At 35.1% G+C, this 60,948-nt stretch overlaps 7 protein-coding genes across 13 annotated transcripts in view; 5 read left to right on the top strand and 2 right to left on the bottom strand.

Annotated features, from left to right (window-relative positions):
* Positions 1 to 3,408: 3,408 nt before the first annotated feature.
* LOC140797302 (long chain base biosynthesis protein 2a) lies at positions 3,409 to 6,859 on the top strand. Of its 2 annotated transcripts, none has more exons than XM_073150641.1 (12): positions 3,409 to 3,827; positions 3,935 to 4,003; positions 4,101 to 4,189; positions 4,306 to 4,451; positions 4,553 to 4,677; positions 4,774 to 4,867; positions 4,982 to 5,145; positions 5,251 to 5,412; positions 5,509 to 5,635; positions 5,713 to 5,879; positions 6,201 to 6,308; positions 6,421 to 6,859. In XM_073150641.1, exons 1-12 carry the CDS (start codon positions 3,702 to 3,704, stop codon positions 6,511 to 6,513), a joined length of 1,470 nt encoding a protein of 489 aa, XP_073006742.1. In that variant the 5' UTR covers positions 3,409 to 3,701; the 3' UTR covers positions 6,514 to 6,859. The 2 variants fall into 2 exon arrangements, with proteins under 2 accessions (XP_073006742.1, XP_073006741.1); XM_073150640.1 differs by having other exon boundaries at positions 3,413 to 3,827; positions 3,908 to 4,003.
* A 2,194-nt stretch (positions 6,860 to 9,053) lies between these two features.
* LOC140797303 (basic helix-loop-helix protein 80-like) lies at positions 9,054 to 10,874 on the top strand. 2 transcript variants are annotated; one of them, XM_073150643.1, is made up of 6 exons: positions 9,054 to 9,435; positions 9,541 to 9,732; positions 9,809 to 9,874; positions 9,948 to 10,016; positions 10,100 to 10,186; positions 10,272 to 10,874. In XM_073150643.1, the coding sequence occupies exons 1-6, from the start codon at positions 9,181 to 9,183 to the stop codon at positions 10,431 to 10,433; spliced, it is 831 nt and encodes a 276-aa protein (XP_073006744.1). In that variant the 5' UTR covers positions 9,054 to 9,180; the 3' UTR covers positions 10,434 to 10,874. The 2 variants fall into 2 exon arrangements, with proteins under 2 accessions (XP_073006744.1, XP_073006743.1); XM_073150642.1 differs by having other exon boundaries at positions 9,074 to 9,435; positions 9,544 to 9,732.
* Positions 10,875 to 18,658: 7,784 nt separating this feature from the next.
* Positions 18,659 to 25,042, top strand: LOC140797826 (uncharacterized). 2 transcript variants are annotated; one of them, XR_012110727.1, is made up of 3 exons: positions 18,659 to 19,303; positions 24,338 to 24,443; positions 24,624 to 25,042. XR_012110727.1 is itself a non-coding variant. In XM_073151501.1 (2 exons), exon 1 carries the CDS (start codon positions 18,712 to 18,714, stop codon positions 19,294 to 19,296), a length of 585 nt encoding a protein of 194 aa, XP_073007602.1. In that variant the 5' UTR covers positions 18,660 to 18,711; the 3' UTR covers positions 19,297 to 19,303; positions 24,338 to 25,042. The 2 variants fall into 2 exon arrangements, 1 of the variants encoding a protein (XP_073007602.1); XM_073151501.1 differs by having other exon boundaries at positions 18,660 to 19,303; positions 24,338 to 25,042.
* On the bottom strand, positions 24,108 to 31,549 carry LOC140797825 (uncharacterized). The gene is made up of 4 exons (XM_073151500.1): positions 30,781 to 31,549; positions 30,610 to 30,660; positions 30,453 to 30,525; positions 24,108 to 24,886 (listed from the first exon to the last, which is right to left on the bottom strand). The coding sequence occupies exons 1-4, from the start codon at positions 31,323 to 31,325 to the stop codon at positions 24,725 to 24,727; spliced, it is 831 nt and encodes a 276-aa protein (XP_073007601.1). The 5' UTR covers positions 31,326 to 31,549; the 3' UTR covers positions 24,108 to 24,724.
* Positions 31,550 to 42,756: 11,207 nt separating this feature from the next.
* On the bottom strand, positions 42,757 to 52,097 carry LOC140797333 (putative pentatricopeptide repeat-containing protein At5g13230, mitochondrial). 4 transcript variants are annotated; one of them, XM_073150691.1, is made up of 6 exons: positions 49,195 to 52,097; positions 47,485 to 47,612; positions 44,677 to 44,795; positions 44,257 to 44,333; positions 43,867 to 43,996; positions 42,757 to 42,909 (listed from the first exon to the last, which is right to left on the bottom strand). In XM_073150691.1, exon 1 carries the CDS (start codon positions 51,912 to 51,914, stop codon positions 49,419 to 49,421), a length of 2,496 nt encoding a protein of 831 aa, XP_073006792.1. In that variant the 5' UTR covers positions 51,915 to 52,097; the 3' UTR covers positions 42,757 to 42,909; positions 43,867 to 43,996; positions 44,257 to 44,333; positions 44,677 to 44,795; positions 47,485 to 47,612; positions 49,195 to 49,418. The 4 variants fall into 4 exon arrangements, with proteins under 4 accessions (XP_073006792.1, XP_073006791.1, XP_073006794.1 ...); XM_073150690.1 differs by having other exon boundaries at positions 44,207 to 44,318; XM_073150693.1 differs by lacking the exons at positions 42,757 to 42,909; positions 43,867 to 43,996; positions 44,257 to 44,333 and having other exon boundaries at positions 44,341 to 44,795; positions 49,195 to 51,527; positions 51,619 to 51,759.
* An 864-nt stretch (positions 52,098 to 52,961) lies between these two features.
* On the top strand, positions 52,962 to 54,896 carry LOC140797956 (acyl carrier protein 4, chloroplastic-like). Its single transcript, XM_073151667.1, has 4 exons — positions 52,962 to 53,101; positions 54,133 to 54,228; positions 54,349 to 54,471; positions 54,570 to 54,896. The coding sequence occupies exons 1-4, from the start codon at positions 53,036 to 53,038 to the stop codon at positions 54,702 to 54,704; spliced, it is 420 nt and encodes a 139-aa protein (XP_073007768.1). The 5' UTR covers positions 52,962 to 53,035; the 3' UTR covers positions 54,705 to 54,896.
* Positions 54,897 to 56,171: 1,275 nt separating this feature from the next.
* Positions 56,172 to 60,948, top strand: part of LOC140797941 (RNA polymerase II C-terminal domain phosphatase-like 3) — a 6,112-nt gene continuing 1,335 nt past the window's right edge. The window contains exons 1-8 of the mRNA XM_073151650.1: positions 56,172 to 57,080; positions 57,305 to 57,443; positions 57,541 to 57,596; positions 57,693 to 57,753; positions 57,835 to 59,262; positions 59,759 to 60,367; positions 60,463 to 60,609; positions 60,696 to 60,948. The exon at positions 60,696 to 60,948 is cut by the window's right edge and continues 16 nt beyond it. Of these exons, the coding sequence (XP_073007751.1) occupies positions 56,485 to 57,080; positions 57,305 to 57,443; positions 57,541 to 57,596; positions 57,693 to 57,753; positions 57,835 to 59,262; positions 59,759 to 60,367; positions 60,463 to 60,609; positions 60,696 to 60,948 (3,289 nt within the window). The 5' untranslated portion in view covers positions 56,172 to 56,484. The remainder of the gene's footprint in view (positions 57,081 to 57,304; positions 57,444 to 57,540; positions 57,597 to 57,692; positions 57,754 to 57,834; positions 59,263 to 59,758; positions 60,368 to 60,462; positions 60,610 to 60,695) is intronic.

Here is a 60,948-nt window from a genome sequence, read left to right as displayed (position 1 = left end):
CAGAGCTAATTATGGAGGATGCAGATATCGAGTAGTAGATTTATTTTCCTATTAACATTATTTATTCTATTATTCCCAGTTAGATTTTAGCCCCCTACGAAAGTTATTATGCTTTAAATTTGTGTATGAGCTTGTATTCCTAGAGACTTATTGAGGCCTGCGATAATTATAACTTTGAATTATTTGCTTGGATTATTATGGTACTTTTAGACTTAGCTTAGATACTTTATGAGATTATTACACTGACAGGTCATGTGGATCTCTCCACGTGAGGAACACATGATATTTTGGAAGTGAGTGTTTCATTCTGTGAGGGGGTACTCGGTTACATTCGTGGTGGTAGATAGGTTGAGTAAGTATGCTCACTTCTCAGCCCTAGCACACCCATATTCAGTAAGGACGGTCGTAGAGGTGTTTGTGCGCGACATTGTTAGGCTTCACGGCAAGCCGCGTTCGATTGTATCCGATCGAAACCGAGTCTTCATTAATGACTTTTAGGCCGAGTACTTCAAACTCCAAGGTACTCAGTTGAACCTCAGTTCGGCCTATCACCCACAAACAGATGGCTAAACTGAGGTGGTGAACCAGGGCATAGAGCAGTGCCTCCAGTGCTTTGTGGGTGAGAGACCGAGGAGATGGCTCGACTACTTATCGTGGGCGGAGTGGTCCTATAATACTATATTTCATAAGACCATCGAGATGACACCGTTTGAGATAGTGTATGGTAGGCCACCACCTACCTTGAGAACATATGACCCTGAGGCATTAGTAGTGAGGACGGAGACAAAGATGGACCTAACAGATTGGGATGTGGTTCTACGGAGGTTACGGGAGCACATGACAATGGCCTAGTACCACATGAAGCAAGTGTATGATCGCCGACATCGAAAGTTGGAGTTTGAGGTTGGGGACCTTGTGTTTGTGCGAGCCTAGCCATATCGTCAAGTTACCCTACGTCCTGTACGCAATCCCAAGTTAGCGCATTAGTATTTTGGACCGTTTCGCATATTGAAGCGAGTGAAACTTGTTGTGTACAGATTGGAGTTGCCGGAGGGATCTCGAGTTCATCTCATGTTTCATGTATCGCTACTGTGGGTGAGAGTAGGGGTGGATCAAGTAGTGAGCACACAGATACCCGATCCAATAAAGGAGACACATGCATACGAGTTGGTGCGTGTGTTGGCGAGACAGAGGCGTCGTTGAGAAGGTCGACTAGAGACTGAGATCTTGGCGGAGTGGCTGGGATGGCATTCTAACGAGGCGACATGGGAGTCTAAGAAGGACATCATGGAACGCTTTTCGGACTTCTCACCTTAAGACCAAGGTGACGGAAGCGTGACAGATTGATACAACTAGAGTTGGACCAAGTTATATCGATAGAAATAAATTTGTTTTAGAAGAAAATAAAGTTTTTTGTCGAAGGGCGTTCGAACACCGGGGATCGCATTCGAACGCACTATGCGAATGCCTGTAGGTGTTCACAAATACAGAGAACGAGATTTGTGCATTCGAAATGGCCTCGAGTATGTTCAAATGCACATGTTCAAATCCCTGCAGGCATTTGCAAATATAGAGAACGAAAAATTCACATTCGAACGCACTGCGGCGAGAACACTTTATTTTTAGGATTTTATTTCTATTGTTTGAGTCCAAAGGGTAGCCTCTAAGTATTTTGAAGCGCACCCTAATTGAGTTATGTTATGAAAATCATATCTTCTTCTCCTATCTCTCTATCTATCTATCTCTCCTTTTCTTCTTCTTCTCTCTTGCTCTAACTTCTTATCGTCTCCTAAGTTTCATTGGTTAGATCCTTCTCCTCGTCTATCGCAGCCCTCCTTCTTCTAGGAGCGACCTTTTCTCTCCCTTCATCATATTCCCATCTCTCACCGCAAATATCCTCATTCACATATCACCTTCTCCTCCCCTTTTATCACCATCAAGTTCTCCCTTCAATCCAAATAACCTTCATTGGTTAGATCCTTCTTCTTGTCTATCACGACCCTACTTCTTCTAGGAGCGATCTCTTCTACCCCTTCATCCTATTCCCATCTCTCACTACAAATATCCCCATCCACATATCACCTTCTCCTCCCCTTCCATCATCATCAAGATCTCTCTTCAATTCAAATAACTTTCATTAGTTAGATCATTCTCCTCGTCTGCGCAACCCTACTTCTTGTAAGATCGACTTCTTCTCCCCTTTTATTCTATTCGCATTTCTCACCGCAAATATCCTCGTCCACATATCACCTTCTCCTCCTCTTTTATCACCGTCAAGATCTCCCTTTAATTTAAATAATCAACCCATTTCCATACCTGTCCGCAACACAAATAGTATAATTTTAGAGTGATCTCAATCAAATTGGACTACGTCTAAACAAGCTGATGTTGTACGTCCCTGAAATAATTATTTCTATTCTCGTCCTCATCCTGCAAGCCACATACGGTCACACCACAACGTATAACAAGATCATTTATTTATCGGCGTAGACTTCTTCCTTTGACTTTTGTTGTATAGTATCTTTCTCTTTCTTTTCTTGCTGCCCCTTTTTCAAGGTGATCGATTCAACAGTATGAATTCCTTTAACAGCTTCAGTTGCACTTCTTGACCTTGCTACTCGTATCGATTCACGCAATCCAAAGGTTCTTGATTAAGAAATTGGATTAGGATTAGGGTCCATATATATAGTTCTTTTGCTGCTTAATAACGAGTGATAATTATAATTTAATTAATTCTTTTTTTATTCATGAGTTATATATATATATGATAAATAAAAATATGTCTAGGTGAATACATTTGAAACAAGTTTATATCTTAATTGCAACCTAAACATTACTTAGTATAAACTCTCTCTCTCTCTCTCTCTCTCTCTCTCTCTCTCTCTCTCTCTCTCTCTCTCTCTCTCTCTCTCTCTCTCTATATATATATATATATATATATATATTACTAAATGAACCGTGAGAGATTGCAAGAGCTTGACTTCTTAGTTAATGGCTGACTTATTCCAACCACTCTATTAATAAGAGTTGAAATTTTTTGTTGGTAGGTGCAAGAAAGTCATTTGCTTAAATGAGGACTTGTTCAATTGGTTGTTTCAGGTGAATTTAATGTGTTTTGACCACAGCTGTGGCAAGATTGCATCATATATATCCTTATTTAATGAATTAATTGATCTCTTATGTCAATTTAGGAGCCTAAGAAGATCTCTGTAGTGGCACTATCTTATTATCATCGTCATTATTATTAAAATTTACTTTTAATATCTCAGAAATACTTAAGGTTAAATTTAACTTAAAAATAATGAGTGGAATAAAAAATATCCTATTATCTTTAAAAAAAATATTAAAATATCTCTTATTTGATCAAATAGTTCTGTTTCTACTTGCACCTTAACAATTAAAAAGACTTACTCAAGAGTATTAAAAGAACTAACATCAAAATATTAAATAATCATATCACTCTTTTAACTTTTTATTTCTATTAATTTATATATGTATATTAATCTAATAAATATATAATTAACTCTAATATGAAAAAGAAGAGCAAAAAGACACCGAAGAAGCGGATTGCCGCTTAAAACTCTCCTCTATTTAAACCCCTCGTCACCTTCTCCTTTCAACCTCATCCCCCTCCCATTTCCTTCTTCTTCTTCTTCTTCTTCTTCTTCTTCTCCTCTCTTTGTCTCTTTAAAGCTTGGGAGATGGTGAGGTTGCCGTACACCACCGCGGTGACGACCCTCTTCAGCTTCGGCCTCCTCTTCGCCTTCGGGCAGTTGCGTGACTTCTCCCGGAAGCTCATCGATTGGCTCAAGTCCACGAACGCCAAGGTATCGCCTTCTGATATTCTCGGTTCATCTTTTTCCCCCTCATCTGATAGAAAATCTCTTTGTTGGATTGGATTTCTAAGAGTTGTTCCATTGCCGCTCTGGAGCAGGGCTGCTACGCGCCCATCTGTTTGGGGCTCGAAGATTTCTACGTCCGCCGGTTCTACCTTCGCGTCCAGGTTTGCCTTCGTTGACCAATTGCAACGAAATATTCTTTGTTTCCTTTCTGCTGTTAGGAAAAACTTAACCTTATAGAAAATATGTGTGATTCTGCAGGATTGTTTTTGCCGGCCAATTGCAAGCTCACCAGACGCTTGGATTGATGTAGTTGAACGCTACTCAAATGACAACAACAAGACAATGCAGTAAGAAGTGCTTCTCTCACTATAATTCCTTATATGTTTGGCAGCTTAGTTCTCATCAAAATCTCAATTTTTAAGAATGAACCTGAGGATGCCATTGCTCTCTTTTGTGGATGCAGCCGAACCTCCAATACTACTAAATGCCTCAACCTAGGATCATACAACTACTTAGGCTTTGCTGCTGCCGATGAGTACTGCACACCTCGTGTTATTGAATCTCTGAAGAAATACTCACCCAGTACCTGCAGTGTCCGAGTAGATGGAGGTGAGCTATTATTGCCTAGTTTGTATATATATTGGCAACTTTTATTAGAAGAGTTCAAACATTTGGCTTAAACTCAGTGTGTTCTCTTGGCTTGGCATTAGGCACGACTAAGCTGCATGTCGAACTCGAGGAGTTAGTTGCTCGCTTTGTTGGCAAACCAGCTGCTATACTCTTCGGCATGGGTTATGTTACAAACTCTGCCATCATTCCTTGCCTTATTGGGAAGGTTTGCGCAGTCTCTTAGATCATATTTTGCCATGGTTCTTTTGTTCCTTGTCAGAATCTCACTGATTTATGTTTCACTTGCTGTGATCATTTGCAGGGAGGGCTGATAATTAGTGACTCGCTGAACCATAACTCGATTGTTAACGGTGCTCGCGGATCGGGTGCAGCAGTGCGGGTTTTCCAACATAATTGTATGTTTCTGCTTGACAACTCACAAAACTATTCTAAAGGCTTAATCTAGTACAGAACTGTGGTTTTTATTCTTAGCAATGAAACTCAACCTCTCTATATGCTCAAATTTATAGCTCCCTCCCACTTAGAAGAGGTGCTGAGAGAGCAGATAGCTGATGGACAGCCTCGCACACATAGACCCTGGAAGAAGATAATTGTTATTATTGAAGGTATCTACAGCATGGAAGGAGAGCTTTGCAATCTTCCTGAGATCATAGCAGTCTGCAAGAAATACAAGGTCCCAAAACCTCCATACTACTAAATCTCTAACAGTCATACATGAGCTTTGCAATCTTCCTGACAACCTGAGAAGTTATTCAATATTATTCTTCATTGCTAACAGGCATATACATACGTAGACGAGGCACACAGCATTGGTGCAATTGGGAAATCAGGCCGTGGCGTCTGTGAGCTCCTAGGAGTGGATCCAGCTGATGTAGACATTATGATGGGAACCTTCACAAAATCATTTGGATCTTGTGGAGGATATATTGCAGCATCAAAGGTCGGTGCCGCCATCGACTTCATCTGGCATCTCCATGCAATCAAAACTAGGGAATTAAGTGATAACTGCTAAAAGAGTTTCTTGTTCCACTTTCAGGAGATAATTCAGCATCTGAAATATGCATGTCCAGCACATATTTATGCAACTTCCATGTCGCCGCCTGCGGTACAACAAGTTATATCTGCGATCACAGTAGTTCTCGGAGAAGATGGTTCTAATAGAGGTAACCAAAGAAAGTTAAATCATGCTGTCAATCCTGCCATTGTTTCACCTGTGTGTTAATTTCCTTTCTTGCCTTAGGTGCACAGAAACTCGCGCGCATACGGGAGAACAGCAATTTCTTTCGATCAGAGCTCCAGAAGATGGGTTTTGAAGTTCTTGGGGACAATGATTCACCTGTTATGCCAATAATGCTCTACAACCCTGGAAAAATCCCAGCCTTCTCCAGGGAGTGTCTCAAGGAAAATGTGAGTACTATTCTTGCTGCTAAGAGAAAGCACATTCAACTCTATAAGTTCCATCAAGACCATTTTAGATTCTAATTACCTGATCTATAATCTCTATCAATACAATGAAATAGGGTATCTAGGACAAATTTGGTGGGACAGAATTTAGTAATTATCTGTTGTCAAATAGAACCTATTCAAAAACAGTGACTATTTGTCTGAACTTTTTTGCTTAAAAGTAATCTCCCAGAGCCTATTATGTCCTGTTTGTTTATGTTTACCATACCCATTAATGAGTAAAAATTGACATTTATTATCAATTTTGCTCCTGCTATTGTGTAGGTTGCTATCGTGACTGTTGCATTCCCTGCAACACCTCTGCTCCTTTCCCGGGCTCGTATCTGCATATCTGCTTCACACACCAGGGAAGACCTGATCAAAGGCCTGGAGGTCAGTTAAAATCTCAAGATTCCAACCTTTCCTACTTACTGCTCGTCAAATTGAAAGTCGAAAATTTCTAATGGTACTAATACTGCATCGATCTCTGGTCTTTGTTTTCCAGGTTATTAGCAAAGTTGGTGACCTTGTAGGAATCAAATACTTCCCAGTGGAACCACCCAAGCAAGCTCAAAATAGCCTGAAGAAACGGGAGTAAGGAAGTCTTTGTTCTAGAGATCCCATTGCTAGCCACTACTGCAGAAAGAATGATGCTGGAGATTTGCAAGTTCCATCAATCAAACATCTGTCGTAGATTATATCCGAATTGGATTCAAATTAATCTTTTAGATCTATGTTAAGCTTATTTTCCAGAATCCTAGTTGAAGTTATATTTATAGTTGTTTTAAAATTAGAGTTTTATCTTTTAGAGTTGTTTTGAAATTAGGAGTTTACTTATCAGAGTTGTTTAAGATTGGTAATATGTAGGGGATACTATAAAAATGTACTACAATCTTGTAATTAGATGATGATAATATGATTTATTCAATATAGTTTTTCTTCAACACATATTGTGACAGATTTGATGTGAGACGCTTTGGCTTAAAGAGATTATAAGTATGAATTTTGGTAAGATGCCAAACTATCCATTTAACTTATTCTCTTCGTGTTCAACAATCCCCTTCCCACCTACTGCCCCAAAAGAAACTAGCCAATATAGTTTCATCTCTTTGTGTTGAGCTTTGCTTATATTTTCGAAGCCGAAATTTCTTTATAACTTACTTTTACATCATTAAGTTCTCGCTTCTCTCTCACACAAAAAGGAAAAAAGAAAAAAAAAATTGTATACCTTACTATTTCACCAGTGCCTAGTGTAGTAACAGTCTTTTAATCCTTATACAATTTAATTTTTTAATCCTATCAGTGCTTGTTTAGTATTCATCATTGCCAGTAACATCTCCTGTTCAATTTTCTTAAGGTAACTTTCAGTCCTTACTCATACATCTTAACCCTTGCAAAATGTTAAAACAAAATTAACCCAGAAGACCCAGTACTATGACCTTGTACTTTCAGTGAAACAAGCCATGGTGGTATGAAAGTTGCCAAGGTGACAGGGCCCAACATTAATTTGTAGATGACACAAGTGGTCAAATTGCAACTAATAGGAAGAGACATCTTAGAACTAGAGGACTGATGTGAAAGTAAATATGAAGAACATATTTACTTCGATTCATTTACTGGCCAACATCTAGTGAAGATGGAACAATCAATCTGTCTAACTTATTTACAAAGTACACCAAGACATAGTGTATGAGCTGAATAAATAACAGAGAAGAAAGAAATTTGCCACACTGGCTTCTCATTCAAACATCAAGTAAAGAACAGAGAAGCAGAATAAAGTTTTTTGAGGCATGATTAACTTGGAGCTCAATTCATTTAGCATATTTAAAGTATTCTTGAGTCCTTGTTCTTATTCATTCTTATTTCCTTTCCTCTTCAGTTACTTGTTCTTTTTAGTTTTCTCTTAACACTTTGTACAAGCATAAGAAAACTGGGAACCACATCATAATGGCCAGTTATCAGCAGAGCAAGCATAAGGATCTGAAGATATACTGCAATCAGTGAATCTGATTGCAGTACTTTCAGAGATTATTCTCTTACAAAAATTGTTGTATTGTTTTCACATCATGCTTGTTTTTTTGACAAACAATTAATGAGAGAATCCTACATGCAAGATTTGGTGGTTTTTTAGTCTGCATTTGAAGAAGATTTTAGTTGCTTGCTCAGTCCAACTGTTACAATATTTGCATGCTGCTATTCTCTTACAAAAATTGTTGTATTGTTTTTTCTTGACAAACTGATTAAATAGAAGAGTAATTAATTTAGACGTTTCGATAATCAATTATATTTAATTTAAAGGAGTATTTTAGTAATTTATATGTATACCCTTCATGTTTTTCTTAATAATTATATTATTAATTTATCAGATAGAAGATATATGCCCTGAGAATAATGCACACATATATCAGAATAAAAGTATTGGTGTCTTTTTATAGTTAACTTGATAAAAATTTAATTAAATTCTATCTTCCCAATAGCATTAATCTTTTAATTAATTACATATATTTCTCATTAGCCTAGGATTCATTTAAACTAGAAATTTGATAACAAATAGAGACAGATAGATAACGAATCAAATTTAAATTAAATTCTTTTTTTATAGAGATAAAGAATTAAATTTAAAATTGTCTAGTATTAAGCGTATATTCTATTATCAAGGCTTAATTATATATCTATTACATTTAGAATCTAAAAGAGAAAAACCTTAATAAATAATCTGGGAGTTAGACACACATAATCTAATTTTTTTAAGCACTCTTTTTTTTGTGTAATATGGTGTTAGAACCGCTATAAAAAAATCAGTACCAATTATAAAAATTAGCTATTATAGTCATTAGATTAAGATTATAAATTTTAGAGCCCTATAATTATTTGCAAAAAAGAAAAAGAAAAAGAATATAGTGAGAAGAGGGAGAGAGATATGCAACAGAAACCAAACAGTATCTCTGGGTCTTTAATAGCCAAACCTTACCCCTACCAATAGCCCCCTATTCCTTTCACTAATTTCACAAGACAATGCCACAAGGTAGAGGGTGTGGGTGTGGGGAAGTGTTGATGAGACCAGTCAAATCTACACATACATCTCTCTCTTTCTCTCTCCCCCTCAGTTTTAAATACCAAGGAACCCAGGCATCAGGAGACACAACTGCTTCAGAGCTGCAAACTCTATCCAGTTCTCTTCTTTCCTTCATTCAATTCTCTGATACAAATTAAAAAAGAAGAAGAGAAGGAAAAAAAGAAAAAGAAAAATCTTTAGCTTTCTCCAATGGAGGCCTTCTCTTACAACCACCAACATCAACCTTTCCTTTTAGACTTCTCCTGCCTTCCAAATACCTCAATGGAGACCCCCTTCCCTCCACAAGTTCACACTGGAGAGATGAGCAAGGCCTCCTCTTGCTTCCCTCACTACTCTTATTCATCTGAAGCCATTCCAGAGAGAAGCTCTTCTGGTGCCAAGTCCATAACACCACAAAGTCCTCCACTGAGGAGAAGGAATTCTTTGAGCTCATCTCAGTCCAAGGCAAACATATCCAACATAAATTATACATTAATAGATACTTCTCTTTTGATTACTTTTTTTCTATACCTTGTTAATTTCTTAGCTGGGTGTTGTTTGATCATTCAGCAGTACTGCTCCAAAGAAAGCAAGACTAGGAAACGCAAGAGACCCAATTGTGGGTTGAAGCAAATAGAGGAAAAGAAGGTTAAAACTAATGAGATTAAGGCTAAACAAGCTTGTGGGGAGCCACCTGCAGGCTTCATTCATGTGAGGGCAAGAAGAGGTCAGGCTACAGACAGCCATAGTCTGGCAGAAAGGGTAAGTCTTTCAATTCTTCAAAATCTGTAACTCTACATATAGAAATTACAACCTAAACTTTGTAATGTACTTTTAGGTAAGAAGAGAGAGGATAAGTGAGAGGATGAAGATGCTGCAAGGCCTTGTTCCAGGCTGTGACAAGGTGAGAGTGAATCAAAACCCCAAACGAATTAAACTACTTCTTATATATTTAATGGGTTTAATGTTTGTGATAGGTAACTGGAAAAGCCCTTATGCTAGATGAAATAATCAACTATGTCCAATCCTTACAGAATCAAGTCGAGGTAATTATATGTTAATTAATATCTTTTCTTCATATATAATTATTAGCCTTCATCTAACTCATCTAGTTGTGAGCTGTGCTTAGTTTCTCTCAATGAAGCTTGCTTCCCTGAGTCCCATGTTCTACAACTTCGGCGTCGACTCCGATCACCACTACGTGAATAGACCAGAGGTGGGACAAAGATCCAAGCTGTTTAATTGGTTCACTATAACAATCTTTTGATGAGAGATTTAATCTTTTAAATAATTTAATTCAGAAACTGGTGAGCATGCCACATGAACTAGTGACAACTCCTGGCAATGCTACAGGCAGCTATCAAGTGATCAACCCTTTTCAGAACTCTATGCTGCAACCGGGTGTGCAAATAGAAGGATTTCCAAGCCAAGTAGAGCTTAACGACATGCATGGGCTCCTTTGAGTAGAGAGAAGAATGCTAGGTAGTAGTAATCTCTTCACACATTGTTAGTCTCCAATTCCTTTGTCTTAGTCCATGTGAAAGCTAAGTTTGGGCCTGGAGAGAGAGAGAGAGAGACAGCAAACAAATTAATGACCACATCTCCTGGAGATCCTCTCCTATTGGTCCAGTAGGTTCATGCACCAAGCTCCAAGAGGATAATTTATATTTCTTCAAATGTAAATGAGAATCCAAAAGTTTACCTTGTAGTCTTTGCTGTCTTATATATATATATATATAGAGAGAGAGAGAGAGAGAGAGAGAGAGAGAGAGAGAGAGAGAGGATCCTTGTACTACCAAAGGCAACTGATATGACTATATTTGTGTAGTTACAATTAATTTACTTCCTCTCCTTCGAATATCTTTCTATATATGTATTCATGTGTCTCTTGGGATCTTGATCAATGTACTGTTCTCACTGTTACTACAGTGATGATCAGAAAAGAATACAATTTTTGCGTTGATTTTTCCCCACAATATTACACTTGCATCAACCTCTATATAACCCTAAACCAACAACTTAGCCTGTTCATTTATAGATGCCAATGGAAAAAGCATTTAAGACTTGTAAAAGATTATGGACAGCCAAGTACAAGCTATATATGAAAGAAAAAGGCTTAAATAGTATCTTGACTGCACTGCACCTCTGTATATATATATATATATATATATCTAGTTCAAAAAATTTGTCAGAAGTGCAGAAAAAGAAGAGAGAGAGAGAGGATACATTACAAAATTTATTTAATTTCACTTAAATTAGTTAAAGATTTGTAAAACATAGCACTTCTCACTTGGCATAAATTATGATCTGATAATTAAATATGAAGTCCCAATTATCTAGACGTACAATCATAGCTAGCTTTTAATGCATATATATTAACGGGATGATATCACTTTCATACATAATTTAGACAAGCAGACATAGGAAAATGGAGTTGACCGACATGTTCTAATAAATTCAAACCTTTTGTTTCCTTTATGGTCCATGTTTTCGTTTGTCTAACAAAAGACAAGATCAAGCCATGAGAGGGTACTACTTAAAAAGAAACTTCCACTGGGGAGCCAAAAACATATTGGCAATCCATTAGATCAGAATATTACTTATCAGTGTGATATTATAATATAGTTGTCTACATAAATTTTCATATTCCATTCTTTATATCATTTAAATATTCATTATCTTTATTTTTATTTTTTAAATATTAAATATATTTAGTCTCCTTGTATCTTAGTAGACATTTACGCTACTCCCATGGATTTTATCTTCAACGACAAATCACTGAGTTGTTAGAGAAATACTATATCCGTGAATTAATCAGCTCTTGTTCAGTACCAACTCTTCTAGTACTAAAGAAAGATAGCAGTTTGAGAAGGTGTATAAACAACAGAGCCATCAATAAGACACAATAAAATACCGTTACCCTATTTCGTATCATTTTACCCTTTAAATTTTTGACTAAATTCGAAATACCAAAAACAAAAAATTGCTAATCCCCCTCAACTGTTTTTTTTTTATCACTAAGACACAAAATCTTTCTCGTCTAATATTTACATATTTATTTAATAAAAACATAGTTATTTAAATTACTTTATCATCTTTGTTACCCATGCTTATAGTTGTAATTCAGTTAAATTTCAAGGCATAGTAATACAAAATAAAATTCAGGAGGGTGAAATAATTTTCGTCTAAAGAGGAAAATATAATTAAATCTTTTATTAATTGCTTAAAATCAAAAGTTATTTACAATTCTTAGCCAAAAATAATTTAACTTAATTTATCATAATCTATACAATATAAATACCATCATAAATAACATCACAAATATAAATTCCATATCAAAATATTTTTATTACAAAATGTATTCTAAAGTAGTCACATTACTTTTAGTACTTGAGATGAAAAATTGATCATTTACATTTTGCAACAAGTGAGTGAGTTATTCTAAAATTTTCATTCTTACTTTTCCTATACTAGAATCTTATTCTATATTTGCATAAAAAAATTTAATAAAAAGAATTATTCTAAAAGCCTCCACTTATTGGATCTAATCAAATAACCGCCTAATCAATTATTTTTGAAAGCATATATTTTCTATAGTCAATACATATTTTTTTACGACGGAGTGTGCACCGTAGAGTTTATTATTGTCCGTCTGAAAATAAAAATTTATATAAAATTTTTACACAAACTAATTTTATTTATTTTTGTTTAAAAAAAAAGTCCTTGCCATGTCCACATCACTTTCATGTCCATGCCATCAAAACAGTGCAAGTTCACATCGGGCAAGTACGAAAACAGTCAAAGGGGCCAATGTCTAAAGGGCCTCTAGCTTCTTTAATTTTGTATTATATATATATATATATTTCCTAGTGTCACTTCATGGCATTGGAGGGAATGCATGAGCCATGAGCCAGCCATGAGGTGACAAATTTCATTTATGGGGATGGGATGCATGCATGCATGCAACGTAAACGGAGACTTTGGGCATGGCCACATGCCGACAATCGTCCGGCGCCGGGCTCCGGCACTGGGGCCCCCGCCCCACGCTGCCAGCCCGGCATGGCGCCACGTGTTCGCGTGTGGTGCTGTGAGGTGGGGGGGGGTGGGGGGTGGAGAGTTTTTTTATTCTTTCTTTAATCTCAGACAAGGATGGGTTTGGTTTGAAGAGTGTACTCAGGATCATTAATAAAAATAACTTCAAATTTAGATTATAAGCTAATCTCAATATAAGATGAGGGCCTTAGGCAAAAATTTATTATAACAATATATTTCATATATCTTACAAGAGCTGGCTCTCATATCCTCTTTTGGCTGCAAAGATATGTGAATAAAAAAAATGCCCATTAATCTTTGTCTTCCTACTACTTTGAATTAAGACTTTTAAATGGCAAACAATATATATATATGCTTCATTAGATTTACTCCAAAATTTTTGGAGGGTTTTTAAGCAGCAAAAGTATCACAAACTCTTTGTCACATGGATATGTGTGGATTGGAGCATGGCAAACTGTCAAAGCTTCTTTTCACAAGTAATATCTAATGTCTTGTCCTATGGAACTTTTCTAAAGAGAACTCATTCAGAGAGAAAAATAAAATAAAAGACTTTCATAAAGAGAGAAAAGGTGTTCTATTTGGTCAAATAGTTCAGAGGACATTCAATGCTTCAGGCAGGTTGCAGCTCAACTGTGAGTTCTTTTTTTTTCACCAAATTAGTACTGTATCAAACTTTTTTTTAATCAAAATTTATTGCTCTTAAATTTAATATTAACAGTGGTTCATATTTCATGTCTGAGAAAATTAATATTTTACTTTTAGATAGAAATGCCAACAAATTTAATTAATAAAATATATAAAATATTGAATTTATCAGTGGTTTGTTTGGAATTTTTTTTAATTTTATTTTTTTATTTATTATCACATATAAAATATTAATCATATCAGTGTCTTATATATAAAAAGAAGTCGTTGAACATATTAACGTTTTTCTTTCTTAGACAAAACATTGATAAGTTCAGCGCATTAGTAAAATAAATTTCGTTAAGTATGAAGTTTAGAGGTATTTTAGTTTTAAAAAGAAAATAAGAAGAGGGCTAATTTGACTTCTCAACTGCATGACATAATTTCTTTCTTTTTTTTATTCTTAAGAGAAGGAAGGACATATTTATGTCTCAACTAAACTGATGCGATTCAAAATTTAAGATCATTTGAGCACTTTCCTATTGACAATTACTTGCTATATTCTCATGTCAACATGTAAGGATGATGGTAGAGGCCACCCTCCTCTAAGCCAATTAACACATATGGGTATGTTATAAATCTTGTGTAGTAGTTAATGGAGAAACACTTATCTTGTTATTAACAAAATATTTTAATCACTCTATTTCTCTCTCTTTCCTCTTTTCTCTTTCTTCTCCTCTTTCATTCATTCATTATAAAGAATCTTTTAGTCATTTACTAAATTTTTATTTTAATTTTATATTACATCAGACATAATTATTACACATTATACAAGAATACTACTAAATAATAGAATAATTTGTACTGGTCTAAACTCTCTTATATTCATATAAAAATTAGAATAATTATATTAATATTGACCTTATTCCAAAGGTGAATGTTTATCACTATATCTTGTTCTATAGCTTGAAGAACTTATGTCTCTAACTCTCAATCTTGAAGTGAGAGAAAGAAAATTTAATTATCCATTAATAGTAGCTGGCCTTCTTAAAACTACTAAACTAGGATTAAAAAAAATTCATAGACTTTGTGAATGTGATGTGGATTCTTTCATTTATTAGGGTGTTCTTCAAATGATATGATGTGTGATTTTATTTCCTAGAAATATATATGTTTGTGATAAAACTAACACATGGTGGGTAGTAAATGGAAGCAATAAATGCCATTACTCAGATCAAAGCATTTGAACTATCTACAATGTGTAATGTTTATTTTAGAGAGTTGTGATGAACTTAGGATGTCAGAAAAGTAGGCAGGAGGAATCTTGAAGATTCTTTGATAGAAAAGAGTGATGTCCTTTTAATTGTGCATTTCAATTAAGGGGACAAAGACAAGATCTTGCCAATTGGTGGTAAAACAAATATATTATTAACATATTTGATTTAGAGAAACAATACACTAGATCAAGAGGTTTAGTCCATATGGTTTGATAATTTCTAAGTAATTAGGAATTATCTCCTTAATTTTAGAACAATAAAATAAGGGTTTTTGGTTTTTTATATGTGGATATATACTCATAAAAAACTCTTATTTACTTCTAAAGTTGATATTTGTATGTATACCACTTAAAATATATATTATTTGCATAGTTATTTATATGGTTACTTTTCAAATTGAAATTAGATAATTTAAAAGGAATGCTCAAAATAATCTTAACTAAGATAAATTTATGAAAACTAGAACAAAAATATTTTGATTTTTTTATGTCTAAATTATTACAAATTTAATGGTTACTTAAGTCCAAGTGGTATCCATGTAATGATTGTAAAAATTGTATCGTTTGAGATGTATATAAGCAAATATTAACTTTAGAATGATGTAGAAATAAATAAGGAATTTTGAAAAATATGTAGATGAACCCCCCTCCCCAAAAAAATAATCAAAAAATGGATGGTAACTTTTTATATAATCCTTATGAAAGAAGAAGTGTATACTAGCATTAAGATGATACAACAATAAACATACTTAAATTTTGTCATGTTATATGTTTTGTGATAGTAAGTGTTCCTTCCTTTTGTGGGATGGGTCAAGGCACCCTGACTTTCAATCTGTTTTGATAAAGGATAGACTTGGAATCCCTTACTCCGGAGATGTTAGGATGTAATTTTGATGGTCATTTTTTGCTGTTTCTATTGAAGCTTATTACTATTTTAAAAAAAAAACAAAGCAACTTTGCAAAATTTAACCTTATTTTCCTCAAAGGTATTATCATTAAGTCAGCTTCAAAAATATTAAATTTGTCAATTTCATTAGGTTAATTCTTCACAATTAGAGGGTTGCAACACTATCGTCGACAGACAGTACCACCGCTTATATATATATATATAGTTCTCTCACGCTTCACCCTTTTTTTAGCCTTTCAATTAGTTTTCTCACCCTTTCTCTAAATTATGCTATAATTTCTTATCATATCTAAGATTGGGCGAATAAATTGACTATCCCTTTTTCGGTATAAAGATGCTTAGATCTCATAATATATCAAATAATAGGCTAGATAGTTAAGTCATCCCTCTCGATAATCAAACTATATGCAAGCTTACAAAACATAGTCAAAGTATCAAGCCATTCAGTCTAAGCTCCAAATCGTTATGATGTCGAATCGCTTCTCTAAGCCAACACACCATCGAACCATCAAATCAAATGGAACTAAACCACCAATTTTTCTGCTCAGCATTTGACCAAGAGTTCTCCTACGCTAATTTAAGTACGTCGTATATTAAAAATAATTTTCATAGATAGGAAATGTGAAAATTATACAAATATATAGATTTTTTTTTACTCAGAAAAAAAAGTTCAGGTAAATATTTCCAGCAAATATGAGTAATTGACGACCACCAATAGATATGTGAAAAATATGGTTATAGTTCGTTAGCTCTCATGCACACATCAATGTATGTATGTATGTATGTATGTGGTGTATGTGGTGTATGTGGCTGTAGGCGGTCCATATGCGCAATTATTTGGTTCGACCACCGCTGGCTATGCGACGGCCGCCTTTTAAAACTATGTAGGTGTCTAGTAATTGTCGGATATTGACATGCCCATGTCTTGTTCGACAAAATGCCTGAGATGTTCCGATGCATGCTTTTATGAGAAGGATGTTTTTGGCTTATGTTTTCACTTCGACTGACTGTTAACCATGTCCCATTTAATACTACTAAGATTCACATCTAGAAATCCTCATTTTAACTACTAATTTCAAGCTGTAGTTCATTTCCATTCATCTTATTGTTGAGTCTCCAAGTCATCAGTAATAAAAAAAAGTTAAGCATAATGAAAAATTTCCCTCTTGGAAAGGAATAAGATTGAAATTAGATCTCTGATGTTATAACATATGCTTATACATATATATCTGTCTGGATAGGTAGAAAGAACCTAATATAATCTTAATTTACATTTGGGTTGTTCATAATGCTTTTGATCATCATGTCTACATGGACATTGATATATATTTATTTCTTTCTTTCTTTCTAGTGTCATGTATAGTAGTTGATCTTTAACACAAAGGTGAGTCATTGTGAATTTTTTTTTAAATGGAGAAAAACCATAAGCATATAATTCCATTTCTTTGAAATAGATTTTAGAAATTTGATACATATATGAAAATGGGAGATATATTGAAATAGCCTAGAGATGATCAATTGGCCCAACTCGCTTAGTTTTAACCGAGCTAAGTCAGTCCCGACTAGCTCGGACCACGCCTGAATTGCCAATGAGCCAGGCTTTTGTTCCTACGGCCCGACCCAAATGCCCGACCGATAAGCCCAGGCCATGAGCCCAATAGTAAATGTATAATCTTTTTTAATACACTAGCAGGCTAGGAAATAGGCTACATATATTCTAAAATATGCCTAAAAGACAAAAGATTTCTAAAAATAGTTAGTCCTATTTTGAAAATTAAAAAAAAAAATATGGCCAATTTTTATTTCTACCGTTTATCCTTTAAAATAATAATGAATAGCCTGTTAAACCCGGCTTGGCCCGCCTAGTTTAAGCCCGCTCTCTTAGGCTGGTGGGTAGTAATGAGCTAGTCCAGCCCAATAATTACTTTTAAAATAGCCCCACTATAAACACAATAAATAAAAAGGAAGCATTAGTCCCAGAAAACATACAAGATATAAATAAACATCACCCAGATAAACAGGCAAGCACAAATGATCAAATAATTATAGCTTCATCATGATTGCCTTAGACCTTGAAGTAGTATAGCATCTTTAGTTCATATAGAAAAATAAAAAGGATAAAAACAAAATAAGATAACGACTAGATGGCGGGTGAGTGAAGGAAGGCTCACCTCTTCTAGCAAAGAGAGTAACCACAAAAATCTCATCACCACCCACGAACACTACATGACTCGAGATAGCCAAGTCCTTTGGTGCTATCAAGAGAAACATTAGGGGAGGAGCTCTGACTCCACCCTGGCCCTAAGCTATATCGACAAATTAGAGGCAGACCAAGAGGGGAGATATAAAAGAAGGGTGCTCCTCACGCCATCGCGCCATAGCTCACAACTTAATCAACGAGTAGTTAAGGAGCGTCAAGAGAAAACGAGGGAAGCTTAAGACAACGTTAGATCTACCATTAACATTGGAGGAGAAAAAGGCAAAAAGAGAGAAAAAAAGAAAAATATAGAAGAGAAGAAAGACCCAAGTTGACAAGATTTCAATGCAAATTGTTTTATCCGAGGTTTGAGCACGACCAAATGGGATATGATTTATTCATGAAATAGATATTGATTTGTTTTTGCTCAATTGATCTTTGTCCAGATGAATCAATACCTAAAACCCCAATCTCTCCTCTCCTTCATGCTAAATGGTATATATATACCCTATTTATTTATGAATTGGTATAATCTATTGTTTGAATAGCTTATTCATCAACTTATCGGATTCGGGTCTTCTACTGAAACCCATATCCATCCCCATTTCCTTACCCTCCAAAATCCAAACCACAGCTTTGGAGGACTACTAATCTCACGCCCAAGATTCTCCCACCTTCCCTCTCATGGAGGACCGCCGGCCGCCTGAGACGGCGACCAACGGCGGCGCTACCACAACCAACACCCTGCCCACCGCCGCTACTACTATCCCGGTCACGAAGCGCCAGCGCCGCCCCAGCGTCCGCCTCGGCGACCTCGGCTCGGACCCCTCTCTCCGCCGTATGAAACCCCCAAAAGTATCCTCCGGTGGCGCCACCGTCGCAGCTTCTCGACGCCCGAGGTCGTACCGGCCGGCCAAGCCAGAAGAGCTCACCTCCGGCGCCGACTCGAAGCCGAATTGCGGGGGCGACGACCACGAGGCTAGATTTAGAGTTGGGGTTTCGGGGAGCCCCAGCGCTGTCGAAAGGGATCTGCTGTCGGGATCCGAGGGTGGGGATTGGAACGATCGGGTCGGGGACGGCGGGGTTCGTTTGTGGCTGGAGAAGTTAGGGTTGGCGCGGTATGCGCCCGTATTTGAGATCCATGAGGTGGATGATGAGGTGCTCCCTTTTCTTACCATAGAGGATTTGAAGGATATGGGGATTAATGCGGTCGGGTCCAGGAGAAAGATGTACTGCGCCATCCAAAAGCTGAGGAGAAGCATCTCGTGAACGAAAGGTTCGATCTTTGGGTTAAAATTTCCTCTTCTTGTTCGATTTGGTAATGTCATTACTTGTTAATTAAATAGGATGGTATGTACATGCTGTAAATTTTAGGTAAAAGTTTTTTATTTTCTTGATGATAGAAAGTCTTGTGGGAGGGTTTGGCTTCTTGAGATCTTCTGAGGGAAGTTGTACTGATAAAAGTTAAAAAGTGGATTATGTGAACATACTGAGCTGTGAAATTGTAGAAGTTGCAGTTATAATTGAATATAACAGTTCTCCTTCATATCTAATTTTTTAGCTTTGAGACTGCCTTCTATCTTGTGAAATTTTAAAAGTTGGTATACTTAACCAGAAAATGGCTAAGAGATACTATTACGGATTGATGGATATGATTCAAAAGTTGGCACTCTTTTTTGTGTTAGTGTCTGTATTTACCATCCATTTTTGACTTGCTATGATTCAATATATGACATCTTTATAACTATCTATGACAACGGATAATAGAAAAAAGATCGAAAAATAAAAGATACGGATGATGTGTATGGCAAATGACAATTTTTGACTTTTTTAAATCTTCTCACAAAATATTGTACCCAAGTAAGTGAGTTTCAAACTTATTTGTGGGACCACATTACTTCTAGTCCACATGGATGCCTAAGTACATTGGCTCTGCTCTCCTTGTTTCAACAGATTCCTGACACTATGCCACACCGGTTGTCCGGCAGCTTTCTTCTTTGTATTCTTCCCAGTATTAACCTTCATAATCCTCAGAGGTTCCACCTCCAAGGCTTCATCATCAGATAGAATAGCCAATTGCCAACTAACCTCAGCATCGTCCTACTGATGGTCTATCTCTATTTGTTTCTCTCCGTCAAATCAGCCTCCATCCTAATCCTCTCCTTATCGGCCATCATCATCTCCCGAATCCCCTGCTCCACCGAAATAGACTTCCCCCTCTATTTCATTTCCGCCGCCAAGAAATCCTTTCCAGTTTTCTCCTCCACATTTGTATAATCCTCTCTATACTCTACCTTTTTCCCCTTATTAACTAAAGCTAAATTTTCCAAAACTACCTTTTTCGTAGCATCATCTTTCCCTGCTGAAGCTTTCCCCTTTTCTACCGCAGCAAAGGTTTTCCCTTTATCAAGAGAAAGGTTCTCCACGGGATCTTTTCCTTATCCACAGCAAGGAATATAACAGAATACCCTTGATATTTATCATATGGGAAAAAGGCTTAACAAAAGCTCTTTGTCTAAAATGCCTTAGATTTGCCTTATTCATTCAGGCCTCTATGAACGATTCAATTCTTATTTGTAACCTCCTCCATGGTGTGAGGGTTAGGAAACTTGATTAGAAAAGCCCTAACATTAATCCTTCTGGATCTCCAATATCTCTTCCACAATTGCAACTCATCTCCAACCCCTTTCACCAAATCCCATCCTCTCATCAATAGTGCTATCAGACAATGTGATGCGATCCAACTAATTTTGATACCAATTGAGGTGATCTAATTGGCTTTGGTACCCAACTGATGTGGCTCTGCCAAAGATTGCAATCAACTCGGCCTTAGACAGCAATGAAGGACCTTTGTTGCTGTCTGGAGGCGGTGCGCACTGAGGTCGGATTGGGGGGGTGGGTGCACGATTTTTTCGAGATTGTTAGGGGCTCATGGGGTGGTCATGGAAATGCGTAGCTTAATGATAGGATGATCAAGGTTTAGATACGATAGATGATAGATAGATTTGGGATAGGGTTATTGTGGATGATGGTGGAATGTGGATAATGTCTTTGGTATGATTGCGCACGGTGAGAAAGAGTACCGTCACAGTGATGGAAAGCTGCTAAGAGGAGGGGACAAAGGTAGAAAAAGATTTCTTAGAAGATAAAGTGAGAGCTAGAGAGAGAGGTCCAAAGAAATTAAGGAAGATAAATTCAATTCATAAGCATGCCTAAGATATAAGCCATACGAATCTATTTATTGGAAATAAAACAAAGAGTCCTAAAATCGAATAAGAAACAAATAATTAAACGTATATAAACTAGCCACCATATCTCCCTCATATTATAACTCTGTTATGCCCCAGATAAATTCCGGATCTAAAGGAAGTCTGAATGCAAAAACCGTAGGTCATGACATCACTGATTTAATCCTTTTAGCTTTATACTATTTAGATGTCGTATGAATATTTTATGATTATTTTCTTGGAACTGCGTAACTGACTAATTTTTAACTCGGGCTCAGTTCTGACTTAGATATCAGAACGCCTAAGATTTGCCTCATTCGTCTGAGCCTCTATGAATGATTCAACTCTTATTTCTTATAGCAGATGAGCTCTATATTAAAGAATTATTGAATTATATTACTTTCTTCAAGAGACTCCAAGAGTTGAAGTTTATTATGTAGGATCAAGTCATAAGCTAGAATTTACAAAGTTGTGCATATGTTCTTGAAGACTCAGAAGAATCTTGCATTGAGCTTGCCTTGCCTAGAATTGAGTTGATCAGCGTAAAATCATCTTAGAGGAGTCAAATGATCCAGAATGTTAGGTTTGTGAGCTTGACCTACCCATGAGAGATCAAGCTAGCCTAGGACACACTTTAATCAAGAGTTTACATTTTTCTTCCTGTATAATCAGATATATTAGTACCATTTGAATGGGACACTCTGAAGGATGGTGGGTTGAAGCTGGAAGATTGTCAGACTTTATACTTGTATTGGGACATTGTATTCCTGTACTCAGGACGTTAAATTATTGTAACAGAAGGTTTTACTATGGCTTGATACAGTAAGCTCTCCATTGCAGTTTAGTATATTGCGAAGACTCTGAACATGAAGTTGGATTTGCATCATGTGTAAGCAAGATTTCTTTCTTGATCAGGATGATATATTCATAGCTAGTTCTTTCTATCATTGCATTGATGTCTTTTATGTAGTTCCGTAGTTTGTTGGCTTTTTTTATGCTTATACATTGGTGCTATATGAGCATTTGAGGAAGTGACCGACTGACCACCCTAAGAAAATGAGCTATTAACGAATTATATTCCTATTCGTGATTATGCTGTAGACACATCTACTATGGATCCTGTTTTGTGTGCAAAATGCTTACAAGTTTTTCAGATGATAACCTTCCAACATTGAGGGTCATTTAGGTCTCTTTTATCGGATGGAGAATAAAACACACAGCTCTAATATTTGGACTATGGATATAAAGTCAACAGCACTGGATAAGAACCTAGAAGAAGGCTCATAGCAAACAGGATTTTCGAAAAGCATTAAATTCTTTAGTTACTTGAGAATTTTGAATGTGCAGACTGCAGAGTTAATATCAGTTCAGATGGGTGTATTGTGAGAAATGGTTTAGCTTAGTATATCAAAATGGTCTAATATCAAATGATATGATATCGCTATTAAAAAAACTGGAGATTGAAGAAGAAATAGTTCTTCTTTGATGCATGGATGGCACTAGATAAGAACCGTTGCTTTTCCTCTTCAATATTGTCTAGATTCCTTTTTATTTCTTTTAAATTACAGTACCAAAGTAGGGCTTCAATCTCTTCTTCTATCTGAAAAACAATAGAAGAATTGTTATGGTGTAGAAGCAAGGTTTTGGCTCATCCAGACACACTTAACAGGTGCACGAACTCTTCTCTCTATTGTCTTTTTTTTTAAGTTTAGTATGATGGATGGAAGCTTCTGTATTTTAGTGGAAGGCCCCCTAGTTCAAATTGAATTTATTTTTAGTTCAAAGAGGCATAAGATACCCCAATTTGTGTTAGATTCCTCTCCTACATAAATGAAGAGGATGTATAAAAGATGGAGAAATACAACATAATTCACAGTTGTCTTTGGGTTAGATTCCTTTCCAAAGTTTCAATTCCTAAAGATTTTTTTGTTGAATGGAACTTTTCTCTGCAACACCCAAACTAGAGTGTAAAATTGAGCCATCAGAGCTCAAGCCTCAAGGTTGGAGATTTTGTTCTCCAGCTCAGTCTGTACAGTTTCTATTGAATCTTCTTTCATGTGGGGGTTAAGCAAGGAGAGTTATTTGTTGATTGCTTGCTGGTTTGCAATATATATATATAAGTAGGGCAGCATCAAAAGGAGTACCATATGCTTTGATGCCAATTTGAGCTAATCTGAATTAGTGTCACACAGTCTAATATCGCATGTTCAAGTCAGAGAAGCAACTTTTTTACTCAAGGTGACAAAGATAGGTATTTGTGAAAGGCTTTATTTGTTCTTTTGTAATTGGCAAATTGTATTTCTAATAAAATTTTATTCATATAACATGTTTAAATTTTATGTATAAGTTTTAGCATAAATTATGAGATGTTTGATGAAAATTATTAAAGTAAAATATTGATTTTGAAGTCTAATTTTAGTCAGACCTGTTGTTTGGAAAAGAGTATATATATAAAGTTTTGGTGGTTTTGATGCAGTAGTTCTAACAACTTTGAAAGTGATTCAAATAAAAAAAGCCAGAGAATTATTTATGTACATAAGTTTGAAGAGTGGTTCTAACCACTTTGGGAAAGAAATGAGCCCCATATTGATGCGCATTATTGCTTCTTCTTGTTACTTCATGGTTATAGATATGTATAATTGAATGGAGAAGGCATGTTGCTCATATGAGAACAGTGCTACTGTCTGCTGCATTGCAAAGTAGAACTAACTAATAGTCTATGTCGACTGGTGACTTGATTAAGAGCAGAAGAATCGTGGAATTCTGACGAGTTCATCCATGATTTATAGGTGACATCACAATGGAAGTTCATTGATTTAAGACTAGAACTATGAAGAAAGTAAAGCATGTTCCTTATCAGAGCTAATTAGAGCTCTTTGGTTCAGTAATCAATATTTCGTATATATTCAGAGATGATAAAAAGAGTTGATAGTATTTGATTTAACATAGACCCTTACAGACCTGGGACTAATCGGTATCGACATCACATTATAATACAACATTTTGTTACTGCTTTCTGCCCTTGATTAGTTAGGAGCTGTTGCTCATAAAAGCATTTAACCAGTTTGTGCTTTGTCTTCCAGGGACAATGAAATTGATCTGCCATTGTTGACTTTGATGCAGCCCCTGCTTCTTAAATCACAAAATAAGCTCAAGTTTTGAAGCTACCAAAGGTTCAAACATAGAATGGTCAGTATCTTGGTTGTTTCACTCTAAGGATTAGCAATAAGTCTTGAAAGCTCATTGAAGGAAGAATTACAAAAATGACAGCTGAAATTGGAATTAGTGAATTAGGAAGGAAAAAGGCAAAAATACCAAGCCAAATGGCTTGGAAGCTGCACTCCTGATGTGATATCTCAAATCCTACAGATGTACTTCCAAGCTGTTTCCCTCAGTGAAATAGATGAGGATGAAGCAGAAAGCATGGCCAGAAGTTGTGAAGAGATCAGTGGACCTATTACTCAGAAAATCTATGATGCACTCCTACCATAATGCAAGGTCATCACATGATCTGCGGTGGCCGACGAGTCCGGTAGCGATGCGACTGCCTCCGTCGAACTCCATATACTGTCTCTTACATGTTGCAAAGTCAAGAAGGGAAGAAGAAGCTGCCCTTTGCAGGTGAGCTCTACCTGGTTTTAGTACACATGTAAATGCAACTTCAAAGCTTTGTATAATTTCCTTTTTTTTCTTAATTATTTATAATTGCGTTATGATTGTAAGTATATATTACAAGACAGGCATCTAATTTACTGTCTTTGATTAATAACATCTTATGAAGCTACAAATATAGGAGAACTTACTTTTAAGAACAGATATATCAATAAGAGGATAACATAGTAGAGATCAAATATGATTTGTCTATGTTGATGGGTATTTGTTACTTTCCACCTTGATTTATGGAATGGAATCAGACTAAAGCCTACGTACATCTTACTCTCTAATTCTAACTCTAGCCCAATGATAATATGATTATCACTACATTAAGGTTACCCCATCCCAAGGAACACCTTGCTAGTTTTAAACTACACTATAAAGAAGAAAGTTGATTAACAAATATTAACCGAATCTCAAATGTATCATTGACGTGTCTACCACTTATGATAGGTTAATTATATTTGTTAAAGATCTAAACTCATAAAATTAAGAAGTACCCACCAACTAATGAAATAATACAACTAGGTTAAGCAACAAAAACTATTGTATAATTCTAGATAAGGTTGCTTATATTCTCAGTCACATACATGGAGAATCCATCGAATTAAATAATATTCTCAAATATTACACTGGAAATAAAATACTACATCTAAGTGGAGTTTTTCTAAATTAACCAAGTTTGGAAAAATAAAATTCATATAAATAGCTGATTAAGAAAGCAGAAAAAAAAAATTCCTGGTAATTTGCGAATTTTCTGAGTGATTTTAAATTTTTAATGTAAATATCTGTCAATGATTTATATTTAAAAATTACTTAGTAGAATAATTATAATTATATTATACTAGACTTGTAAAAAAAGAAATTTGGGAGGGCTAGTTTGGTCAAAAACTCGGTCTAAGTGGGATGAGAGAGAAAATAAAGAGGTTATGGATCGTAGAAGCACGCCGAGGAATCGGCGCGATTTTCCTCAGGTCACGACAAAACAGCATGCACGTCTGCCGTCCGCCTCACGTTCTCTTTCTTTTTCTAGGGTTTTCTTTTTTATAAGTACACCCCCTCAAAGTTCATTATTTTCGTATACGCCCTTCTAGATTTTATATTTGGGCCTATACTCTTTAAAATTATATGATTTTTTGCATTGATAATCTTGAGGTTACTTTTTGACATATATACATCAAAATCTTAGTAATTTAAAAAAGAATATAAGACTACAAGTATAATGTTTTGAGGAACATGCAGGCAAATATTAATTTTAAGAGGTATACACTTAAATATTAGAAAACCCCTTTCTTTGACTACTCCTCCAAAGTTTTATTTATTTTTCCTTCCTCTTTATTAACAAATATTCAAGTACCCTCTTTAATCCTCCTTTTGTATATTTACTTCCTATATGCATCCTAAAGGATTACTACTTCTTTACTCTTTTTTTTTTTTTTTTGGGTCTTTAATAATGTTAAAAGATAATAATATATATTATTAATTTGTTACCTAGCAGCTTAAATTCGCAGGCATGTTAAAAGTATAATATACATTTAACATCTTAAGCTTTTAGATCAACGAGTTATCTAGGGAGCAATTCATAATAGGACATGACTATTGTGGTAAGTAATCAGCCTGTTCTTTGCATCTATTTGATGCTATCATCTTAACCAAACTATTTGTATGTATGTGTGTTGTGGAATAAAGAGATAAGGTAATGGAGGCCATCTCCATATTTTTACAAAGTGAGAGTGTCCTACCTAGAGATTCTTGATGGGTCCTCTCTACCAACAATCCTAGAGCAATTTAGCAAAGTACTGTAGGGTCTGGCTTAGCTTTCAAGAGGTGTGCAAAGGTGTGTGTGTGTATATATATATATATGCATTGCATGATGAGGTAAGCCCCTCGAGAGCATGACAATCAGACTATTGCCTCCTTTTCCCATGCAAATTTTCCACGTATACTTACAACCTTCTCCTAATATATATAGATATATATATATATATATAGTCTCTACTTATCCAAGAATATAGTTCTGCCACTTAGCCATTAATCATAGTCAAATGTGCTACACTAGGGGCAGGCTTTTCTATTCCACCTATAGGATAATAATTATTAATCTCATCTTTTTTGTCTAAGTACATGATGATGGTCTCCCACTATAGGTGATGCCTTCTATGTTAGTTTTGATCAAATGGCATACAAGGAAAGGAAAATAAAAAGTTCATTAAGTACTTTTTGCGGCTTAAATAAAGGATTAAATAATTGAAAGCATCATCACATTAAGCTGTACTGAGAGGCATGGAATCTTTTATTATTTATTCACTGATTGCTATAAAATTATATATATATCTTTTAATTAGTTCATTATTTAGGATGCATCTTGTGTTAGAATATAGTATTATAATCCATGTACACTAATCTTGAGAAACTTTAGCAGGAAGGCTCACATATGTCAATAGAAAAATTGAGGAGCAATCATAGAGTTGACATTTTAAATTAAATACATCTGCATGACATGAATATATTACGAAAGAAGGAATTAGTGATGACACGAAGCATATGCTCTATATCTCAACCTACATGTTAATTTCCAGTTCATCATGATGATATAAATAGTAGTTATTGTTCTTGGTGGGTACTATATATGCTATACGAAAAGGTCTAACAATGACAATTGAAGCATAAACTCCATACTAAGCTGATAATATAATTAAATCTATATTAATTAATATAAAGTGCACTTTAGCAGCTCGTGAAGATCACATAGCTACATTGTTTGCAACTTTGCATTGGCAGGAAAGGAATAAATGATCCAAAGAACAAATTCCAAATGTCAATTGGAAATAGCTAAGTTATTATTTGATCCATATTTGAAACCTCTCATGCAAAGTACGCATAAGCTGAGGTAGATGATCTCTAAAATTAAGACTCTCTAACCTACATCTTGCATATAAGTGCATGGAAATTAAGAAGGACAGTTTAAATGCATGCTGGATCGAGATTAATTTGACAACGACCAAACGTTAGAAATCATGTTTCCAAACATATCATAAAGAGAATATAAAATAATTAAATTAGATCTCGGATAGTTAATGTGGCATACTCATGATTAACGAGTAAATGTTACAAATATTAAAAAGTATATAATGTATAATAAGCCAAAATAGAGAGCACCAAGATCTTCTTGAACCATTTCTCTTCTGCTTTGTTTTGTAAGGAAAAAAAAGCTACGAAAGATGCCATTGACTAATATCTCAAACATTTGATTATTTATTGTAGGTTGAGGATATATAATTCTGTTACATACAAATATATTATATACTTTAGTTCTCTTTCAGTAATGTATATTAATTTATCTCCATTAACATATAAATGCATACATAAATACACACACATATTTTCGTTTTAATAGTTACACAAGATATATATCACTTGTCTCACATTAAGGAAGAAGCTCTTATGTTCTTAAAGCAAAGCTATGTACTTTTCTTGTCTCTTCAGAAAAAGGACTATATAAAATCCAAATTGGACTAGTAAACAATAAGAAGAAGAAAAAAAAAACGACAGAAAATTATAAAATCTAGTACATAATTTGTAGAAGATCTTGTTCACTGCACAAACCTATTAACCTAGATGAATCATCAGTAGCTATTTCAAAGTCTACATGCATCTGCAATAGTGCTGAATCTTGTAGATATGTAATTTACAAATGGTGGTGGTCAATTCATATAAATTTTGGCAACCAATAGCTGTTAATTATGAATCCTCCAGTAATGACAATAATTGAAGATATATATTAATTACTTTTTATTTATCAAATAAAAGGAGGAGATCTGGATATATACTTTTAACATCACTGGAAACTCTTCTTAAATAGGTGCCAGCTAGAGAACAATCACTCTACCAGTAATATGTTCGCCTACCTAGTTTACTTGATGATATTTAAACAGAATGGATGTTGTTCTATACTAATGATAGAACTTCCAATTAATATATTCTAAGTGGAATGAGAAATTAAAGAGAACTTCGAATTAATATATTAATCTAAGTGAAATGAGGAATTAAAGGAAAATTCCAATTAATTTATCCCAACTGATTTGAGAAATTAAAGAGAACTTCGAATTAATATATCAATCTAAGTGAAATGAGAAATTAAAGGGAACTTCCAATTGTTCTATACTTGATAATAATTAAGTTTTCAAAAGGGAAGTCATGTTCAAACAATCCTTGGCTATGTAGTAGCTGGTGGAATATCTCATGCTCATAACATGAGAGGATCAAACTTCAAGCTTTAGGCATACAATGCTGAATGCTCCAACCATTCGTAACAAATTAGTTTAAGAAGACTGATCACTATAGTCTTCTTTTATTACTATATCAGCCCTCCTAAATAATTAGTACTCTTCTAACTCCCTAACTCATTAGCCAACAACAATATGTGCATCATTAATTGTTCATTCTAACTAAAGTACCTCTGAAAGCTCTAAAAACAAAATTAAGGTATAGCAAAAAGAGAGGTTCCATATTGCATGAAACTAAGATCCCATGAGCTTTCTTTCTAATGAAATTCTTAAACAAAAGAATGCTTGTCATTATACTTCTGCACAGTCTTGCTGCCAAAATATGAGTACATTGGTTTTTACCAGGAAGCAAAATCTAAAAGTCATTATGAAGAGATCTTTTTCAACTGATGGAGGGCTTTCCATGCAACTCCAACCCTAAGGTACTGCTTTCATGTCTATAGATGGAGCATAACTTTCGCTAAAGGTAGGTGCAAAATGGCTTTTCATGTTTTGTTTCTCCCAGGCACCCTACACCAGCAACAAGGACAGTAACTTTATATATAGTGGCATCTATTACATGTACACTATATATATAATATATATGTGGGTTTCTTCTTGTTGTTCTTCTTAGAATCCTACAAGAATGCTCATCACCTAGGTCTGACTCTTCCATATATAGCATGTCAAGCCTAGGAGATCAAAAGTTACTTTCCCTGTGATGGGTCATGAGCCCTAGTGAGGGTTTCACCAGCAGCCTACAAATTATCTAAGCATTCTTATCGGCAGAACTAATTCATGCCTCTCCATTTAAACTATTAAAACCACATCAAAACAAACCGCTAGTTAATGACTAAGCATCTACCCAGTTAATTGCCCAAGCAGGTCCAAGGAATTAACAGTTCTCATGTTTGGGTGAGCATTTTGTCATGGTGGATGAGCTAGCAATGATGTGCCACTCAGACAATCACATCTCACCTAAAAAAGAAATTAACACAAAAGAAAGAAAACCAACATCTGAAGCACTCCGTTTAGCTCGCAAGCTCCTTTCACCAACCATGAGAAAGAACAGATGACTACTCATGCAAATAGTTTTTTTGTTTTTTACTCCATGGTGCATTTATACTAGCTTGTAGGATTCTCATCATCACATAAACTTAGTATATATCTTACCATGCAAAACCTTTTGTGTATATATATATATATATATATATATATATATATATATATATATCAAGAACAACAAGCAGCAAAGAGTAATAGTAATAATGATCAGTACCTGTGACTCATCCTCCAGTCCCAGCTTATTAACCAAATACTTGATCAACAACCTAACTGTCAGCCTCCCATCCCTATGAACAAAGAAGGGGAATTAAAAGAAATAAAATTGGAGAAAATGATGCAAGAATATATAGGTTTAGCGAGATCACAAGTACTTGATCCTCAAGTAGTTCTTGGGTATCTGAGGCAAGAAAGGTTTCCTCCCTCTGCGCGAAAAAGAAAAAAAAAAGGAAAAAAAAAATTTAATGTTAGAATAACTAATCAAATAAGTCACTTTGAGAGAGATCTCAAAGAAACTAAATTAACCTAATTAAAATGCAACTCACTGGATTTGTGCAGCCTGGAGAACAAACCAAACCCCGGTCTGCGGCCTCGGCGGTGGTATAACCACTCTCACGTCGGCGAATTGCCGCGGCACCGCCGCCGCCGAGCTGCTACCGATGAACAAATTCGGATTCCAAATCGCCCACGGCATATCTCGCCGGTATCCCATCATCGGCATCATCGATGAGTAATCCAACGGCGTCTGCAGCGGCGGCGGCCTATCGGTGAACAACTTGAGCTCGGTGATCCCTTCTCTTCTCTCTCCATGAGCCGGAGTGGTTTGATGAGATGGGCCAAGACCCAATTGTAGCCAAGCTTTAGAATAATTACTACTACTACTACTACTACTAGTACTATTGATCTTTATTTGTTGGTGGTGTTCTTCTCCTTCTTCGTCTCCTTCGTTGTTTTCTTGGTTAGGGGGATAAGGAGAGTGTTGGGCCATTGGAGTGGGCCTCAGAGATGAGCTCCTCGTGGTGAAACTGAGGTGGTGGGTATCGGCGAAGCAGGGCCCATAGGCGTCGTAGTCTCGCCGGAGAAGCACCATCCTCGCCTCATACCATGGTCTTGATTCTCTCTTGATCACCAAAGGAAGATGAGTTGGTAGTAGAAGTAGTAGTAAAGGTTAGAGAAGGAGGAGGAGAAGGAAGAAAGGTGAGAGAGAGAGAAAGAGAGAGAGAAAGAGAGGAAGCTTTCATGGAGGAGGAGAAGATTAAGGTAAGGGAGGGTGAGATTACCTCCTCGCCTCTTAAGTATTACTTTTTAATGGTTGGTTATGGAGAAGAGGTGAGGAGGAGATGATATTTTTGCTGTAATTATTTATTTGAGAAAATAACAAATAACTTTCTTTTATTATTATTATTATTATTTATTATTTATAAATAGAGCTCATATTTGCTCAAAATTATATAAATCACACTACAACAACTACTGTTGTTTAAACTCAAATATTATTTTAAAATTTATAAAAAGAAAATATGATTTAAAATCCACGGGGTGTGGCTTGATATTTGTTAACAACACAGGGGGCTTAATTTATAAATGCCAGAAATAAAAGGAAGGACCTATTTATAATATAGTTAAAATATTAGGGTATTATTTATAATTTTGTTGGGGGGGGTCTACGTGGTGGGAAGTATGGTGAGAGGTGGGGCCACGTGGGATTACATGTCGCCGTATGATTACTGGAGCACGGATTACGAGGCAGCCCATGGGAGTTTGGGGTATTTACGGATCCTTCAGTAGTATGTCTGTCTCTATGTCGGTTTTTAACTCCCAATCTTTTTTCTAGAATTATTTATTTATTTATTTATTTTATTTTATTTTATTAATACGTCGAGATCATAATCTTTTACCTTTTGGATCAAGTTAAAGAGTAAAATATTAAGCTTTTTTTTTTAATAATTCCACTTCCAACAATTGTTAATTTCCACTTTGTATAGTCTTTTTAAAGAGAATAGAGGAACAAAAATAATAATATACCAAATTATTATTATAAGTATAGGGGTATTTCAGTCTTTTCACTTTTTTTTTAGCGGAGTAAAATAATTTAATCCCAATAACCAATAAAATAGAAGATATTCTTTTAATATAAAACCTACTCAGGGTATTAAGAGTTAATTTTTGTTAATTATATGATAACAAACATCTACACCAATAGGTCCTTTTTAAGTTGTGATAACTTAGATACATCCATTTTCTATACTAGTGAACACAATATATATATATAGGATGAATTATAGTTAATTTTTACTTTGTTATCTATTATATATTTTTTTCTGTTAACAAATATAATGTGACTGTCATATTATCAATTTTAGCCTTTTCAATTACTATTTTTTATTTTTATTTTTATTTTTATTAGTAAAGTGAAAAAAAGAAGAGAAAAGAATTAAGCCCCGTCTACTTCAAGAATAATTTTTTTAATTTTAGAATGCTACTCCTCAAAGAGTATTTTATAACAACCCGATAAATAATGCAAAACACTTTTTTTTTTTTTTTTTACTTTATATCATAATACAAGTAAACATAAAAATAATTAGAATAAATATATTTTTTTAAATAATAAAAAAATATTTTTATTCTAGAATAAGAGCTAAACACCGTAATATCTTCGTTCTAGAATACAAATACTATTCGCTAAACTTATATTTTATATCATACACTAACTCAATTATTAATTTATGCTTGATACGAGTACTTATGATAATTTTATAAAAAATAAAATATATCTTTCTCATCTCTTTCTTCACCTTGCATCATATCAAAGTTAATTTTTATATCCTTATTTTAAAATATAAGTAAATACAAAATAATTAATATTTATTTGAGTAATAATAAATAGAAATTTACTTCACGGTCAGGTCTGGGGCGAATAAGAGGGAGAAAAAACTCTACCAAACTAGCCTTATTCTAATTTTTTTTTAACTACTCGTCAAACTTATTACCAAACAGAGTAATTTATTATAACCCTAATTAAAACGCTAAATTGATCAGTGTTATATATATATATATATATATATCTCTCTTTAACTTAGTCTTTCAGCCGACAAGAAAAATGCTGATATTAAAAGTTACAGTGAACTAGATTTTAATCGGCCGTAAAAAGAAAAATAAAAAAAAATTATATATATATATATATAATGGGTTTAGTTTGGTCAAAAACTCTGTTGAAGAATTGGATGGGTCCCACGGGAAGGATGGTAGGGATGGGACTCCACCGTCCAATCAGGTGCTTGCCTTTGATTTGATGGTGCAGGAAGAGGAGGAGGAGGAGGATGGAGAGCACGTGCTCCCCGCGGTCTCTGTCCACACAGTACGGACGCCTATTTGTCTTGTCAGACCACTTTCTTTTGTTTTTCTTTTAAAAATATTAATTAATTTCACTCTATTTTTTTTATTCATATTTATTTATTTTTTTAATACCCAGATTTCTTGAAATAAACTCTTTTTTTTGTGACTATTTTAACTATATTTTATCTCCAATATGACCACATAGATGCTAACATTATCTTTTTCCTAATGACAAATGAGCAAGCAGCATATGAGAGGAGTCAAAATGTCACGAAATAAATTAGGATAATCTATGCGAAAATTAGCAATAGTTTTGAGTACAAATTACTTATATTTTATATTAAAAAATTAAAAAATTCCATTGCCTCAACACAATGGAGTTTGTTTATATCCTTATCTTCCATAAGAGCGGCTCTTGCTCGTTGTGGGCCCTATCTCCTCCTTAGTAGTTTTGGTTAATCAATCGGAGGTGAGCTCTAAGAGGAGTATGGTGTGTAGTTAGTGGTTTATAACGTTTTTATTGTCTTCGCTACTATGCAATTGGGTCACTAATGGATAAGGAGGCGAAAGTTTTTTGTGCCCCTCCGGACTTATTATTGTTATCCTTCGTTGGCGTGTTGTCATGTTTGTCACTTATTTAGTTTGTTTCGTCTCTAGACGACTGGTGGTCTACAAGTGGCGATAATCAGTGTTTGCATCTATAGTCTTCACTATAGCTCTCATTGTTGCTCTATAGAATTGTGAGTACGAGAGTCTGTAGTGGTCGTTGTGATAGTGTCACCAGATGCTGAGCCCTTTGCACCTGTATCTTCGCTTAGGGGGTGTGTATCTTATAATATCTTTTTATGGGGTTAGTTCGAGGGATTATCCCTCTATCTTTTATGTTTATTCTATGTTTCAAGCTTGTCATTATTTAAATAGTATTTATGACATTTCTTTGTCGACTACATGCCTTCCCTTTAATATATATATATATAACATGGAATGAGCTTTGAACCAAAAAGAAATTTTGATCCCTAACTTTAGGGTAAACTATTTGGCTAGAAATTTAACATGGAAAGGGTGATTCATATCATTCTAAAGGATAAACACCCCATGCAATCTCTCACATCAATTGACATCAAGTGTTGGATAAAAGTATATGCACTATTATCTACCTTTATTGGAACTCGTATTCAATCTAGAATTGAACATAAAGGATCATTTTGGAAAGAGTCCAACTATTTCAATGACAATTGGGAGACCTTTGATAGTGGCAAGTGTGATATTAATTTGAAAAAAAAAGAGAGAGTTATCAATGGAAGGCATATTCCTTTCTTTTAAAATGGCAATAATAAGGTAATGATTATTTTCAAACATTTATACTATAATAATTTTTTATTTTGTAGTCGTCGTTAGGTTAAAATTAACTCAGAGTATTTTTTAGGCATGCATTAAAACTAAAATATAATAATGGAATAACAAATGGGACATTTACATTATAAAAACAATGACAAAGTGCTTCACAATTATAATTTAATTAAAGTATTAAGTTTCATATATGTATATTGGAACAAGAGATGGAAGTTGGTAAGCACCATATGATGCTTAGGGTTTTAAATAGTGATGGGCTTGGTTAGTGGAGACACTTAACCCCACCATTTGAAGAAGAGAATTATGTCGATCTCTGCCTACCTCTTAAGATTTAATTATATTGTTCTCCATCTCATCGTCATCATGGCATCATCCATCATCGTCATCCATGCATGCACATCACCAATTAGAAAGTGGAAAAGAAGATGAGAAAGATACAACAAGAGATGGAGAGCCAAAAGGGAGGCCACAGCCAAGAATGTCAATGTTGTATGGGATAAGATAATTAATGTGGGAGAATTTTAATTTCCAAATTAACTTAATTGTGTAACCTAAATGTATCTTTGAGAGAGAACCTAAATGTTTTCATATAATATGAAAGCCGTCTTATTTATGTTATGATATGTCGTTATAAAGATGAAAGAGAAATAAATATAGTAATTCTAATTTAAGCTTAATCGGATCTTGTTTAAAAAATAACGATAGCTCTTTTTTTACTGTAAGACGTTGGATTGTTTAACATTTTATAGAAAAGTGAGAACGTTTTCTGAAAATAATTTTTTGATGCGTTAATAAAATACTGATAAATTTACTAATAATTATAGTAAAATATAACTATTTAGTAATAAGTTTGAGATAGAAATATATATTTCTGTGAGTAAAGTTTGGCAGATACATAGAATAATAGTCAAAAACTTTGTTCTTTTGTTGTACTGCTTTTGAAAGAAAAATGGTAGCAATTGACTGGTGATGGGACATGACTTGTTTTGTTCTTTTCTTTCTTCTCAAAGATACAAACTCCCTCTCTCTCTCTCTCTATATATATATATATAATAAATTTATGGGAAAGTTGGATATTTATCACTAATTTTAAATTTATTTTATATGATTTAACAAAAATACTAAATAGTTAAGTTATAATAAATATACTTAAAATTTTAATTAAGTTTAACTAACAGATTTAGATTTATCGGACTAAATTATAGAACTCGATTTATAAATAATAAAAATATTATTTTGTAATTTGTTTTAAAATTTTATATAAGGTAACCCCACCTTGGGAAAGGAAATATAATAAGTACTTGTGAGATAGCTCATGAGCACAAAAAGATATGCATCTAGAAACCTTACTTGAGACAAGCTATTAACTACTTTTTGAAAGAATATTAGAAAGAAAATAAGAGAAAAATTAAGCCAACTCTAAGTACTTCCTGCATACGTATCCCTAACATGCATGGTGGATGCGTACGTACATATATATAAAACCCTCTATCTTTCTCTATACTCGCCCATTTGATTGAGGAATAAATTAAGAAAAATTAAATAAGTATTTCAATAAAATTTATGAGATAATATGGTATTTAGTTGTGGTAGCTAGATGGAATAATGAATGGAAATGATCAAATTAACTTTATTGTTATTTTTCTAGTTTAATACAAATAGATTATTATTTTTTACGAAAGATAGGCAAATATGTTTAAAATTATATAGAAGTTGTAATTTTATTATACACAATATAGGTACTAAAAATATTTTCATTACAAACACTTTAATATAATATAATATATAATTTAGTTATTCAGTAGTTATGTTATAGTCACATTACTATTGAGATAGGTAAATTAGTTATAAACTCTTCAACACCCAGAATGAGTTTCATAGAATCAATGCTTTGTTATTAGGGTACCACGTTGATATATTATATGCCACATTTTACTTACATAGGAAAATAGATTGGATATGACTTCAATTTTTAGATATGTTTACTTGAGCTGTTCTCTCTAACATTGTCTATACTTTTTCCTGAGATCTATTCCAGTACTTCAGCCATCTAAAAGGTGTTGAATAGAACCAATGCCACCATAATATATACCTCCACAAACACACATAACATAGAGAGAGAGAGAGAGTCATCTAAATCAATATCAGATGGCTGTCACCTGCCAGTGTTGTGTGATAGTACTATATATATATATATATATGTATATATAGTGGGTGTTGGTTGTTGTATGATGCTTTGGCCCACCACTTTTGAGCTCCATAGTTATAAACTTTGGGTGTATATGATCTGAGCTTATATATCTCTAGCATCACTTTATCCCACTCTTCCTTTGACAGCCTGACTCCATTCCACCAAATGGCTAAAAGGAAAAGTCTCACTCTTTGCTTTCTCTATACAAGATATATATGTTATGTATACTTCCTTGCCTGCACCTTGTGGTCTCCTACTGCATTATGATGTAGAAGGATAATCCAACTCCTAGTTTTACCACCACATAACTGTAGGAGAACAAATTCAGAGAGGAGGAGGACATCATGATAAAGATGTTTGAGGTCAAAAACTGATCATATCTCCCTGGATGCTGTGATTTATCATACCTGATCTTGTGGATCGCAATCCTACTCATTATCAACAATGTTACGATCTGACTACGTGGGTTAGGTTAGTCGAATCAGTAGAGTCGAGTTGAGTCAACTTAAGTTAGTTAGTTAGCTTTATCTTATTATTTTAAATTTTAAATAAACCGAATAATCCGTATGTGGATCTGATCCGCTAAGATTTTTACTCTTATAAATAAAAGTGGATATGCGTTGATAATGATCATTGAATGAATTGAGTTTAGCCAAATTATTCTTTTCGTCTTTATCTTTTATCGTACCCGATAGATCGTTTTTATCTTTTTGAGAGTAGATCATGGCTGTAAAAGTATTCCTATCTTTTAATCTCTAACCACATTCTTCCACTAGCAGCTGTTCTACTTTACTGCCGTCCACCATCACCTTTAGTTGTCCGTCACCCTTTGACGACCGCGGCAACGTCTAATATTTACCGTTCTGCCCCGTTCTGACCTTACTCTATTATTTTAATCATAACTTTTCATCCGAATCTCCTATTGACTTCATCACAAAGTTATTAGGTCCAAGATTTCTAAGATTACTACCCACCAAAATCTCATGATCATCATGCGACTAATTGTTCTAGATCTGATTCGTAACAAACACTTATACATTTAATATTTTTGCCGTGATTTACATTGTCTCGTTTAGAGATCAGGCCACTTGGTTATTGGGTCAACCATTGAGTCACCTTATAAGATTGTTGGTTTGTTTAATATTATATATTTAAATAATATACTTATAGTTCTAAATAATTCTAAAAACTAAAAACATCTATAAAAGCAATACAATTGTATTTCTTTTGTCATTTAGCTATTTTTGTAACTAACAGTTAGGTTTAAGTACATCAAATCATATGACTTAATAAAAATCGTATCTTAATAACAATTTTTATTTTTTTAAATATAATAATTTTCATTTTAGGACTAAATTACCCTTAGGGTAAATAGAATAATTGAGTATTAAGGACAATTAGGTAACTTTAAAAAAATGAGCAACCTAGTTGGTTTTAAGAAACTCGTCTGAGTGGCAAGGTTCACTGGTTGAACCACCGAGTCGACCTATATATGTTGGGTCAATTGTATTTTCGGTTCGACAACAAAATTGAACCTGGTGTGGTTCACTATTTCACTAGTCTGACCACTTGATCTGATCTGGTTCTAAATATAACTATAATTTCTAGGGTTAATATTCCATATTAACACATAGTTTAGCCTTAGTAACCGTGAAACTTTCCTTTTCTAACATTCAAATGCAAAGAAAACTAATAGAATATAAAATATTAAAACTATTATTATCTAATAGCTTAAGCTTTTAAAGTAATTTTATTTATTTATCGAGAAACTAAGTTTTTAGAATAATTAATAGGTTAAATATAGTATCAAAGTAGAGGTCTTTTATTCAAATCGCGTCAAGCATAGTTGTCTTTTGATCATTAAAGTTCGTTCTAACATATGTTGAGCTTAAAAATGAGGGGAAGAGTTCTCCATCAACTTAAGCTTTTACTAGAGTAATCAGTTAATTAACATATTTAAGTTATCAAGTCTTCCATTGTAAGGTAATTTTGATGCCATACAAATGCATTTGCTTAGAGGTTAGGGTTCAAGAAAGCTCAAAAAGGCATCATCTATCTTTCTTCTACCTTCTTTATAGTCTTTGCTTTCTATAATGTGGGTATATTGCATGCTGAATGTGGTACAACATTGAGAATGATGCCCCTGATATATATATATATATTATATATATCTGATATTGGTCAAAGTCTATTTCTCAGAAGAGAGTACATATGTTAGGATGGAGGAAGCTCAAGTTAACTTGTAATGCCTGCAACTAGTCCAAACTAGCTTGATGCTACTTCCCTATCTTTTCTACTTGCAATGATGGTTACTTAGAAGAAAATATATAACCTAGTACTGTAATATATGTTAGTTTTTATAAATGATAAATTCATAATAAAACAAAATCTTTTTTAGTATAATATTTCTAAACTTACTTAACAATATCTATCTCGTTAGCGCAACCAAAATGAAGAAGAATTAGATTGAGAAGTCGAATTACAACCGAGCTAGGTGTTTGAACGGTTTTTTGGGCATTCGAATGACCTTCCTTTTTTTAAGGCAGATTTTTGATGTTTTAAAGTGTTGAAAGCTTGTTGGAAAGATTGTTGCATGTTTTGTTCCAAGAACAAAGTCACTAATGTGTTTGAAGCTCAATGGAATGTGTTTCAAATAGATTTTTCTTTAGACCAAAGACGGGTATGAGTTTAATTGTCATTGAAACATAGGACATATGGATTTAGGATTATGACTATCAGAGAAGAATTATAAACTAGGGTTTTGAATCCTTCAATTTTGGTGCAATATAAGAGATGGATTGTTGTTGGAGAGCAAAATCATGAGGTCTACATACCATAACTTGGTGGAGTTTTCCTATGTACATTGAAAATTGTGGTTGCCTCAAGGGTCATAGAGACAGAACTTCAACCTCAAGAGCTAGTAAGATTAAACACCAATCGTCTATAGGTGTTTTGTGCATCGAGAAAGAGTCAAATAAATCACTTCAAAGACAATTGTAGGTAACAACAGGTGTCTGTAGGTGTTTTGTAATAGGTCATTATCATAGTGCTCGATTTGATCCCAGAGAAGAAATTTGTAATTTTTTATCCTCAACTAACAAATGAGTTTTTACATGTAAAAAGATTTTGTGTTTTTGTGTATCATTTTTTTATTTTTACTAGACGGTTTAATTCGAAAAGTATTTTCTATGGTCTTTAAAATTTCAAACCTAAGTGAGAAAAAAGAAAGACAGAAATATGAGAGATAGAGAGAGAGAGAGAGAGAGAGAGAGAGAGAGAAAAAGGGACAGCTACTACAAAGATATATAGTAACATCATCAACTTATATAGAATTTTATACATTGATACCACACACTATTCATAATGGCTTGGTTTGTAGTCAAAATGTGACATTGAAACTTATGAATTGATTGATTTAAATTTGATTGCGACTGCCATAACATTACAGGTATATGTAAGGCATGCCATAGTTTTCTATGTAAGAGATAGTCTTCAGTGAATTAGAATATTTCTAAAGCATTCTTCATCTTAAAGCATAAAAATACACATGCATGCATGCTTTGTTTTAACTCCTAAGAAAAGTTTTCAAAGGATCACATGACGATAACATATCGATATAAATCTCAGGTATAAACATATCCACCAAATTAATAACCCTAAAAGAATAAACTATAATGGTTCATAAACTATGATATATAATTGTGGAATAGCTGAAACTTTTATAATTCAAACTGGATACTTATCTAGTTAAAAAAACTTGCTAGCATATGGAGTACTCTTAGTGCTGTTAAAATAACAATTGATTCAAATGCTTAAATTGTTAGATAATAAATTAATAATATATAATGTCTCAATAAATATAAGTTAATATTAACAGTAGTTTTTTTTAAAACTTTTATCTAAATATAAATCTAAAAAAATAGATTTGCCTCTCATCCTCAAACCAAAGAAAAAAAATGGAAAAAAAATTACATATTAAACTATTTACACATTTTTAGCATTCCCATATAATCAAGATTGATGGTAATGTATAAAAAGAATAATATTTCATCAGACTCAAATATAATCTCATAAGAATACCTATATTTACATACCAATCCTGTGGTTGTCCTCAAAGAGGCTCTCCTTGCTATTAGTTGTTCATCCTCTTCCCTAGATAATTACCAACATCAATGAAGAAATTCATCTATTTTACTTCATTTCTTCCCTAGTGCACAAATTTCTCATATCTACCGCGAGTCTAATATCTCAGTGGACTACTGGCTCGCCTTCTCAAGTCATAATTGTACTTAGGTTGGGCACTACTCTGACTCGCTTGTGTGCACTTTATCCTCTGATCTCGATGAGAATACTATTTATAATTATTTTAGCTAATTAATATATTTTATAAAAAGAAGAAAAAAGAATACCCATATTTAGTTATAACTATTTTTCTCAGTTTTTATGTTAGCACATGTTATATCATAAGAATAAAGTCCATAATTTGTGGCTCAAAAGGTAAATAGTGGATGGGTAGGTGATGCAGTGAAGCGTGGAAGAAGAGTTAGATATCTCTATCCAGATTAAAAGCATCAACTTTTGAAAACCAGAAGAAAAAAAAAGTTGAAGGATTGAAAAGAATCTCAAATTTTCATTAAGAAAATAAACTAAACTAAACTCTATCTTTTGGCCGTAGGCATATAAGAATATATATATATATATAACAAAAGACTCAAAATCATAATCCAACAAAAAGACTTACTTCCATTTATATAGACTAATAAAATTCTAGTTCCTGTTAAACTAAGCACAATAGAAAAAATGGAATCAAATTCCAAATTATACACCGAAACGATATAAGCAAAACTAAATTTTCTTAAAATATTAAAATTGCTGATTTTCATGGCATAAAATAATAGAATTTGATTGAAACTCACCTTAATTCTTTGGCTTTGATGGTTTTTCTTTTTTTACATGATTGCCACTTAAAACTCTTCAACTATCATAATTGCCACTAATTTTTAAAATATCAGAATTGTCATTAAATATATATATATATATATATATATATATATATATATTTGACTCATTTAAAATGTCATCATGGTTAGCTTTTATCATAGTACTCCTAACAGATTACTATTAAACTTAATGAACACATCTAAATAACTAAAATACTCTCTTCTCAAGATTTAAAATATTTATAAAAAAATTTAGTTTTGTCGTGAAAATTTTAACTAAACAAAATGATATATTTAAAAAGCGCACAATAATTCCGGTAGTAATTATAATATTTTGAAAGTTTTTTCAAGCGGCAATTATGTAAAAATCCCTTATAGATTTTGATATTCAAAGTGGGTCCCTCCCCCCGAGGGGCCCACCACCCTCTTGGCACGCGCGGTCAGGTGGGTGGGCTTGGGCCCCACATCCATGCAAAGCGTGGAATTCCATGGGCCAGGCCTTGTCGGGAATATTACCTGCACCCTTAAAAGCCCACCAAGAGATAAAACTTCGGACCCACCAAACGCACCGCCAACTGGAACCCACCAATGGTTACTCCCCTCTAGAGGGGATGGGGGGTCACAAAACCGGCGTCTCATTTGAGGTGCATTGTGGGGAGTTAGGTTAATTACAATCCTTGAGAAGAAGAGGCACCTCATGCTTTCCTTTGGGACTTGTCTTATAACTTAATTATCCTCTATCTTAGTGTCGTTAATGATAGTTAGAAGGTACATAGGCATGAATAAATCGACTTGATTAGGTTGACCGTTGTACCGTGGATGTTAGGGTTGGTATTTGATTAGCGGCTTATGCTCTGCCAAAAAAAAAAAAAAAAAAAACTTGGTTAGAGAGAGAGAGAAAAGATTAATTGGGATATAAATCTCATTATTTCATGTAAGATTAGAGTGATGATATAGTTAGAAAACTAGCATTACTTATAAAGCGGCCACAACTCATTTAGATTAAATAGTAGATACATAGACTCTTTTTTAGGACAATTTATTGCATAATTATTGGATAAATTGATTTCTAGACTTTGAACACCAATGATAGCATCATAATTCATCAAAAGGAGAGGACTAGCTAGGGTAGTTAGGAGTCCAAAAAAAATTTCTTTATGTCTTTTGGGAAGTTTTACTCGCATATTAGGTTAAATAAAATGCACAAGCATGTTAGTACATAATATGAAGAAACTAGGGAAAGGGCGATTCATGAATACCCTCTTTTTGGATAGATGCTCTCTCTTCATCACAGGATAGTATATATTAATATATATAATCTAGATGAGTAGATGAAGTGAAAAAGAAAAGTATAAATTAACTCCTTTAAAGTATACTTTCTCTTTCATTATGAGGTGTGGTGATGGTTGGAATTAGAAACTTAGAATTATGGAAAGAGAGGAAGGAAAAGGTATGGAATATTTGGGGGGCAGTGCCTTGCAAGGGGAACTCATGCATGTTCTTATTTGTTTGCTCCTCTGTGTGTGTGTGTGTGTGTGTGTGTGTGTGCAAGTACTTTTATAGTTTTAATACATAAGAGACAATTAAAGTGCATTAGCTGACATCAAGGAACATAACTATTCTTTTCATGGGAATGTAGGTGTTTGTTTCATAGCATGTCATGGTGAAAACTAGGAGTATGGACATGAAAGAGCTTTTCTATTGTTCTATTATGTTATTGTTGTTATTTTAAATTTGAACCTATCAAGAGGACACATGCAATGCAACTATGAAAGAGATGTAGAGAGAATAAAAAGGGGAAGATGGCATACCTTTTCTTGCAAGTATGAACCTTGGAATGATCACTTCTTTTCTTCTTCATACCACCTTTCTCACCGCCCACTAGTCAGTAGCCATACCAACATGCCAAAAAAGGCTTCTTTACCCCTCATCCACTATCCTCTGCATCATAGGTTAGAAGACATTTCATATCCTAAAAGACCTGTCACTTTCCCAAGATTTCAAAGAGGAGAGAGAGAGTAAATGGAGCAAATCATACATGCCCATGCATATGTTAGTATTCATGTACCTATATCTGCATTTGTATACTCAGAATATATACTTTTAGAGCAAGTCATGATAACTTTTTCAACAACTTTGTAATACACTCACCAACACAATGCCATATAGTATTGCATGTGGTAGTATTCATAAGTTTCTACCTCAAACCAAACTCTCTCTTTGTTCTTCTCATACAAGCTTGAGTTTGTAAAGTCTGCAGGTACTGCAGTACATAACACTAACAAATGTGTCAGTAATATGGGCGAGCATGGAGTTGGAAAAAAAATTTTAAAAAAAAATTACAAGAGCAACTTGTATCACCAAGGGGTCACAACTTGGCCCATATGGTAATCGAAGACTTGGATTGGGTTCAAACTTGTATCTAGAGCTTGGCCCATACAGATAACTAGCTTTAATAAGACTCTTCAGAATCTTGAAAAAGCTAAGAGCCAAGGAGTCAACTAACATTGTAGCAGACTAACAATAAAGATTGAATCGTCAAAGTTTATCTGACATCAAAGGTCAGAAAGGGCCTTGAGACAAAGAAAGAAGAGTAGGCGAAAGCCAGGGTGGGAACTCACTTTAGCCATCTGATGTAGTGGAGAACAGCCAACTTCTGCTAGCCTGCAATTAATGGTATTCAGCATAGCTGCAGGCATCTTCTTAGGATTTCAGCTCCTATCTTTTCCTTTCTCATGTCCTGGTGATACATTAAAAGGATAAATTGTTTTGTAACAATGAGAGTGAACACTAATCATCATCATAAGTCAACTGCAAAAGAATTGACAGATTTCAAAATTGGCAGTCAACCTAAAATCAACCCTGCAGAGAATTGTAGAGAATTTCTAATGAAACTAAAAGCAAACATTTGAGAAACCTGATATGAAAGCTATAAGGCAAGTCAATTAGTGGAGTAATCTATCTTCTTAGTGGTAGTTTAGGATCAAACCACCCAAGAGAAATCCCTCCAGAAAGTCATCTTGATGTAGCAAATACTAAAACGAGGAAGAAAGATAACAATCTCTTTATCTAGGGATTTGCCTTCTTCTCAAAACTGCAGTAAAACTGAAGATCTAAATAAGAATAAAACCACAATCATATATTGTTAAAAATTCATCAAGATATCGACCCACATAACTTTTCAATGATACTAGATCTTGATTCCAAAGCAAGCTTCAGTCAGTCTAGATACTTCCCGAAAAATTTAGAATCAAGACCATCATGGAAAATACTTTCACTGTCAATTTCTTTTAGTAGGATAATCTGACTAATAAATACACCACAGAAAGTAAGTAGCTTTCCCTCTCACTCATGTTCCTGTTTTTGATCTTACAACAATTCTGGATCCTAGATTATGGTTCTTAAGTGCAAATGACAATTGACAACCAACACATGCCCTAATAATCTGCCCTTCAAGATATGGCAGCCATAAACCTCTCTACAGGAGATGCTTCACTTGCTGAGTTCATGTAGAAAATCTTCAGGCATCAGCACTTGCTTCCAGTGTGCCATTTCCATAATCAGAGGGCTTCACTTCACTGAGCAGTGCTAGAAACTGCTCTGATTTCGTGACTGAAACAAACACATCTGATTCACCCATGAACAGTGTCACTTATCGTACTACTTCCCAAGCAATGGTCTTGTTCCAATAACCTGCAATATAAGGGAAGAGGGCATTGAGGTTTTATTATGGTCCAACTAGGACTCTATTTGTAACAAGGGTTTAGGCATCGGTAAAGGTGGGGCTGATTGGTTGATGAGAGGCTGAGGGCAGAAAGTGGTGGAACACGGTGGAGAAAAAGAAAAAGAGCACGGCGGTGGTAGTGATGGGGGTAGATTAGTGCCGTGCCACCATCGGCATGGGTCGCCATGCTGGTCTCCGTGCTGATGTGATTTTTTATTTTTTTTTCTATTTTCATCAATCATCATCAAATGAAGTCTTTAATCCTTCTCATTATTTTACATTTAATTACATATTAATTTTAATTATTGAACTATTATTATATAAAATAATGTTGAATGTTATTAAGTATTCAATTATATTATAAACTATTCAATCATATTATGAAGTGACCCATAATTATATTAGTTTTAATAAATGTATTCAATCATATTATATGTTGAATAATATTTATATTTGACTATTACTTTATCTTTAATAAATGGGTCATTTATAAAAATAATCTAAAATACTATAATGTAGATTTTAATATATATATTTAAACAAAAAACTAAAGATTGCTATATAATAGAAGGATGAATCAGTCGAAGAAATGAAAGAGCATTAGTTCAATGTTAGAGGCAGAGTCTACATATAATGGAGTTTTTACTTAGGTTGCATCAAACAAAACTGGATTTTCTTGTATCCATTGTTTTGACGGGCTCACCATGGGTGTATAGTTTGTGTTGAGGACCTGCTGCGTACACATTAGGCTGTGGCAAACAGAAGCTGATGTTCCAGAACCAATTGTTTTGAAGGATTGAACAGCAGGAAATGGGCTTACCATGGGTGTATGGTTTGTGTAAGGGACTTGTAATGTCAAGCTCACAACAATGATTACCTTAGAGATGCAATAATGCAGATTAATCATATTTGGAATTCTATGCCCAGAAGAACATGGCAATTCTATGATTGTAGACACCATTGGAGCAAAACCTGAGGATTTGAGGTCACAGAATATCATGTAAATCTGATTTAGCAAGATTTATGGTTGCTCTATATTTAGTTTGAAATAATTGTTGTTAGGAGATGGAAACTGGAAAGGATCAGAAACTGCTCATTTGGAATGTAGATATGGGAAGACAACAAGGAACATAAAATTAGTACCAGTAAAAGAAAGTTCCATTTCATCAAAAATTAAACCTAGTTTGGCCCCTTTCAAGATTACAGATTGCCATTTGTTGACTTACTAGAAAAGACGTATAAGGCTTCCTAACAGATAAAAGTATATTGAAACTTTCTTAAATAAGTAGCTTCAGGAACGACCTATCTAGAAGGATATGTAAGGACAGTCCAACAGAAGGTACTGATTCCTTTTAACTCTCTGAACTGAAGGTACGGATGCCTTATAACTTACCAAACCAAACATATCGAATGCCAAAAGCAGGACTCTGACTCTCATTCTTAATCAGTTAATTCTTATGATAAAATATATATAAATAACATGTTATATGTAACAATATAAGTTCCTACCATTTAGAGGATAGACCTGCTCAATTAATAGAAGAGAAAACTCAGAGGGAAGAGAAACATGACTAACTTCCAAATAAATTTTGACTTAAAGAACAGAAGTTAATGGAATTTTTTCACTATATATATACAAACATATATAGGTATCCTGGATGACAAGAAACATCAAACTCTTTGCTCCTAAATAAAGGGGCATCACCTGAAGAGCTGAGAGTACAATGATGTTTGCAAATTGCAATTGATATCATGCAAGTATATTCAGGTATCTGACTCTCTTTACATCTGGTTGTACACACAATATAGTTGCATGAAATTGTGCCCTGATTCCTGCAGTGATTATGAAAAAATCATTACGCCCTCAAAATTTTCAAAAAGTACCTGGAACAATATAAAAAATATACATCTATTTTTCAATGAAATAACAAATTCAGAATTATTTGAGGGCTGAAACTAGGGAACATTTTTGTTATCTTAGCTAGTTTAGAGTTCCTCAAAGTTAAAACCTAGAGTCTTAGATGGTTATAAACTGGTTTTGATTACAAATATGAATTTCCAAGGGCTACTCAATTACTTCTTTCAGATAGTTTGTTTGAAAGAGTCCTACTAGGGCAATAGGTCAATCTAAGAATGTTTTTGTTTCATCAAGACCATTTTGATGTCAATCATTTCTCCTTTAATGGGATATCAAAAGACAGATATTACAATTAAGAGCAATAGTGTAATACTTAATGAGAAAAGACATTTTCCTGTTGGAGATACCACCTCCCTACCGACTTCTCTAGTCCCCCCCCCCATCTCTTCTTCCTTTTCTTTAGGGTTCTCTTAATTTCTCTCACTAAATTTAGACTATAGTAAATTAGTAACTACTGGATGCAAAGTATACAATTTTGGCATATATCCAATCCTATCCTAACATAGATGTCAAGTCGAGATGACCTGTGAGTGAAGATCATGGCTACCACAGAGAATGCTGGTACAAAGGTACTCAATAGACAAACTTCTGAGGCCTTCAAAGTTCAGAGTTCAGACACCATGATATCTATGAAACATCTTAAGCCCTTCATTTGCACAATCAATTTTGATACTAAGACAACATGATGCATCATGATTACTCATAGCACGGCATGGAAGACAAGGATTAAGGTCACATGCTGACAAGGTGTAAGCCTCACATTCTCTTCGGATATCAATTCACAAAAAAAATAAAGATATGTGTTAAATTTTCTATAGTACCCTTTCGTTAAGCAAAAGCAGGCCTCAATCCTATCAATTCTTAGTGTTAAAAGTTACAATTAATACAAAAGAAAATTTTAAAACCATTGTAGGACTGGAGAATATAAGGAAGAACATAAAAAGAATTAAAAATAAGCATAAAAGTACTGCTTAGTTGATTGCAATGTCTTTCCATTGTGTGCAGAAGTTCCTTGCTGACAAGTGTAGATTGCAAGTGAATCTTAAATAACTTTCAACTTTAAAAAAGTTATTCCTTATATGCATTCTTATATGTTGTGGTAAACTGTCAAGACACCTCTCAAAATAAGAGTTGAAGATAAAAGACATGAATGGCACTTGCTTTATAAGATGAACTTAAGAAAGGTCATATGTAGCCAAGCAGTTTGTTTGGTAAATGTACAGACGTGCTGCTATATAGAAACTATTGCAAAGCAAAGTGGGTAACACCCTTAGCAAGATAAAATTATTAAGTGAAGAAAACTAAGCAGCATACTTGTCAGACTATGCAAAGTCATGCAGTTAAGAAAATGTAGCACAACAGCAGGCAAATAATGAACAATGCAAATTAATGTCTTGTACAAATAAAAGTTAGTTTCACTGATGGAAATATGTAGAAGAGAAGGCCATGTGACGGCATAAAATTGGCAAGTAGAGAAATAAAAAACATATGTTTTACCTTATTCTTAAGATGACAAGGCATTTTGTACATGGCGAAAAGCTTGGTTCTATTGCAGGAAGAGGCGCTGGTCGAAAACTTTTGCTCTCAAAGATTTTAAAAGTTGAGCCTCACCAGGAACAAGCTTATCATTCCCAATTCTCCACAGACATTGTTTTGCAGATCTTGTGGCAAGAATGTGAATTAATACTACAGCAAAATAAGCACTGCATCACAATGTGGTATTACCAATAATCACCACAGGAGCAAATTCCACCATCGAAATGATGAAAGCGGTTAATGTCTCTCACAATGATTTCCCGTTGAACTACTTTAGATATCATTTTGAATGCAGCATGACAATCCAAGCAGAAACGCAGGTTCTTCATTATCCGAATAGGATTTCCAGGCGGTATGCTTATAAGACCCAATGCCAAGGCCAGCCTCTCACTATGTACCCATAGAAAACGTGTCTTTTGGTCCTCTGCAATTTCGTGTAACACCACACTGCCATCAGGAATGTAGCCTGCTCTATTTATCTTTATGTTTAACCATTCCAGCATTGCATTTATCACACGCATATCTGGATGTGATACATCTCCAACTGAAAAAGAATGGATTTCTCCCTGGATCTCAATCCAGCTAAGGCCAGGCTCCTTTTTCACTCCTTTGCTTCTCATGGATTTTCTCACAAGGGCCACTTCATCCCAAATTCCTGCTGCAGCATACATATTTGATAATAAGATATAGGTTGTCTCATCTTGTGGCTCAATCCCAAGCACCTTCTCTGCACAAAATTTCCCCATCTCAACATTCTTATGGACCAAACAAGCACTCAGCAATGCACGCCAAACCATAACAGTTGGTTCCAATGGAATTTCATTGATAAACTTCATGGCATCGTTGAGGCGGCCAGAACGTCCTAGAAGCCTAACTATACAAGTGTAATGCTCCATACACGGTTTGATACCATAATCCCGAGTCATGGAATAAAAAATAGATAAACCCTGCTTGACCAAACCTATGTTGCTGCATACTGATAGGACACCAACAAAGGTCACATCATTCGGTTTGATCATAGTTCCATTCATCTTAGTAAACAGACCTAAAGCATCCCCAGCTAGGCCATGGATAGCATAGCCTGAGATGATAGCATTCCAAGAAATCACATCATGTTCTTTAATCATGTCAAACACCTTGCGAGCCTCTCTAATGTTTCCACACTTGGCATATGTATCAACTAGAGAATTACTAACAACAGTATCATCACTGAATGTGGTCTTAGCAATCAAAGAGTGAATCTGACTTGCTTGCCTGATATTTGCTATGCTTGCACAAGCCCGAAGTGCACTAGAGTATGTGACTTGAGTTCCTGGTACATGAGAGATGAGCATTTCACGAAAGAGCCTCAAAGCATCTTCACCAAAACCTAACTGGACATACCCAACGATCACTGTGTTCCAAGTCACCTCATTGCTATTTGACAAATCTGAAAAAATCCTCAGTGAGGTTTCCATGTCCCCACACTTAGCATAAACATCAATTAGTGCATTTGCAACAAATATTTCCAAGTCATAACCTATCTTCATAGCATGGCTGTGGACTTGCTGACCCACTTGTAAATTTGCTGTACTTGCACAAGCTTGTAGAACACTTGAAAGACTAAATTCATTAGGAACTACTGAAGATCGCATCATTCTGCAGAAAAGCTCCAAAGCCTGCTCATTCTGATTGCTCTGTGCATAACGGGCTATCATGAAGCTCCAAAGTATCACATCATAATGAGGAACCATCTCAAACACCAAGCGAGCATCCTCAATGTCCCCACATTTTGCATACATATCAAGAAGAGCACCACCAACATAAGGGTCAGTTTCATAACAATTTTTTATCGAGCACCCATGGATGCTCTTGCCTAATTTTGGTGATGACAAGGAAACGGAAGCCTTGAGCACACTAGTAAGAGTAAAATTGTTAGGCATCAAACCAGCTTTCCTCATTCTAGAAAAGAGTTGCAATGCATTCTCTGAACAATCATTCTCAGCATAGCAAGACACCATCCCTGTCCAAGCGACAATATCCTTTCCAACAATCCCATCAAACACCTGCCTTGCATAACTAACAAGCCCACAAAGTGAGTAAGCATCAATCAAGGAAGAACCCACAAATGCATTGGATTCGTGGCCAAGCTTATAAATGCATGCATGCACACATTCACTAAGCTCAGGCAGCTCCATAATCACAAATAGCTTAAGAACTGTTGTGAAAACAAATTGATTAAGATCATAACCCTCCCTGTGAAGCCTAACAAAAAGCTTAAATGCCTCGTCAAAATCGCTGCACTCCATATGACCCTGAATCAAGGTAACAAAAGAAACCACATTTCTGTCACTCATTTCTCCAAACAACTTGCGGGCATCTATCATGAGACCAAATTTTACATACATGTTGAGAAGAATGTTCCGGCAGAACAAATCCAAACGCCCACCACGCTTAATGGCATGACAGTGAACTGCTCTCCCTCTATTTTGATCCCCAGTACCGATGCAATATTTCAATGCTTCGGCATAAGTAAAAGAATCGAACTTGAACAGCGAGAGAGCATTAATCTCTTCCTCTAACCACAATAATGCAGCATTTGCTGAATAACTGCATCGAAAGAAGCTAATCAAAGGATTTGGTTGATGAGTGAGTGGAAAAATTGACCATTTGGGTCGCACGAGTTGGGAAATCCTGAGCATAGCGTCCGAACTGGGGATTGCTTCCCTTCAATTTAGTGATTTTGAAGACGACCCATTTCGGAGAAGTTCAGGGAGGAATTGGAACTGGGGATTTTGACCGTAAGTTCCGACTAAGGATGGGAATTGAAGGCGGGAAGAGAAAAGAGACGAATTTGATTCACTACAGACAGTGCCGGAGTGGCGTGAAATATTATTATTATTATTATTATTTTAATAACCAATCGTATGCAATATTATATTAAGCCCAGTTAACTTCATGAATAATTTTTCTTTTTAATTTTAAATATAACTCATTATTCTAAAATAACAGCTAAACATAACACTATTTTAGAATATAAATACTATTTATTAAAATTATATTTAATACTGTACACACTAATTTAATTACTAATTTGTCATTGATATCCATCACTTTACTTTATATCCAATTAAATTTATAATAATTTCATAAAAAATAAAATATAATTTTTTTTTACTTTATATCATATAGAAGTTAATTATTACACCCTTATTTTAGAATATGATTTAAAGATTATCATTAGAGACAAAGTTGTATAGAGTCAGATATTTTTCTAACATATTTAAAATAATACCGATTGAATTTCAAATAACAAAAATTTAATAAATATATTAAAAATATGTATGTTTTTGTTATATCTTTTTTATCTAAAATTTTATTAGTATTATCTTAGATCCTTTGGAAAACTTATTAAATTTTCTAAAACTTTATTTCTAACAATGATCTTCAAATTTAATCTCTATTGTGATCAAATATATTAAAAAATAAAGATTTCACTTTAGTTAAGACCACAGTGGCTATGGTTAAGTTAAAAATATATGAAAGCTTTGTAAAGTACAAATAACCCTTAAATTAATTATCAAAGAGCAAATAAAACTGAATTTATTAAATTTTCTTAAGGAAGAAAATGCTTGGATCACTTTATGGACCAATCAGCTCCTCAGTTTTTTGGTGGGATCCACAAATTAGATAAAATTTTGTTGATTGGGTGGATAGCATGCCGCCACTCTGGATTACAAAATGGGAACTCCCTTCCCAACCTAATCCATAAACATCACACCTTCTTCTTCCATCTCCTTCCTCTGCTCTCTTACTCTTATCAATGGCTTCCCTCTCTGCCACCTCCCTTAGGTTCGGATACTCCATCAACCCAACAAGCTGCTTCAAGGTAACACTCCTCTCTTCATCCCTTCTTTCGACCAAGTATAGAAAGATTGAATTTTTTTTTTTGGATTTTTTTTTCCTTTTCTTGTTCTTGATTTTATCGAATTTGCAACCTAGATGGAAACTCTGTGGATCATTAGACTGTTGTGAAGGCCTAAAGGTTGTATTTTGGCCAGGAAAGTGCCTTCCTTTTTTTACTACTGAAGCCTCAGTAGAGACTTTTAGTGGTGGTTGCTTCCCAAAAAGAAAATTAGGAGCTTTTTAAAAAGTCACAAGTTTTGTATTGGTTGTGTAGTTGATTGCAGTTTTAAGTTTATTCTGTTCATGTTTCAAAGAAAATGAAGTCCTACCAGTGAATGCTGGATGTAAAGTTTTCCAGAGGGGGAGATGTATAATCATCAAATGGACTCCATTTGACATGCTGGATTGTAATGTTCATAAAAAAAAGAAAAAAAAGGTAGCTCTCTTGATTTCCATGTCCATATACATAGCAAGAGTTGATGAGGAAGCTAGTTGTCATCATTTACATGAGAAGAGAAACCTATTGTAGACAATTGTGAGGATAACTATTACATAGCCAGAGCAGGAAACTATAAGCTCTACCACATGATCTTTATGGGGATCTGATTATGGTGCATTCAGTATTTAAGTATCATTATGTTATTCTACTGACTGAATTCTGATGATGGTTTGCAAAGTATGAAGGGTGTTGATTCCATATGCATCTTAAATTTGCTAATAAAACCTTTGACAATATGATGATTAAACATTCAGTGGAGAGAAGTCAGTTAATTGATAATTTTGTCAGTTCACATAAAACGTTACATATCACTGATGAGTGGAAGAACTTTTTTTAATTGTACATATTACTACTAATATGCAAATTGAGTTCAGTTACTATCTTTTATGAAAAGAGTTCTGTGTTTGAGCTTAATAATTCCTCAATATTCTTTAGTCCTGCCATGGTTTCGATCTTGGAAGCCCAGAAATTAATGTACTCACCGATTTGTGGTTTCATCACTTTAACAATTGCAGATGAGTAACAAAATTTCCAGCGTAAAGTTCTCATTTGGCACGAGAACTAGTAGCTTTCCCTCATTGAGATCTTTACGCGTTCGTGCTTCATCTGAGGTATACTCTTCTTTATTCCAAGGATATCGCTAGTTCCTTATTCTTCCTGCAAATTTAACTCATGAATGAATCATGAGAAGGTATGTCAATGCAACTCATTGCTGTAGTTGGTTCTTACAGGCCACACCAGAGACGGTGAACAAAGTCATGGCGGTTGTCAAGAAACAATTGGCATTGACTGATGATATTTCTCTGACACCTCAGTCGACGTTTTCTGGACTCGGTGCCGATTCCTTAGACACGGTATTTTCTGCTAAACCTGGATTGCCACCTCTTTGTCATAAAGGCATTCTTTTCTAGTACTCCAAATTCATAACATTGTTGTCATTTTACTTTGACAGGTAGAGATAGTGATGGGTCTGGAGGAGGAATTCGGCATCACTGTGGAGGAAGACAATTCCCAGAGTATCTCAACAGTGCAGGAAGCTGCAGACCTGATCGAAAAACTGGTTCAGCAGAAAGCTGGGGCAGCTTAACGCGATAATAAATTCGAGGAGAGGGATCTAGAGTTTCAGATTTCTTCAGTAGTGATTGGCATTGGTCTTGGTTCATCTTTCTTTCAGAATTTTAACAGATTTTGGAGAATCATATGTAGGAACTATTTTTGACAGAAACTTTTATGTTTCAAATTTTCAGAGGGTACATATCCCTGATTGATTGAGACTGTATCATTTTTGCCAAATTTTGTCTACTATCAAGTATCAACTTTTGCTAGTTTTGCAGGAACATCTGAAGGATGATCATATACAGTACTAACTCGAGAACGGTTCGCCTTAATTTCTAGCCCTTGCTGGACTGCAGATTGTTCAGTCTGAAAAATTCATGAGCACATTCTGAATACACTCATTCAAGGTTTAGGATATATATCATTAGGCTTTGGGTTTTTCTTTTCTAACATAAAATTGCATGTAGTTGTATGAAATTATTGGAATTCTTTGTTATGTTGGATTTATCAGTTTTAACAAAATTAAGAGTGTGATTAATTATATTTAATTTTTCATCAAATGTTCAGTTATTATCCTAAAGAAGTAATAAGTGACAAATTTAATGAGCTCCTTGCATGTCACATCCATGAACTCTTTTTCATACCTTTTATATCTATCTATCTATCTATCTATCTTTTTCATCCATGAACTCTTTTCTAAAATATTTTGTTTGCATAAATACCCTTTCAAAGTTAATATTTACCTTTTTTTTTTTTCTCTTCTGAAATATCTTATTTATATGCATACCCTTCTTAAGTTGATTTTTTGCATGTATACCCTTTACGCTATTTTTTGATAATTATATTATCTGGACATACATAATCTTAATTAAGAGTAATGTATACAATCATAATAAGAGTATTTATATATTTTTATTGTTAATTTGATAAAATCTTAATTTAAATTCTATCTCCTAAATTACAGACTTTTTTTATAATAATATGAGCACTCGACAAAATAAAATAAAATATATGCATTCAATATTAAATTTAAAAAATAAAAATTAAATTAAATTGCAAAAGCCTCTCCTAGATTGCTTACATATCTCTCTCGTTAGTTATTAATTTAAATTCAAAGTTAGTAAGATAGAGAATCAAACTTAAATTAAACTTTATCTCCTAGTGGTTAAGGTGGGTTATGTCGGTGGACAATAATATTGTTGGTGGTAAGTGGCAAGTGGCAAGTGGCAATTATGATATTTAGAGAAATTTCAGTGGTAATTATGAAAAAAATTTACTAACATCTTTCGGTCTTTTATGCGATTATTATTTATTCATCTAATTTATTCCGGACTCGATCTATTTAGGCGAGGACGGGTTGACAACTGGACCCGAGAATTTAAGTGGACGAACCCAATCTGATCCAATCCAGTTAAATGACCAATAGAACCGGGAGGATGACGTGCCGGATGACGTGTACGGTTCGGATTTAAAACTCTAAGCATTTAAATATATCCAAGTCGCTCGCACGAGCTCTCCTCGTTCTTTTCCTGATCGTCTCGCTCGCTTCGGCCTCCCCTCCCTCTCGCCTTCGCCGACACCTCGAGCTAGATCCAGAGCGATCGTTTCAGGGGATTCGCCAGGAATTGCTGGATTTACACGGATCTGTATCCACTTTGATCGATTCATCTCCTCGAAGGGCGGTGTATAACCCCTCCCAAATCGGTCGGTAGGCTTTCCGATCTCGGAACCCTGGAAACAGTGGTTAGGATCGTTCCGATACTGCCGGATTTACTTGCCGGAGATCGCCGGATTCACGACTCCGTGGTCTTATGCGCGTCGCTGTACCCAGTCGGCACTTCTTGAACCCTAGCGACAAGGAAACCCTAGCGCGGATAATGGCGAAGAACCGTTCGCGCGCTGCGGCGGCGGCGGAGGCGGACGAGGGGGAGGTCTCCGACGGCGAGTCCTCGGCGTCTCTGGAGGAGATCTCTGCCGAGGATTTCAAGTCGCCTAGATCTAGCGTTTGGATGGGGTATCCCATGTCCCGGGGCTACGCCACGAATTTGTACAGCTTCGCCTGGGCACAGGCCGTGCAGAACAAGCCTCTCGGGTTGGATTTGAAGCCGATGAGCTCGTCCGATCCACAGACGGAAGATTGCGATGAGGTCATTGAGGACAACACTGAGGAGGAGTCGACTGGTGGTATGGAGAAGGAGGAAGGGGAGTTAGAGGAAGGGGAAATTGGTTTGGGGTCGGAACAGGCGGTGGCAGGTGAAACCGTCGATCTGGAACCTGATGTACCAGAGAAGGAAACTGAAGAGAGGGAATCAGATGCAACGGAGTCAGAAGAGATTGGGGATTTTGATAGACATGTTGGTTTGATTTTGGAGGAGTTGGAGAGCATTACAATGGAGGAAGCAGAGACGTAAGCTTTGCGCATTGTAGAACAACAGATACAGAAAAAGAACATTAATTGGAAGCTAATGATTAAATCTTTGAAATCAATTGACTTTAAAAGATTGAATTTTTGGAACAATAATTTTGATAAAAATGGTAACTTGGAGTAATATGAATGAGGTCTGATAGTCTTCTAGGAGATTTTCTTGAAGCATAATTGGTATCTTACTGATTTTTTCCCTCTTATGGTAGATCCTTTGAAGATGCTTGTGCACGATTGCGTAAGACATTTGAGAGCTTGAAGCCAATGTTTTTGGATACGGGGAGTCCTATTCCTGTGCTTGATGCTTTAGTGCAGCAGGCCTTTCTGGGAATTGAAACAGTTAATTCTGTAAGATCATCTGACTTCTCAGCATTTCCCTAGTCCCGATAGTGCTTTAAGTGTGACCTTCTTTATGAAAAAAGGTATACTTTGGTCTTAATGGCAGGTACTTAGTTCCGGTAAATTGCAGAAAAGGGAGCAGAATAAGGAATTATTCTTAAGGTTTAATTTCATGTTCAATTTTTATTAGATATGGTCCTTCCTATTTATTCTGCAGAGATTATTTACATTGAACTTGATGTATTCAATCTTTTGTAGGTTGTTGATCCACATAAAGAACCAATACTATAGGCTGTTGTCACCTGAGCAAATAACTGAGGTCTGTACTCTTTCCAGAGTTGATGTTGATGTCAATCATGGTGGTTAGGAGAATCTTAGTGTCTATATTCTTTTGTAACAGCTAGATAAAATTGTGAAACTATTGGTTTTTGAGGATGGCAATAATGTGAAAGAGCTACCTACTGGCAGTGGAGGCATTACGGATAGGCTTTCCAATATGGCTGAAAGCCCCGGTATATCTTCTTGTGTTTTAGTTTCCTCGGAGAAACCACTTTCAGAACAAAGCAGAGTTAACTCTCTTCACTGCAACTATCCAAATGCTTGTTTTCCAAATTTAGAACTAGCAAATGCATTGAGAAACAAAGGTGTTAGCCCACTGCTGGATCTTCATGCGGATTACGATGAAAGTAGCCTTCCATCACCCACAAGGGAAAACCCACCACCATTGCCTGTACCAAAGCCTGTCGGTTTTGGAAGTGGAGCAGCTGTGTCCACTCAGCCAGTAGCTCGCAAGAACATGGATCACGAACCTACTGTAATGCAGCCATACGTCACAGATGCTGTTAAAGCTGTTTCGTCCTATCAGCAGAAATATGGCAGAAGTTATACTTTTCCAAGTAATCAGCTCCCAAGCCCTACTCCCTCTGAGGAGTCTCATAATGATGATGATCCAGATATGGAAGTATCTAGTTCCTTGGTTGCTGATAATGTGACTCATGTGAATACAATGAGTTCGATGCATGTTGTTAGGTCTAGTTGCACTAGCGCCTATGTAGATAACTTGAGGGGGCATCAACAAGCTCCTGTTAACATGGTGACTCAGTTGGTTCCAGGGCCAAACCCAGGTGTAAAGCTTGCATCAAAGAGCAGAGACCCAAGGCTTAGGTTTGTAAACTCTGAAATAGGAGGCGCTTTTGTTCCAAACCAACACAGGATATCTAGGGACTCAAACATCTCTAAAGATGGGATTGCTGAAATAACAATGAACTCGAGGAAGCACAAGCCAGTGAATGAACTTCTACCTGATGATCATGCTTTGAAAAAACAAAAGAATGCTGTAAATGCTAGAGATGTGCAGATGACCTCTGGAAGAGGTGGATGGTTGGAAGATGGTAGCGCAGCCTCTCATCCAGGCAATGGAGTTCGTTTGAATGGACATAGTAAAGTTGAGGTTGGGAGGATCGGAAATGGAGACAAAGGTTCCCACATACGACTGAATAGTAACTTAAACTACAGCAGTCCAAATGGTGAAATTGTGCAGGATGCAGCAAGTACCTCAGCTCCTGCTATTTCTTCTTTGCCTTCTTTATTGAAAAATATAGCTGTAAATCCGACAATGCTTATGCAGTTAATTCAAATGGAACAAAAGAGAGTAGCCATAGAATCTCAACAGAAAAGTACTGCTTCAGCTGTTGACATGACAAATATGACAGGTGTCAATGTAACACCTGGAACAGTTCTGTCAGCAAATGGGCTGCCGGCAGAGTCTGCAAAAGTTGTGCAGAATCCGGCTGCAAGAATTCAAATCACTGCCCAAAGGGCTAGCATGGTGAGGCTCTATTCAGAGATTACTTAGATTTTACAGATATCCTTCAATGGTTAATAGTTTGATTACCACTAATCTGATCTGTTTAGTGTTCTCTTATTCTGTCTTCCTAGGCCATTGAATCATGCATAGAAAACTTTAGCACATCAGAAGATCATGAATCCATTATTTTCCTTCATGGCATGGTTACGTGATTTGCCTACTTCAGTGTATTGGTCGACAAATGAATTTAAGAAGTACACTCAACTAAAATGCTTCTTTTCTCTTGCTTCTTAGTTCAGATTTCTTTTCCTGCTCTCTGTTATGGAGATTGTCATCTATTTGATGCATTGTAATGTACTGTTTGATGTCTGAGAAGTTCAACAAAATCACATGATGCATCTTTAAATTTTGCAAATCTTGTGTTCAAATTATAAATGCTTTCCTCTTTAAATTTTAATTTAAAAGTTCATGCCTTAATCTTGAATGATAGATTTTCTTTTCTATCTAATATCTTCAGAATGATACTGGGAGAATCCGCATGAAACCTCGTGATCCCCGCCGCATTCTCCATACTAATATTGCTCAGAAGAATGATATTCAATGTTCTGAGCAGACTAAAGAAAATGGAACCCCCTTATTGGATCCCCAGAGCAACAGAGACAATTTAACAGTCCGAGAGCAAGGGGAGCAGGCACAGCCGAGTGGATTGCCTCCTCAATCTATCACCATAACAGATATGGCTCAACAATTCTCAAAGAACATGAAGAATGTTGTGGATAAAGTGTCTAGTTCACAAATGATATCTACGTTCCAAGTAGTTCCTCAGAACATCTCCCAACCAGCTCCAAGTATCATGAACAAGGTAGACGCTGGGCCTGGTGCAGTAGAGTTGCATGAACCGAAGAATGCATCTGGTGTGGCCCCAGAAGGAGTCACAACAAGTACGTCACAATCAGTGAACCCATGGGGAGATGTAGACCATCTGTTGGATGGATATGATGACCAACAGAAAGCTGCTATTCAGAGAGAGCGCGCAAAAAGGATAACAGAGCAGAATAAGATGTTCGCTGCCCGAAAACTTAGTCTAGTCCTCGACTTGGATCACACTCTTCTTAATTCAGCCAAGGTGTTATGTTTGTCCTGCTAGATTCTTGTAAATGACCATTACAGTTTATGTGAAAGGATGAAGTTACTTACTGCATCTTATTTCTTCATCTGTAGTTTGCAGAAATAGATCTGATTCATGAAGAGATTTTGAGAAAGAAAGAAGAGCAAGACCGAGAGAAGCCACAACGGCATCTTTTCCGCTTCCAGCATATGGGGATGTGGACCAAGTTGAGGCCGGGAATTTGGAACTTTCTGGAGAAGGTTAATACTATATATCATGCTCTTTTATTTTGAGTTAGCTGCATCATATTTTTGGTTACTTAAGGTTGATAATACTCTTGTTGTAGGCTAGTAAGCTATATGAACTGCATCTCTATACCATGGGAAACAAGTTATATGCTACTGAGATGGCAAAAGTGCTTGATCCAACTGGGACTTTGTTTGCTGGAAGAGTTACTTCAAAAGGAGATGATTGTGAACCATTTGATGGTGATGAAAGGGTACCCAAAAGCAAGGACCTTGATGGGGTTTTAGGGATGGAATCAGCAGTTGTCATCATTGATGACTCTGTGAGGGTCTGGCCACATAACAAGCTTAATT

The sequence above is a fragment of the Typha latifolia genome, chromosome 11, assembly GCF_019914945.1.
Source record: "Typha latifolia isolate L0001 chromosome 11, TyphaL0001v2, whole genome shotgun sequence".
Classification (NCBI taxonomy): Eukaryota; Viridiplantae; Streptophyta; class Magnoliopsida; order Poales; family Typhaceae; genus Typha; species Typha latifolia.
The sequence above is the reverse complement of the archived record's forward strand: the minus strand, read 5'-3'. Positions and strand labels throughout refer to the sequence as shown.

Excerpts from the sequence above, each read along its gene's own strand:
- LOC140797302 (XM_073150640.1), top strand. The coding sequence starts at position 3,702 with ATGGTGAGGTTGCCGTACACCACCGCGGTGACGACCCTCTTCAGCTTC. Across the intron at positions 3,828-3,907 it reads TCAAGTCCACGAACGCCAAG|AGTTGTTCCATTGCCGCTCT; the intron begins GTATCGCCTTCT and ends TGGATTTCTAAG. Across the intron at positions 5,636-5,712 it reads AGAAGATGGTTCTAATAGAG|GTGCACAGAAACTCGCGCGC; the intron begins GTAACCAAAGAA and ends TTCTTGCCTTAG.
- LOC140797303 (XM_073150643.1), top strand. The coding sequence starts at position 9,181 with ATGGAGGCCTTCTCTTACAACCACCAACATCAACCTTTCCTTTTAGAC. Across the intron at positions 9,436-9,540 it reads TGAGCTCATCTCAGTCCAAG|CAGTACTGCTCCAAAGAAAG; the intron begins GCAAACATATCC and ends TTGATCATTCAG. Across the intron at positions 10,187-10,271 it reads ACTACGTGAATAGACCAGAG|AAACTGGTGAGCATGCCACA; the intron begins GTGGGACAAAGA and ends AATTTAATTCAG.
- LOC140797826 (XM_073151501.1), top strand. The coding sequence starts at position 18,712 with ATGGAGGACCGCCGGCCGCCTGAGACGGCGACCAACGGCGGCGCTACC.
- LOC140797825 (XM_073151500.1), bottom strand. The coding sequence starts at position 31,325 with ATGGTGCTTCTCCGGCGAGACTACGACGCCTATGGGCCCTGCTTCGCC. Across the intron at positions 30,526-30,609 it reads AAGAACTACTTGAGGATCAA|GGATGGGAGGCTGACAGTTA; the intron begins GTACTTGTGATC and ends CTTTGTTCATAG. Across the intron at positions 24,887-30,452 it reads GACTGGAGGATGAGTCACAG|GTAGAGCTCACCTGCAAAGG; the intron begins GTACTGATCATT and ends TACTAAAACCAG.
- LOC140797333 (XM_073150691.1), bottom strand. The coding sequence starts at position 51,914 with ATGCTCAGGATTTCCCAACTCGTGCGACCCAAATGGTCAATTTTTCCA.
- LOC140797956 (XM_073151667.1), top strand. The coding sequence starts at position 53,036 with ATGGCTTCCCTCTCTGCCACCTCCCTTAGGTTCGGATACTCCATCAAC. Across the intron at positions 53,102-54,132 it reads ACCCAACAAGCTGCTTCAAG|ATGAGTAACAAAATTTCCAG; the intron begins GTAACACTCCTC and ends TAACAATTGCAG. Across the intron at positions 54,472-54,569 it reads GTGCCGATTCCTTAGACACG|GTAGAGATAGTGATGGGTCT; the intron begins GTATTTTCTGCT and ends TTACTTTGACAG.